Source organism: Primulina eburnea, chromosome 14, assembly GCF_022965805.1.
Source record: "Primulina eburnea isolate SZY01 chromosome 14, ASM2296580v1, whole genome shotgun sequence".
In the NCBI taxonomy this organism is placed as follows: Eukaryota; Viridiplantae; Streptophyta; class Magnoliopsida; order Lamiales; family Gesneriaceae; genus Primulina; species Primulina eburnea.
This window is the reverse complement of record NC_133114.1, coordinates 10,045,908-10,117,996: the sequence shown is the minus strand read 5'-3', so window position 1 is coordinate 10,117,996 and position 72,089 is coordinate 10,045,908. Positions and strand designations below refer to the sequence as shown.

General features: G+C 34.3%; 2 protein-coding genes and 1 long non-coding RNA gene across 3 annotated transcripts; 1 reads left to right on the top strand and 2 right to left on the bottom strand.

Annotated features, from left to right (window-relative positions):
* Positions 1-36,025: 36,025 nt before the first annotated feature.
* LOC140812774 (uncharacterized) lies at positions 36,026-37,845 on the bottom strand. Its single transcript, XR_012113747.1, has 3 exons — positions 37,442-37,845; positions 37,332-37,355; positions 36,026-37,095 (listed from the first exon to the last, which is right to left on the bottom strand). It is a non-coding gene; the product is annotated as an uncharacterized lncRNA (long non-coding RNA).
* A 299-nt stretch (positions 37,846-38,144) lies between these two features.
* On the bottom strand, positions 38,145-38,570 carry LOC140811154 (uncharacterized). Its single transcript, XM_073169029.1, has one exon. The coding sequence runs from the start codon at positions 38,568-38,570 to the stop codon at positions 38,145-38,147; it is 426 nt and encodes a 141-aa protein (XP_073025130.1).
* Positions 38,571-49,032: 10,462 nt separating this feature from the next.
* On the top strand, positions 49,033-50,444 carry LOC140811152 (uncharacterized). The gene is made up of 2 exons (XM_073169028.1): positions 49,033-49,485; positions 49,551-50,444. Exons 1-2 carry the CDS (start codon positions 49,033-49,035, stop codon positions 50,442-50,444), a joined length of 1,347 nt encoding a protein of 448 aa, XP_073025129.1.
* The last annotated feature ends 21,645 nt before the right edge of the window (positions 50,445-72,089 follow it).

Sequence of the window (72,089 nt, the reverse complement as noted above, 5' to 3'; positions counted from 1 at the left end):
CAAACTACTATCATCATACATAACTTTTACGCATAAAAACAACGCAATTCGATATATGACTTGATCGACACAGCAAGAACAGAATATACGTGCCTTACTGAGGATAACGTTACCGAAAGACGACACCGAAGCGGAGATGGGAGCGAGGTTGATCCGGGACGAACGTGGCACCGTTTCTCTTGAAAAAAAAATCACGAAATATGCTGGAATTAGAGAGGGAAGGGGGACGGCTGCTATGCTCTTTGAAGAACCCTAGTTTTTTTTTTTTTTTTAAATAAAACTAGAATGAAACTTGTGTGTGTGTTTAGGCGTGAGTTAGTGTGTGTAAAAGTGTGTTTGTGTGTGTGTGGCGTGTGTTTCAGATAAATTAGGAGACTAATTGTTTAATTAAAATAATTATCTACTAATCAAACACTAACTCCCCTATACCTTTTAAATGAAACTCTATAATTAAAATATAACACACCAAACTAGACTTTTAAAAGTTCTAAAATCATAAACTCACAAAAATAATCAAATTTAGGATTCAAAATACTAACATCTCATAAAATACTAAATTTTAAAAGTTTTAAACTCTTAAAATTACTAAATAAAGATTTAGGCTCAAAAATGCTAAAACTCACTAAATTATTTAAAATGCCCCCAAACTCAACTTAAAATAAAATATCATCTTTAAAATTGTCAAAAATCGTCCCCGGGTCATTTCCTCAATCCCGCCTCGAATAATCGCCTGAAACATGAAACTCGAAAGACATTTTAACGTGCATTACATACACGTAATTAATTTGAAAATAATGCATTTAAATAATTATGCATGACTAAACTCTTTTAAAATAAATTAAATGCTTTAATAATTTAAATAAATGCATGGGTTTTACGTGTACGAAATTGGGCTCTACAAAAATCTTCTCACAAGTGGGATCAAATTAAGCAACAAATAAAGTGACCAAAGGAGTGGCAGCTTTACCATGCTGTAGTATTTTGACCATATCTCTCAAATTACTTGGTCAAATGGTTTGAAAAAAATTCCACAACTAGACAACTCAATTATCCACATGTTTCTTTTTATGTGAAGAAGCAAATTCGGAGAAGAAGATTTTCAAAAGTGATGTGTAATATAATATAATATCTTGGAACACCAATGAAGACTTTTGTGTAAAAAAATAATATTTTATTTGTGGTTGTCTCTCCAAATTTGGCTATAAATACGGGTGCATTGTAATGTATTGGGATATCCCTCATTCTATGAACAAACCTTTGAGTTCATAATATTTCTCTCTATATTTTTCCTTTATTTCTTCATTTAAATATAATTAGCATGATAATTTCATATATTGAGATGAAAAGGTGAAACTGTTGGCATGATAATAAGGTTACTAAAAGGTAAGAATCTATGTTTCATATTATTTAATCATTATTTATTGTTTATGTTATATTTGTTTCTTTAAGTATTTTTATACCCTACTTATAAATAGGAGTTTTGATTTATTGTTGTTATATGTTACACTAAATTCTTGGAACCATTTAAATGTTAAACACTAAATTCTTGGAACCATTTAAATGTTAGTTTGGTATTACCAACCATTTAAAGTGGATGCCTTGATTTATTATATATGAATATATTATAATATTAATTTCTTGGTACCATTTAAATGTTAGTTTGGTTTTATCAACCATTTAAAGTGGGAACCTTGATTTACAATATATAAATATATCATAATATTAATTTCTTGGTACCATTTAAATGTTAGTTTGGTTTTACCAACTATTTAAAGTGGGAACCTTGATTTAGTGTTTACAAATATATATAGCACAATAAATAGTTGACCACATTTATAAGTTTTCGTATATATTATATACTTATAAGATAATAATATATAACATAATATAAATATGATTATTTAATATATTTATTAAGTGGATTTCAATATTGTTCGTTAATGTTAACTTTATTAAAATACCAAGAGTGGATCCTTTAATCTCAACTACTTAAATTAAAATTTGAACAATTAAAATTTACCCATTAAAGATTCAAACAATTAAAACTAAAAAGAAACAAAAACAAAACAAAACAAAAAGACATTGTAGTGGACTTGTAATTACCTTAGCTTCCATGTGGATACGATATCGGACTCACCGAATTATACTACTTGTGGACAACCTGCTCTTGGGAGTGCAACAATCAGAGTCGCAACACTTAGAGACTTCAACAAGTGAGGAAGAGCACGTCCAGCATCAGATGGCTAATGTTGAGGTGGATATTACCGATGATATGGTATTTGATTTATGTTCTAATGAATTTAGACGAGATGAACACTATATGACATGGTTAATGAGTTCAAAATAATTTTGGAATCATTTCAGAAAGTGAAAGCAGAAAATATAAGCCTAATAGACAATTCAAGTGATTTTAGTTGCATGTAGTGAAAGGGGTATAAGTCAATATGATGTCTACTAAGAGTAATTATTTTAGTGTAGTGTTTCAAGTAACTATCAATGAGAACAAACGATTGACATAGCTAGTCTATTCTTAGAACAAGTCTTATGCTTCTATTAACAAGATACATGAGATGGAAAAACATTCGATGATAGAACTGGCTTAGGGTTTAGCAACAATGAATAAAATTCCTATGAGAAAAGTACTCAGCTGTGTTTGAAAAAAGACAAGTCTAAAATGATACACTTTTTTTGGTCCAACATAGTATATGAACATGATAAGTCGGAAGCCCGAATCAAGTAGATTGTATTTTTTTTAGAATAAGGCTAAGCATAAAAGGCTTGGCTATGTTGAACATGAGAGTTCTAAGTCGAGCCATACATGACTCAAGTGCATACAAGGCCCAACTGATGATGGTTACCATACCAGCTCGAGATGGTCTAGCATGAAAAAAGCCTAGTCAAGCCGGACGTTACTCTGTGAAGGGGAAATATATCCGGTATTATAACTACGAGCCTATTCAAAAGAGATTTAGAATGAATGGTAAGGATGACATGCCTAAACAAAATTTGGTGAGACAGAAAACACAACACACAACTACACATGATTTTCACAGCCTAGCATTCTTTTGGATACATACACGAGTAGGTCAATTAGGCTAATTCAAGTTGAGTCCCGAAAGTTTTAATTCGATCAGGACCCAACTAGTTTTGGGTACAACATGTTTATTTCAATTACTGATCGTGCTTTTCTTTAAACTCGAAAATAATATAAATATAAATGCACCAATTTATTAAATCAGCATAAATTAACAGTAAGTGTACGATGTCAAGTTTTAGTATAGATGAGAAAATAAGTGTTATCGTTCTACAGGGACTAACTGGCAATTACCAAATAAAAATTATTTAAATTATATTTAACCGGAGCGAATATTATAAATAAATTAAACTTATATAAAATAAGAAAAAAAAAAACTTAAATTCCAACCAAAACAATTAAAGATAGCAAGGAAAAATTCAATGAGAGAAAATTATCAAGATTTCGGTTCATCGTTGCAATCTCCTATAGCTCACATTATTTTTTATTGACTTTTGATATATTAAGGAGGTGATGGGTTTTCCTAATATATTTATATCAAACCTCATATTGAATTAGTAAAATAACTATCGTCGCATTCAAGATTTAAGAAAACCTCTAGTCTTCGACAATCACACATGTTTACACTGTTACAAATACACGAGATTTAATCTCAATTTTAAGCAGCAAGCTGTGAGCTCTGCTTCTCAAATGCCTTTAAGGTAATCTTGGACCTTTCCAAATGTGGATGAACAAACCACTGTTTATAAACAGGATTTATCTCTAGATCTTTTAATCGATCTTCAAGATTTTTAATTTGATTATTAATTAATTTAATCTTCTTTTTTAAGATTTTCAAATAATTTGCAGACGGCATAATATAATCAAATGGAGGATCATAAATATAATCGTATGACATAAACTTACATGAAATGATGAAACTTGAAACTGAGAACTCAAGAACTGGAGAAAACTTCGAAACTCTTATTATGAGAAAGTAGTAGAGAATTTTGGTGTGTCGATCACAAAGGGAGTCGACTCCTTAAATAGCAAAGCAATACATACTAGTTACAGTGTTTACACAAATAAAAACATGACACGTGAAAAGTAAAACTCACACTCAATAATGCACCACAATACTACATACTTTATTACAAAGACTATAAGTCCCGTGATTGCTTGCCTTTTCATCCACTATCTTTAGTGACATCCAGCTCATGCATTCAATAATGCATATATGTCATCTTCCTCATACGGGTCCTGAGCGTCTTGCAAATTATCCTGATCTGTCATTGGAGTATCATCCTCCATTTTCTCTTTTCCTTTAGAAGAAGTAGATTCTTGTGTTGACAGATTTGATTTTTCTCCAAATACTTCAGTAAACATTGAAGTAATGGTATCTTTATCAAGATGTTGGAAAAGTTCTTTTAACAGTGTTGTTTGTGTTGGGATATCATGATTTAAATTCTTCATGGTTTCTCTGGCAACTCTCAGAGCTATTACCCCTTGACGGTCATATACTTTGCCTTCTGCAAAGAAATCTTCTTTACCCCACCATTTGATGAGAACTTTTCTGATTAAGAAAGTAGAGGTATATTTGAGATCAAATTTCTCTTTAGCCATATCCTGTAATCCATATTCCCATCGAATAATCCAAGGAACATTGTAGTTAACGGCGAATTGTAATATGGCTGTTAAACCATCAAACTGTGTGTTTGCATTTAAAAATTTATTCCATATGTTTTTGCGATCCATATGTTGGATTTCAACTGAGCCAGTTTCGACTAGAATTGTTTCAAAATAATCACGAGTTTTTCTCCCCAATATGGGTTGTAAATCTTTAATTAAATAGCTTTGAGCTATATGAATTGGGGATAGACCTTTTAGGTCTTTGTCAACAGGACAGCAATTAAGACATCCTGAAATTAGATAAGGATATTTTAATTCCTCTTTTGATCCTTTTAAAGCAAATATAGCATTATTATAATAATGTATTTCATACGCAGTAGGATCTTCTGCAAATTCTTTAATTGGATCAAACTTTTCTTCCTCTGTGTTAGCCATATTTGACTGAGGAACTGTAGCACCTCTTTTGAAAGGTGGTTTATTCATGGGCTTCTTCCCGGTGGCTGGTCTTTTTAAGACTGTCTTCCAAGGCTGATCCCTGCAAGAATTCTCTAGTTAGAAAATCTGGTAAAGAATTAGATTTTCCAGAAATATGTTCAATATCAAAATCGAAACAAGCTAATATTGCTTGCCATCTAGCAAATATTTGTTTAGATGCTATTACTTTAACATCTTTTAAAAGAATATCTTTGGCAGATTTGCAATCAACTCTTAATAAAAATTTCTTATTTAAAAGATCACTTTCAAATTTTGTAATACATTTAACAATTGAAAGAATTTCTTTCTTTATTGTAGAATAATTCTTTTGAGTATTATTCCAAGTTCCAGAAGTATATCTTACAAGAATTTCTTTAGATGTATTATCTAATTGTTGTTTAAGTATTCCTCCATATCCAATATCAGAGGCGTCTGTTTCAACTATTTTGAATGCTTCAGGATTAGCAATAGATAAACAAGGGAGTTCTTTAACTCTTTCTTTTATTTTTTGTATTGCTAAAGTATGACTATTAGTCCATGGTTGAGGATTTTTCTTCAACCTTTGAAATAATAATTTACAATCTTGAGCGAGATCTTTATAAAAATCTCCTATATAATTAAGACTTCCAAGAAATCTTTGTAATTGATTTACATCAGTAATTTTATCAGGAAATTTATCAGCAAAAACAATTGCTCTTTCAATAGGAATTATTATTCCATTTTCAATATAATGTCCTAAGAATTTTATCTTAGTTTGAAAAAGTTTTACCTTTTTCTGATTTACTGCCAAACCAGCTTTTTTAGTAACTTGAATAAATATATTTAAATGTTTAAAATGCTGATCAATATTATCAGAATATATAAGGACATCATCTATATAGACAATAATATAATCTGTATAAGAATTATAAATTTCATTCATTATATTTTGGAATTCCATTGGAGCATTTTTTAATCCAAATGACATTACATTCCATTCGTAATGGCCAAATGGTACAGTGAAAGCTGTTTTATATTTATCTTCTTCTTTTAGAAGAATTTGATAAAATCCTGATTTTAAATCAAAAGAAGAGAATACTTTTCCTTTAAATAATCTATTTAGTAAATCTCTTTTATTTGGTAATGGATGCTTTATCCATTTTAATGCTTTATTAAGTGGTTTATAATTGATAACAAGTCTTGGAGCTCCTCTTTCAATTTCGGCTGCATTTTCAACATAGAAAGCTGGGCAACTCCAATGACTATTACTTGGTCTGATTAACTCTTTTTTAAGAAGACTATCAATTTCTTCTTTGCAATAATTTAAAAGTCTAGGCCCCATTGCTATAGGCCTTGCTTTTGTAGGAATTTTATCCTCAGAAAAATCATCTGTATAAGGAAGACTGACTTGATGTTTTTTCCTATTCCAAAAGGCATTAGGAACATCAGCGCATATCTCTTTAGATATGATTTCTGAAATAATTTTTATTTTTTCCTGAATTTTATCAGATTTTAACTTATCTTTAATATTTTTAAAGAGAATTTCATCTTTTAATGAAGTAATAAAATTTTCTTTATTACTAACTATTTTTTGTAAAATATTTATAGATTTTGAAACTGGTATTGTTGTGAATGGGAAAAATAAATCATTACCTTTAATGTTGGTATATAAACCCTTTTCATTAATTTTATTAATAGGAAACAACATTTGGAAAAATGGAGTTCCTAAAATCACAGGAGTAGATATATTTTTAATGAGAATAAAAGTTGTATTTAAACAAACTCCAGAATTACATATTGCCACATCAGACAATTTGTAATTAACTATAAGAGGTTGCTTATTAGCAGCAGTGATAAATTGAGTAGTCTTTTTATAATATTTAGACGGAACAATTCCTTCACTGATGCAATTTACATCAGCTCCTGTATCTAATAATGCTTCAATAGTAATTTTAAATTTTTTGTTAATAATTAATGTTACTTTTGAGTACCATTTTTGAGAAATAATCTGATCAATTTTATTGATCCATACCATTTGATTTATTTCTTGATCATCATCATTTTTTGGTAAAATATCTTCTTCTTCTTCTTCCTCAGAAGTAGAATCTTTGTCCCAAGTATTATTATTAATACTAAGAGTATTTACTCTTTCTTTTAAATATTTTATCTCAGATTTTATCTGATCTATTTCTCCTTTTAATTCAGAAATAGTAGGCTCTCTTTCTTTTTGTTTAGCCTTTTCTAATATTTTATTATAAGAATATAATTCATGTTCTTGTACAGTATTTTGTACAAGTTTAGTCGGCTTGTGATTTGTCATATTTAAATAATGTTCTATAGCTTTTCTTTTTTCTATAGGGTCCTTTATTTGATCTATGAGATCTAAAATGAAAGTTTCTTCATTTGATATGACATTGATTTCTAATCCCATAAAATTTATGAGACATGTATCACAATCACAATCTGGATTGCAAATTTTATTTTCTGATATTTCAGAATCATTATCTGTATTACTGTTAGAATATTCAGATAATTCATTATCAATAATATTGATATAAAAATCTTTTTCCTTTAGATTTTCTTCTGTATTAAGAAGAATATTTATCAATGATTCTTTTAAATCATTGTTTATATTGAGATTATTAATCTTTTTCTTGACATAATACTTATTAGCTTTATGTCCAATCTTTCCACACTTCCAGCATACTGGAACTTTAGTAGAGTCATTTTTTATAGGTTTTTTAAACTTTTTCTTAGAATATTTTTTAGATTTTTCTTTATCTTTTATATAATGGTTTTTCTTTTTAAAAGGAAATCTTTTCTTTTTCTTATCCCTTTTAGGATATTGTATTGGTTGAAAGCCTATTTGCTCACAAAAATCACCAATAATATTTCTATTTTCTTCTTTTTGCATATCAAGTTGTCTTTTTAACTTGATATCATTACAAAGATTAATTCCTTCTGCAGTTATTTCTGCAGATAAATCTCCGTAAGTAAGAATGTTCCAATCTATGGAATTTGTTGGAGATTTAGATTTTAATCTATTTTTTACTCTTTCAGCAAAAAGAACTGGAAGTCCAGAAATAAATTTTTCTTTCCAGAAATTTGCATTGCAATCATTTCTAGTTAAAACCTTAGTCATAAAAACATCTTTATACCATCTGAATTCAGATAGTGTTGGGCATCTCAAATTCATTAATTGTTCTTGAGATCTATCTAATTGGAGTTCATTAGCTCCAATAAAATTAGATAAAATTGTATAAATAAGTGTATTTACAGCATCTGACTCTTCTCTTCCATTAAGATCAACTATAGAAGAGTTTAGAATTTTATTCTTTGCTTCTTTAGAAAGATAAAAATCCCACCAACCTTGAAGTTGTCCTGTGAAACCAGTAATAATGGCTTGAGCAATTTGCCTATCATTATTACCTTTTATCTTTGCCGCAGAAGAATATATTAACATTTGTTTAATAATAGTTTTAATCTGATATTCAGATTTTCCATCTATATTCCATTCAGTAATGGCTTCCCCATTAAACTGAACGTAATCTTTTTTCTCTTCAATTTGAAGATCAACAGGTGTAGCCTTTTTATAAAAAGGTTTTACAATTGATACTTTATGCATTTTATTAATCTGCATTTCATCTTCTGACGAACTAGAAATATTATCTAGTTGTTCAGATTTGGTAATTACCGAAATAGAACCTTTTTCTTTAATATTAATTTTTTGTAATCGATCTATTAAACCTTCCATAAAATCATCATCTTTTTTAGAACTTAAAAGAAAATTTTCTTTTTTAAGATTAGGAGGAGGTTTTATCATCAAAGTTTTTGAACTTTCACCACTAGAATTTCCTTGTTTGGATTTTGATAAAATCTCTTCTATTCTAGTAGTCTGATTTCTTAAAGAATGTAGAGTAAGATTGGTAAAATTATTCTGTTGAATAATATGGTCAAAATTACCATGCCCTATTTCTGATTTTATAGGGGCAGCATATATTTCTTTATTACCCTTTTTAATTTGTAAAGTAGTAAAAGGAGGATGAATCTCAAAAGATTCTTCTCCAGTTTCATGAACATATAATTTATATGTTGATTCAAGAGTATTTATAAAAGACTCATCTTTAAAATTTGGAAATATTTTATTCCTTGCTGGAAAATATAAATTTTCCATCCATTTGAAAAAATCTAAATTTAATTTAGTTTCTTCAATCCATTCTAAGTATCTTGAAACATATAATGTTTGTTGTTTTGAATTTAAACAACTTAAAAACCATTTTTTCTTATTAAGATTTTTAATCTTATCTAAACTCTTTTGGATAGAGTTATTATTAATAACCATAACATTATATCCCATATCAGAAAAAGTAGGAGAATTTGATTTTTTATTATTAACAGAATAACTTCGTTGAAATCTAGACGTACTAGATTCAGGAATATCTACTTTATATTCTGGATGAGATACATTATCATTAGTCTTTTGAAGACCAGATATACTAATTTTTTCAAAATCAGATATAGAAGAAGTAGAATTTCTACTTTCTTCAGGAAGTTTAATTCGTAAATGTCTTTGAGATGAGAATTTTATTTCGACATCTCCATCAACATATTGAATTATACTTTCTAGTTTTCTAGATTCTTCTTTTAAAGAAGGGCTATACTTTCCATTTTCCAGATTTTTGACAGAGTAACTTGACTCCAATTAATTGTTTTAGGAATCATAATATTACTTTTAGTAATATCAGTTATGAAAAGAGTAGTTTCTCCTCTTTTTGAACTAATTTGATTAGTATTGATTCTAAAATTGGATATCGTTGAATTCATGACTTTGTAACAAATTCTATATAATAGAACAACATTTTCTGTTCCATCTATCATATCAAAACCTTCAGTTTTTATATTTAAAGTGAGGGCTTTCATGATATTTGGATCAGAAAGAGAAATTGGAAAATTAGGGAAACAACTAAAATGTATTGGTCCTTCGCATAATGAAGATTCTACTATTCCTAATAAGGAATCTTCGAATTTATTATGCCTTTGATCTCTTACTAAGATTAAAGCTGAAGTATTTAGACCTAATCTGGTAAGAGGTTTTAAACCTACTTGTATCATTCCCAAATGCATAAATTTGTAATTTTCTTGTGAATATTAACAAGGTTTTGAGATAATAAACTAAATGAGTCGTATCCTCCTTTTAGAGGAATTGCTTCTTCAATTGTTTTAATAATATAGTCGGATTTAAAATTAAATCCATTAGTTCTATAAATCTTCATATTAGAAGATGTTGGTATTTTCCAGTTTTGAATATTTTTCTCGAAATTTTCAGAAATAATTAACTCTTTGTTCTTAGTATTACTACTTGAAGATTTATTCTTCGTAAAAGATCGTATTAATTTATCCATTCAAGAATATGGTAGATACTGTCAAGGCTTTACCCTGCCTTACCCTTTGGCTTTACAGGCCTTATGGAACCCGACTTAAGGATTTCTCCTGGGTATAACTACCATAAGATCGTAACAGAAAAATAACTTGTATTAATTTCTGAAGAATTTCTCCAATTACAATGGCTCTGATACCACTTTTACACTGTTACAAATACACGAGATTTAATCTCAATTTTAAGCAGCAAGCTGTGAGCTCTGCTTCTCAAATGCCTTTAAGGTAATCTTGGACCTTTCCAAATGTGGATGAACAAACCACTGTTTATAAACAGGATTTATCTCTGGATCTTTTAATCGATCTTCAAGATTTTTAATTTGATTATTAATTAATTTAATCTTCTTTTTTAAGATTTTCAAATAATTTGCAGACGGCATAATATAATCAAATGGAGGATCATAAATATAATCGTATGACATAAACTTACATGAAATGATGAAACTTGAAACTGAGAACTCAAGAACTGGAGAAAACTTCGAAACTCTTATTATGAGAAAGTAGTAGAGAATTTTGGTGTGTCGATCACAAAGGGAGTCGACTCCTTAAATAGCAAAGCAATACATACTAGTTACAGTGTTTACACAAATAAAAACATGACACGTGAAAAGTAAAACTCACACTCAATAATGCACCACAATACTACATACTTTATTACAAAGACTATAAGTCCCGTGATTGCTTGCCTTTTCATCCACTATCTTTAGTGACATCCAGCTCATGAATTCAATAATGCATATATGTCATCTTCCTCATACGGGTCCTGAGCGTCTTGCAAATTATCCTGATCTGTCATTGGAGTATCATCCTCCATTTTCTCTTTTCCTTTAGAAGAAGTAGATTCTTGTGTTGACAGATTTGATTTTTCTCCAAATACTTCAGTAAACATTGAAGTAATGGTATCTTTATCAAGATGTTGGAAAAGTTCTTTTAACAGTGTTGTTTGTGTTGGGGTATCATGATTTAAATTCTTCATGGTTTCTCTGGCAACTCCCAGAGCTATTACCCCTTGACGGTCATATACTTTGCCTTCTGCAAAGAAATCTTCTTTACCCCACCATTTGATGAGAACTTTTCTGATTAAGAAAGTAGAGGTATATTTGAGATCAAATTTCTCTTTAGCCATATCCTGTAATCCATATTCCCATCGAATAATCCAAGGAACATTGTAGTTAACGGCGAATTGTAATATGGCTGTTAAACCATCAAACTGTGTGTTTGCATTTAAAAATTTATTCCATATGTTTTTAACATTTCTCGGAAGAATAGAGGGCATTACCCCCCATGAGAAGAAAAAAGTTTTAAACCAAATTGGTATAAATTGATGAATATCATCTAATTGGAATTTTACCCACCATGAATGTTTTCTTTGAGAATTTTCATATAAAACAATGATATCCCAAGCCATGATATAATCATGGTAATTAAACATATTAGGCATTGCCTGAAAGGTGTTTAATTGACGTGCTTGTCCAAGGGGTAAACCCCAATTAGCAGCTGGGATAATCTTTTTTATTATCATTTTAGAAAAAGCGTAATCGCGATTGCGATCCATATGTTGGATTTCAACTGAGCCAGTTTCGACTAGAATTGTTTCAAAATAATCACGAGTTTTTCTCCCCAATATGGGTTGTAAATCTTTAATTAAATAGCTTTGAGCTATATGAATTGGGGATAGACCTTTTAGGTCTTTGTCAACAGGACAGCAATTAAGACATCCTGAAATTAGATAAGGATATTTTAATTCCTCTTTTGATCCTTTTAAAGCAAATATAGCATTATTATAATAATGTATTTCATACGCAGTAGGATCTTCTGCAAATTCTTTAATTGGATCAAACTTTTCTTCCTCTGTGTTAGCCATATTTGACTGAGGAACTGTAGCACCTCTTTTGAAAGGTGGTTTATTCATGGGCTTCTTCCCGGTGGCTGGTCTTTTTAAGACTGTCTTCCAAGGCTGATCCCTGCAAGAATTCTCTAGTTAGAAAATCTGGTAAAGAATTAGATTTTCCAGAAATATGTTCAATATCAAAATCGAAGCAAGCTAATATTGCTTGCCATCTAGCAAATATTTGTTTAGATGCTATTACTTTAACATCTTTTAAAAGAATATCTTTGGCAGATTTGCAATCAACTCTTAATAAAAATTTCTTATTTAAAAGATCACTTTCAAATTTTGTAATACATTTAACAATTGAAAGAATTTCTTTCTTTATTGTAGAATAATTCTTTTGAGTATTATTCCAAGTTCCAGAAGTATATCTTACAAGAATTTCTTTAGATGTATTATCTAATTGTTGTTTAAGTATTCCTCCATATCCAATATCAGAGGCGTCTGTTTCAACTATTTTGAATGCTTCAGGATTAGCAATAGATAAACAAGGGAGTTCTTTAACTCTTTCTTTTATTTTTTGTATTGCTAAAGTATGACTATTAGTCCATGGTTGAGGATTTTTCTTCAACCTTTGAAATAATAATTTACAATCTTGAGCGAGATCTTTATAAAAATCTCCTATATAATTAAGACTTCCAAGAAATCTTTGTAATTGATTTACATCAGTAATTTTATCAGGAAATTTATCAGCAAAAACAATTGCTCTTTCAATAGGAATTATTATTCCATTTTCAATATAATGTCCTAAGAATTTTATCTTAGTTTGAAAAAGTTTTACCTTTTTCTGATTTACTGCCAAACCAGCTTTTTTAGTAACTTGAATAAATATATTTAAATGTTTAAAATGCTGATCAATATTATCAGAATATATAAGGACATCATCTATATAGACAATAATATAATCTGTATAAGAATTATAAATTTCATTCATTATATTTTGGAATTCCATTGGAGCATTTTTTAATCCAAATGGCATTACATTCCATTCGTAATGGCCAAATGGTACAGTGAAAGCTGTTTTATATTTATCTTCTTCTTTTAGAAGAATTTGATAAAATCCTGATTTTAAATCAAAAGAAGAGAATATTTTTCCTTTAAATAATCTATTTAGTAAATCTCTTTTATTTGGTAATGGATGCTTTATCCATTTTAATGCTTTATTAAGTGGTTTATAATTGATAACAAGTCTTGGAGCTCCTCTTTCAATTTCGGCTGCATTTTCAACATAGAAAGCTGGGCAACTCCAAGGACTATTACTTGGTCTGATTAACTCTTTTTTAAGAAGACTATCAATTTCTTCTTTGCAATAATTTAAAAGTCTAGGCCCCATTGCTATAGGCCTTGCTTTTGTAGGAATTTTATCCTCAGAAAAATCATCTGTATAAGGAAGACTGACTTGATGTTTTTTCCTATTCCAAAAGGCATTAGGAACATCAGCGCATATCTCTTTAGATATGATTTCTGAAATAATTTTTATTTTTTCCTGAATTTTATCAGATTTTAACTTATCTTTAATATTTTTAAAGAGAATTTCATCTTTTAATGAAGTAATAAAATTTTCTTTATTACTAACTATTTTTTGTAAAATATTTATAGATTTTGAAACTGGTATTGTTGTGAATGGGAAAAATAAATCATTACCTTTAATGTTGGTATATAAACCCTTTTCATTAATTTTATTAATAGGAAACAACATTTGGAAAAATGGAGTTCCTAAAATCACAGGAGTAGATATATTTTTAATGAGAATAAAAGTTGTATTTAAACAAACTCCAGAATTACATATTGCCACATCAGACAATTTGTAATTAACTATAAGAGGTTGCTTATTAGCAGCAGTGATAAATTGAGTAGTCTTTTTATAATATTTAGACGGAACAATTCCTTCACTGATGCAATTTACATCAGCTCCTGTATCTAATAATGCTTCAATAGTAATTTTAAATTTTTTGTTAATAATTAATGTTACTTTTGAGTACCATTTTTGAGAAATAATCTGATCAATTTTATTGATCCATACCATTTGATTTATTTCTTGATCATCATCATTTTTTGGTAAAATATCTTCTTCTTCTTCTTCTTCTTCCTCAGAAGTAGAATCTTTGTCCCAAGTATTATTATTAATACTAAGAGTATTTACTCTTTCTTTTAAATATTTTATCTCAGATTTTATCTGATCTATTTCTCCTTTTAATTCAGAAATAGTAGGCTCTCTTTCTTTTTGTTTAGCCTTTTCTAATATTTTATTATAAGAATATAATTCATGTTCTTGTACAGTATTTTGTACAAGTTTAGTCGGCTTGTGATTTGCCATATTTAAATAATGTTCTATAGCTTTTCTTTTTTCTATAGGGTCCTTTATTTGATCTATGAGATCTAAAATGAAAGTTTCTTCATTTGATATGACATTGATTTCTAATCCCATAAAATTTATGAGACATGTATCACAATCACAATCTGGATTGCAAATTTTATTTTCTGATATTTCAGAATCATTATCTGTATTACTGTTAGAATATTCAGATAATTCATTATCAATAATATTGATATAAAAATCTTTTTCTTTTAGATTTTCTTCTGTATTAAGAAGAATATTTATCAATGATTCTTTTAAATCATTGTTTATATTGAGATTATTAATCTTTTTCTTGACATAACACTTATTAGCTTTATGTCCAATCTTTCCACACTTCCAGCATACTGGAACTTTAGTAGAGTCATTTTTTATAGGTTTTTTAAACTTTTTCTTAGAATATTTTTTAGATTTTTCTTTATCTTTTATATAATGGTTTTTCTTTTTAAAAGGAAATCTTTTCTTTTTCTTATCCCTTTTAGGATATTGTATTGGTTGAAAGCCTATTTGCTCACAAAAATCACCAATAATATTTCTATTTTCTTCTTTTTGCATATCAAGTTGTCTTTTTAACTTGATATCATTACAAAGATTAATTCCTTCTGCAGTTATTTCTGCAGATAAATCTCCGTAAGTAAGAATGTTCCAATCTATGGAATTTGTTGGAGATTTAGATTTTAATCTATTTTTTACTCTTTCAGCAAAAAGAACTGGAAGTCCAGAAATAAATTTTTCTTTCCAGAAATTTGCATTGCAATCATTTCTAGTTAAAACCTTAGTCATAAAAACATCTTTATACCATCTGAATTCAGATAGTGTTGGGCATCTCAAATTCATTAATTGTTCTTGAGATCTATCTAATTGGAGTTCATTAGCTCCAATAAAATTAGATAAAATTTTATAAATAAGTGTATTTACAGCATCTGACTCTTCTCTTCCATTAAGATCAACTATAGAAGAGTTTAGAATTTTATTATTTGCTTCTTTAGAAAGATAAAAATCCCACCAACCTTGAAGTTGTCCTGTGAAACCAGAAATAGAACCTTTTTCTTTAATATTAATTTTTTGTAATCGATCTATTAAACCTTCCATAAAATCATCATCTAGATAATATTTCTAGTTCGTCAGAAGATGAAATGCAGATTAATAAAATGCATAAAGTATCAATTGTAAAACCTTTTTATAAAAAGGCTACACCTGTTGATCTTCAAATTGAAGAGAAAAAAGATTATGTTCAGTTTAATGGGGAAGCCATTACTGAATGGAATATAGATGGAAAATCTGAATATCAGATTAAAACTATTATTAAACAAATGTTAATATATTCTTCTGCGGCAAAGATAAAAGGTAATAATGATAGGCAAATTGCTCAAGCCATTATTACTGGTTTCACAGGACAACTTCAAGGTTGGTGGGATTTTTATCTTTCTAAAGAAGCAAATAATAAAATTCTAAACTCTTCTATAGTTGATCTTAATGGAAGAGAAGAGTCAGATGCTGTAAATACACTTATTTATACAATTTTATCTAATTTTATTGGAGATAATGAACTCCAATTAGATAGATCTCAAGAACAATTAATGAATTTGAGATGCCCAACACTATCTGAATTCAGATGGTATAAAGATGTTTTTATGACTAAGGTTTTAACTAGAAATGATTGCAATGCAAATTTCTGGAAAGAAAAATTTATTTCTGGACTTCCAGTTCTTTTTGCTGAAAGAGTAAAAAATAGATTAAAATCTAAATCTCCAACAAATTCCATAGATTGGAACATTCTTACTTACGGAGATTTATCTGCAGAAATAACTGCAGAAGGAATTAATCTTTGTAATGATATCAAGTTAAAAAGACAACTTGATATGCAAAAAGAAGAAAATAGAAATATTATTGGTGATTTTTGTGAGCAAATAGGCTTTCAACCAATACAATATCCTAAAAGGGATAAGAAAAAGAAAAGATTTCCTTTTAAAAAGAAAAACCATTATATAAAAGATAAAGAAAAATCTAAAAAATATTCTAAGAAAAAGTTTAAAAAACCTATAAAAAATGACTCTACTAAAGTTCCAGTATGCTGGAAGTGTGGAAAGATTGGACATAAAGCTAATAAGTGTTATGTCAAGAAAAAGATTAATAATCTCAATATAAACAATGATTTAAAAGAATCATTGATAAATATTCTTCTTAATACAGAAGAAAATCTAAAAGAAAAAGATTTTTATATCAATATTATTGATAATGAATTATCTGAATATTCTAACAGTAATACAGATAATGATTCTGAAATATCAGAAAATAAAATTTGCAATCCAGATTGTGATTGTGATACATGTCTCATAAATTTTATGGGATTAGAAATCAATGTCATATCAAATGAAGAAACTTTCATTTTAGATCTCATAGATCAAATAAAGGACCCTATAGAAAAAAGAAAAGCTATAGAACATTATTTAAATATGGCAAATCACAAGCCGACTAAACTTGTACAAAATACTGTACAAGAACATGAATTATATTCTTATAATAAAATATTAGAAAAGGCTAAACAAAAAGAAAGAGAGCCTACTATTTCTGAATTAAAAGGAGAAATAGATCAGATAAAATCTGAGATAAAATATTTAAAAGAAAGAGTAAATACTCTTAGTATTAATAATAATACTTGGGACAAAGATTCTACTTCTGAGGAAGAAGAAGAAGAAGATATTTTACCAAAAAATGATGATGATCAAGAAATAAATCAAATGGTATGGATCAATAAAATTGATCAGATTATTTCTCAAAAATGGTACTCAAAAGTAACATTAATTATTAACAAAAAATTTAAAATTACTATTGAAGCATTATTAGATACAGGAGCTGATGTAAATTGCATCAGTGAAGGAATTGTTCCGTCTAAATATTATAAAAAGACTACTCAATTTATCACTGCTGCTAATAAGCAACCTCTTATAGTTAATTACAAATTGTCTGATGTGGCAATATGTAATTCTGGAGTTTGTTTAAATACAACTTTTATTCTCATTAAAAATATATCTACTCCTGTGATTTTAGGAACTCCATTTTTCCAAATGTTGTTTCCTATTAATAAAATTAATGAAAAGGGTTTATATACCAACATTAAAGGTAATGATTTATTTTTCCCATTCACAACAATACCAGTTTCAAAATCTATAAATATTTTACAAAAAATAGTTAGTAATAAAGAAAATTTTATTACTTCATTAAAAGATGAAATTCTCTTTAAAAATATTAAAGATAAGTTAAAATCTGATAAAATTCAGGAAAAAATAAAAATTATTTCAGAAATCATATCTAAAGAGATATGCGCTGATGTTCCTAATGCCTTTTGGAATAGGAAAAAACATCAAGTCAGTCTTCCTTATACAGATGATTTTTCTGAGGATAAAATTCCTACAAAAGCAAGGCCTATAGCAATGGGGCCTAGACTTTTAAATTATTGCAAAGAAGAAATTGATAGTCTTCTTAAAAAAGAGTTAATCAGACCAAGTAATAGTCCTTGGAGTTGCCCAGCTTTCTATGTTGAAAATGCAGCCGAAATTGAAAGAGGAGCTCCAAGACTTGTTATCAATTATAAACCACTTAATAAAGCATTAAAATGGATAAAGCATCCATTACCAAATAAAAGAGATTTACTAAATAGATTATTTAAAGGAAAAGTATTCTCTTCTTTTGATTTAAAATCAGGATTTTATCAAATTCTTCTAAAAGAAGAAGATAAATATAAAACAGCTTTCACTGTACCATTTGGCCATTACGAATGGAATGTAATGCCATTTGGATTAAAAAATGCTCCAATGGAATTCCAAAATATAATGAATGAAATTTATAATTCTTATACAGATTATATTATTGTCTATATAGATGATGTCCTTATATATTCTGATAATATTGATCAGCATTTTAAACATTTAAATATATTTATTCAAGTTACTAAAAAAGCTGGTTTGGCAGTAAATCAGAAAAAGGTAAAACTTTTTCAAACTAAGATAAAATTCTTAGGACATTATATTGAAAATGGAATAATAATTCCTATTGAAAGAGCAATTGTTTTTGCTGATAAATTTCCTGATAAAATTACTGATGTAAATCAATTACAAAGATTTCTTGGAAGTCTTAATTATATAGGAGATTTTTATAAAGATCTCGCTCAAGATTGTAAATTATTATTTCAAAGGTTGAAGAAAAATCCTCAACCATGGACTAATAGTCATACTTTAGCAATACAAAAAATAAAAGAAAGAGTTAAAGAACTCCCTTGTTTATCTATTGCTAATCCTGAAGCATTCAAAATAGTTGAAACAGACGCCTCTGATATTGGATATGGAGGAATACTTAAACAACAATTAGATAATACATCTAAAGAAATTCTTGTAAGATATACTTCTGGAACTTGGAATAATACTCAAAAGAATTATTCTACAATAAAGAAAGAAATTCTTTCAATTGTTAAATGTATTACAAAATTTGAAAGTGATCTTTTAAATAAGAAATTTTTATTAAGAGTTGATTGCAAATCTGCCAAAGATATTCTTTTAAAAGATGTTAAAGTAATAGCATCTAAACAAATATTTGCTAGATGGCAAGCAATATTAGCTTGCTTCGATTTTGATATTGAACATATTTCTGGAAAATCTAATTCTTTACCAGATTTTCTAACTAGAGAATTCTTGCAGGGATCAGCCTTGGAAGACAGTCTTAAAAAGACCAGCCACCGGGAAGAAGCCCATGAATAAACCACCTTTCAAAAGAGGTGCTACAGTTCCTCAGTCAAATATGGCTAACACAGAGGAAGAAAAGTTTGATCCAATTAAAGAATTTGCAGAAGATCCTACTGCGTATGAAATACATTATTATAATAATGCTATATTTGCTTTAAAAGGATCAAAAGAGGAATTAAAATATCCTTATCTAATTTCAGGATGTCTTAATTGCTGTCCTGTTGACAAAGACCTAAAAGGTCTATCCCCAATTCATATAGCTCAAAGCTATTTAATTAAAGATTTACAACCCATATTGGGGAGAAAAACTCGTGATTATTTTGAAACAATTCTAGTCGAAACTAGCTCAGTTGAAATCCAACATATGGATCGCAATCGCGATTACGCTTTTTCTAAAATGATAATAAAAAGATTATCCCAGCTGCTAATTGGGGTTTACCCCTTGGACAAGCACGTCAATTAAACACCTTTCAGGCAATGCCTAATATGTTTAATTACCATGATTATATCATGGCTTGGGATATCATTGTTTTATATGAAAATTCTCAAAGAAAACATTCATGGTGGGTAAAATTCCAATTAGATGATATTCATCAATTTATACCAATTTGGTTTAAAACTTTTTTCTTCTCATGGGGGGTAATGCCCTCTATTCTTCCGAGAAATGTTAAAAACATATGGAATAAATTTTTAAATGCAAACACACAGTTTGATGGTTTAACAGCCATATTACAATTCGCCGTTAACTACAATGTTCCTTGGATTATTCGATGGGAATATGGATTACAGGATATGGCTAAAGAGAAATTTGATCTCAAATATACCTCTACTTTCTTAATCAGAAAAGTTCTCATCAAATGGTGGGGTAAAGAAGATTTCTTTGCAGAAGGCATCCTCCTTTTACTACTTTACAAATTAAAAAGGGTAATAAAGAAATATATGCTGTCCCTATAAAATCAGAAATAGGGCATGGTAATTTTGACCATATTATTCAACAGAATAATTTTACCAATCTTTGAGATCAAATTTCTCTTTAGCCATATCCTGTAATCCATATTCCCATCGAATAATCCAAGGAACATTGTAGTTAACGGCGAATTGTAATATGGCTGTTAAACCATCTAACTGTGTGTTTGCATTTAAAAATTTATTCCATATGTTTTTAACATTTCTCGGAAGAATAGAGGGCATTACCCCCCATGAGAAGAAAAAAGTTTTAAACCAAATTGGTATAAATTGATGAATATCATCTAATTGGAATTTTACCCACCATGAATGTTTTCTTTGAGAATTTTCATATTAGGCATTGCCTGAAAGGTGTTTAATTGACGTGCTTGTCCAAGGGGTAAACCCCAATTAGCAGCTGGGATAATCTTTTTTATTATCATTTTAGAAAAAGCGTAATCGCGATTGCGATCCATATGTTGGATTTCAACTGAGCCAGTTTCGACTAGAATTGTTTCAAAATAATCACGAGTTTTTCTCCCCAATATGGGTTGTAAATCTTTAATTAAATAGCTTTGAGCTATATGAATTGGGGATAGACCTTTTAGGTCTTTGTCAACAGGACAACAATTAAGACATCCTGAAATTAGATAAGGATATTTTAATTCCTCTTTTGATCCTTTTAAAGCAAATATAGCATTATTATAATAATGTATTTCATACACAGTAGGATCTTCTGCAAATTCTTTAATTGGATCAAACTTTTTCTTCCTCTGTGTTAGCCATATTTGACTGAGGAACTGTAGCACCTCTTTTGAAAGGTGGTTTATTCATGGGCTTCTTCCCGGTGGCTGGTCTTTTTAAGACTGTCTTCCAAGGCTGATCCCTGCAAGAATTCTCTAGTTAAAAAATCTGGTAAAGAATTAGATTTTCCAGAAATATGTTCAATATCAAAATCGAAACAAGCTAATATTGCTTGCCATCTAGCAAATATTTGTTTAGATGCTATTACTTTAACATCTTTTAAAAGAATATATTTGACAGATTTGCAATCAACTCTTAATAAAAATTTCTTATTTAAAAGATCACTTTCAAATTTTGTAATACATTTAACAATTGAAAGAATTTCTTTCTTTATTGTAGAATAATTCTTTTGAGTATTATTCCAAGTTCCAGAAGTATATCTTACAAGAATTTCTTTAGATGTATTATCTAATTGTTGTTTAAGTATTCCTCCATATCCAATATCAGAGGCGTCTGTTTCAACTATTTTGAATGCTTCAGGATTAGCAATAGATAAACAAGGGAGTTCTTTAACTCTTTCTTTTATTTTTTGTATTGCTAAAGTATGACTATTAGTCCATGGTTGAGGATTTTTCTTCAACCTTTGAAATAATAATTTACAATCTTGAGCGAGATCTTTATAAAAATCTCTTATATAATTAAGACTTCCAAGAAATCTTTGTAATTGATTTACATCAGTAATTTTATCAGGAAATTTATCAGCAAAAACAATTGCTCTTTCAATAGAAATTATTATTCCATTTTCAATATAATGTCCTAAGAATTTTATCTTAGTTTGAAAAAGTTTTACCTTTTTCTGATTTACTGCCAAACCAGCTTTTTTAGTAACTTGAATAAATATATTTAAATGTTTAAAATGCTGATCAATATTATCAGAATATATAAGGACATCATCTATATAGACAATAATATAATCTGTATAAGAATTATAAATTTCATTCATTATATTTTGGAATTCCATTGGAGCATTTTTTAATCCAAATGGCATTACATTCCATTCGTAATGGCCAAATGGTACAGTGAAAGCTGTTTTATATTTATCTTCTTCTTTTAGAAGAATTTGATAAAATCCTGATTTTAAATCAAAAGAAGAGAATACTTTTCCTTTAAATAATCTATTTAGTAAATCTCTTTTATTTGGTAATGGATGCTTTATCCATTTTAATGCTTTATTAAGTGGTTTATAATTGATAACAAGTCTTGGAGCTCCTCTTTCAATTTCGGCTGCATTTTCAACATAGAAAGCTGGGCAACTCCAAGGACTATTACTTGGTCTGATTAACTCTTTTTTAAGAAGACTATCAATTTCTTCTTTGCAATAATTTAAAAGTCTAGGCCCCATTGCTATAGGCCTTGCTTTTGTAGGAATTTTATCCTCAGAAAAATCTGTATAAGGAAGACTGACTTGATGTTTTTTCCTATTCCAAAAGGCATTAGGAACATCAGCGCATATCTCTTTAGATATGATTTCTGAAATAATTTTTATTTTTTCCTGAATTTTATCAGATTTTAACTTATCTTTAATATTTTTAAAGAGAATTTCATCTTTTAATGAAGTAATAAAATTTTCTTTATTACTAACTATTTTTTGTAAAATATTTATAGATTTTGAAACTGGTATTGTTGTGAATGGGAAAAATAAATCATTACCTTTAATGTTGGTATATAAACCCTTTTCATTAATTTTATTAATAGGAAACAACATTTGGAAAAATGGAGTTCCTAAAATCACAGGAGTAGATATATTTTTAATGAGAATAAAAGTTGTATTTAAACAAACTCCAGAATTACATATTGCCACATCAGACAATTTGTAATTAACTATAAGAGGTTGCTTATTAGCAGCAGTGATAAATTGAGTAGTCTTTTTATAATATTTAGACGGAACAATTCCTTCACTGATGCAATTTACATCAGCTCCTGTATCTAATAATGCTTCAATAGTAATTTTAAATTTTTTGTTAATAATTAATGTTACTTTTGAGTACCATTTTTGAGAAATAATCTGATCAATTTTATTGATCCATACCATTTGATTTATTTCTTGATCATCATCATTTTTTGGTAAAATATCTTCTTCTTCTTCTTCTTCTTCCTCAGAAGTAGAATCTTTGTCCCAAGTATTATTATTAATACTAAGAGTATTTACTCTTTCTTTTAAATATTTTATCTCAGATTTTATCTGATCTATTTCTCCTTTTAATTCAGAAATAGTAGGCTCTCTTTCTTTTTGTTTAGCCTTTTCTAATATTTTATTATAAGAATATAATTCATGTTCTTGTACAGTATTTTGTACAAGTTTAGTCGGCTTGTGATTTGCCATATTTAAATAATGTTCTATAGCTTTTCTTTTTTCTATAGGGTCCTTTATTTGATCTATGAGATCTAAAATGAAAGTTTCTTCATTTGATATGACATTGATTTCTAATCCCATAAAATTTATGAGACATGTATCACAATCACAATCTGGATTGCAAATTTTATTTTCTGATATTTCAGAATCATTATCTGTATTACTGTTAGAATATTCAGATAATTCATTATCAATAATATTGATATAAAAATCTTTTTCTTTAGATTTTCTTCTGTATTAAGAAGAATATTTATCAATGATTCTTTTAAATCATTGTTTATATTGAGATTATTAATCTTTTTCTTGACATAACACTTATTAGCTTTATGTCCAATCTTTCCACACTTCCAGCATACTGGAACTTTAGTAGAGTCATTTTTTATAGGTTTTTTAAACTTTTTCTTAGAATATTTTTTAGATTTTTCTTTATCTTTTATATAATGGTTTTTCTTTTTAAAAGGAAATCTTTTCTTTTTCTTATCCCTTTTAGGATATTGTATTGGTTGAAAGCCTATTTGCTCACAAAAATCACCAATAATATTTCTATTTTCTTCTTTTTGCATATCAAGTTGTCTTTTTAACTTGATATCATTACAAAGATTAATTCCTTCTGCAGTTATTTCTGCAGATAAATCTCCGTAAGTAAGAATGTTCCAATCTATGGAATTTGTTGGAGATTTAGATTTTAATCTATTTTTTACTCTTTCAGCAAAAAGAACTGGAAGTCCAGAAATAAATTTTTCTTTCCAGAAATTTGCATTGCAATCATTTCTAGTTAAAACCTTAGTCATAAAAACATCTTTATACCATCTGAATTCAGATAGTGTTGGGCATCTCAAATTCATTAATTGTTCTTGAGATCTATCTAATTGGAGTTCATTAGCTCCAATAAAATTAGATAAAATTGTATAAATAAGTGTATTTACAGCATCTGACTCTTCTCTTCCATTAAGATCAACTATAGAAGAGTTTAGAATTTTATTATTTGCTTCTTTAGAAAGATAAAAATCCCACCAACCTTGAAGTTGTCCTGTGAAACCAGTAATAATGGCTTGAGCAATTTGCCTATCATTATTACCTTTTATCTTTGCCGCAGAAGAATATATTAACATTTGTTTAATAATAGTTTTAATCTGATATTCAGATTTTCCATCTATATTCCATTCAGTAATGGCTTCCCCATTAAACTGAACATAATCTTTTTTCTCTTCAATTTGAAGATCAACAGGTGTAGCCTTTTTATAAAAAGGTTTTACAATTGATACTTTATGCATTTTATTAATCTGCATTTCATCTTCTGACGAACTAGAAATATTATCTAGTTGTTCAGATTTGGTAATTACCGAAATAGAACCTTTTTCTTTAATATTAATTTTTTGTAATCGATCTATTAAACCTTCCATAAAATCATCATCTTTTTTAGAACTTAAAAGAAAATTTTCTTTTTTAAGATTAGGAGGAGGTTTTATCATCAAAGTTTTTGAACTTTCACCACTAGAATTTCCTTGTTTGGATTTTGATAAAATCTCTTCTATTCTAGTAGTCTGAACTTCAGAAATTAATACAAGTTATTTTTCTGTTACGATCTTATTCTTTTATTCTGTAAGGAAGAAGGTAGTTATACCCAAGAGAAATCCTTAAGTCGGGTTCCATAAGGCCTGTAAAGCCAAAGGGTAAGGCAGGGTAAAGCCTTGACAGTATCTACCATATTCTTGAATGGATAAATTAATACGATCTTTTACGAAGAATAAATCTTCAAGTAGTAATACTAAGAACAAAGAGTTAATTATTTCTGAAAATTTCGAGAAAAATATTCAAAACTGGAAAATACCAACATCTTCTAATATGAAGATTTATAGAACTAATGGATTTAATTTTAAATCCGACTATATTATTAAAACAATTGAAGAAGCAATTCCTCTAAAAGGAGGATACGACTCATTTAGTTTATTATCTCAAAACCTTGTTAATATTCACAAGCAAAATTACAAATTTATGCATTTGGGAATGATACAAGTAGGTTTAAAACCTCTTACCAGATTAGGTCTAAATACTTCAGCTTTAATCTTAGTAAGAGATCAAAGGCATAATAAATTCGAAGATTCCTTATTAGGAATAGTAGAATCTTCATTATGCGAAGGACCAATACATTTTAGTTGTTTCCCTAATTTTCCAATTTCTCTTTCTGATCCAAATATCATGAAAGCCCCTTCTTTAAAAGAAGAATCTAGAAAACTAGAAAGTATAATTCAATATGTTGATGGAGATGTCGAAATAAAATTCTCATCTCAAAGACATTTACGAATTAAACTTCCTGAAGAAAGTAGAAATTCTACTTCTTCTATATCTGATTTTGAAAAAATTAGTATATCTGGTCTTCAAAAGATTAATGATAATGTATCTCATCCAGAATATAAAGTAGATATTCCTGAATCTAGTACGTCTAGATTTCAACGAAGTTATTCTGTTAATAATAAAAAATCAAATTCTCCTACTTTTTCTGATATGGGATATAATGTTATGGTTATTAATAATAACTCTATCCAAAAGAGTTTAGATAAGATTAAAAATCTTAATAAGAAAAAATGGTTTTTAAGTTGTTTAAATTCAAAACAACAAACATTATATGTTTCAAGATACTTAGAATGGATTGAAGAAACTAAATTAAATTTAGATTTTTTCAAATGGATGGAAAATTTATATTTTCCAGCAAGGAATAAAATATTTCCAAATTTTAAAGATGAGTCTTTTATAAATACTCTTGAATCAACATATAAATTATATGTTCATGAAACTGGAGAAGAATCTTTTGAGATTCATCCTCCTTTTACTACTTTACAAATTAAAAAGGGTAATAAAGAAATATATGCTGCCCCTATAAAATCAGAAATAGGGCATGGTAATTTTGACCATATTATTCAACAGAATAATTTTACCAATCTTACTCTACATTCTTTAAGAAATCAGACTACTAGAATAGAAGAGATTTTATCAAAATCCAAACAAGGAAATTCTAGTAGTGAAAGTTCAAAAACTTTGATGATAAAACCTCCTCCTAATCTTAAAAAAGAAAATTTTCTTTTAAGTTCTAAAAAAGATGATGATTTTATGGAAGGTTTAATAGATCGATTACAAAAAATTAATATTAAAGAAAAAGGTTCTATTTCGGTAATTACCAAATCTGAACAACTAGATAATATTTCTAGTTCGTCAGAAGATGAAATGCAGATTAATAAAATGCATAAAGTATCAATTGTAAAACCTTTTTATAAAAAGGCTACACCTGTTGATCTTCAAATTGAAGAGAAAAAAGATTACGTTCAGTTTAATGGGAAAGCCATTACTGAATGGAATATAGATGGAAAATCTGAATATCAGATTAAAACTATTATTAAACAAATGTTAATATATTCTTCTGCGGCAAAGATAAAAGGTAATAATGATAGGCAAATTGCTCAAGCCATTATTACTGGTTTCACAGGACAACTTCAAGGTTGGTGGGATTTTTATCTTTCTAAAGAAGCAAAGAATAAAATTCTAAACTCTTCTATAGTTGATCTTAATGGAAGAGAAGAGTCAGATGCTGTAAATACACTTATTTATACAATTTTATCTAATTTTATTGGAGCTAATGAACTCCAATTAGATAGATATCAAGAACAATTAATGAATTTGAGATGCCCAACACTATCTGAATTCAGATGGTATAAAGATGTTTTTATGACTAAGGTTTTAACTAGAAATGATTGCAATGCAAATTTCTGGAAAGAAAAATTTATTTCTGGACTTCCAGTTCTTTTTGCTGAAAGAGTAAAAAATAGATTAAAATCTAAATCTCCAACAAATTCCATAGATTGGAACATTCTTACTTACGGAGATTTATCTGCAGAAATAACTGCAGAAGGAATTAATCTTTGTAATGATATCAAGTTAAAAAGACAACTTGATATGCAAAAAGAAGAAAATAGAAATATTATTGGTGATTTTTGTGAGCAAATAGGCTTTCAACCAATACAATATCCTAAAAGGGATAAGAAAAAGAAAAGATTTCCTTTTAAAAAGAAAAACCATTATATAAAAGATAAAGAAAAATCTAAAAAATATTCTAAGAAAAAGTTTAAAAAACCTATAAAAAATGACTCTACTAAAGTTCCAGTATGCTGGAAGTGTGGAAAGATTGGACATAAAGCTAATAAGTGTTATGTCAAGAAAAAGATTAATAATCTCAATATAAACAATGATTTAAAAGAATCATTGATAAATATTCTTCTTAATACAGAAGAAAATCTAAAGGAAAAAGATTTTTATATCAATATTATTGATAATGAATTATCTGAATATTCTAACAGTAATACAGATAATGATTCTGAAATATCAGAAAATAAAATTTGCAATCCAGATTGTGATTGTGATACATGTCTCATAAATTTTATGGGATTAGAAATCAATGTCATATCAAATGAAGAAACTTTCATTTTAGATCTCATAGATCAAATAAAGGACCCTATAGAAAAAAGAAAAGCTATAGAACATTATTTAAATATGGCAAATCACAAGCCGACTAAACTTGTACAAAATACTGTACAAGAACATGAATTATATTCTTATAATAAAATATTAGAAAAGGCTAAACAAAAAGAAAGAGAGCCTACTATTTCTGAATTAAAAGGAGAAATAGATCAGATAAAATCTGAGATAAAATATTTAAAAGAAAGAGTAAATACTCTTAGTATTAATAATAATACTTGGGACAAAGATTCTACTTCTGAGGAAGAAGAAGAAGAAGATATTTTACCAAAAAATGATGATGATCAAGAAATAAATCAAATGGTATGGATCAATAAAATTGATCAGATTATTTCTCAAAAATGGTACTCAAAAGTAACATTAATTATTAACAAAAAATTTAAAATTACTATTGAAGCATTATTAGATACAGGAGCTGATGTAAATTGCATCAGTGAAGGAATTGTTCCGTCTAAATATTATAAAAAGACTACTCAATTTATCACTGCTGCTAATAAGCAACCTCTTATAGTTAATTACAAATTGTCTGATGTGGCAATATGTAATTCTGGAGTTTGTTTAAATACAACTTTTATTCTCATTAAAAATATATCTACTCCTGTGATTTTAGGAACTCCATTTTTCCAAATGTTGTTTCCTATTAATAAAATTAATGAAAAGGGTTTATATACCAACATTAAAGGTAATGATTTATTTTTCCCATTCACAACAATACCAGTTTCAAAATCTATAAATATTTTACAAAAAATAGTTAGTAATAAAGAAAATTTTATTACTTCATTAAAAGATGAAATTCTCTTTAAAAATATTAAAGATAAGTTAAAATCTGATAAAATTCAGGAAAAAATAAAAATTATTTCAGAAATCATATCTAAAGAGATATGCGCTGATGTTCCTAATGCCTTTTGGAATAGGAAAAAACATCAAGTCAGTCTTCCTTATACAGATGATTTTTCTGAGGATAAAATTCCTACAAAAGCAAGGCCTATAGCAATGGGGCCTAGACTTTTAAATTATTGCAAAGAAGAAATTGATAGTCTTCTTAAAAAAGAGTTAATCAGACCAAGTAATAGTCCTTGGAGTTGCCCAGCTTTCTATGTTGAAAATGCAGCCGAAATTGAAAGAGGAGCTCCAAGACTTGTTATCAATTATAAACCACTTAATAAAGCATTAAAATGGATAAAGCATCCATTACCAAATAAAAGAGATTTACTAAATAGATTATTTAAAGGAAAAGTATTCTCTTCTTTTGATTTAAAATCAGGATTTTATCAAATTCTTCTAAAAGAAGAAGATAAATATAAAACAGCTTTCACTGTACCATTTGGCCATTACGAATGGAATGTAATGCCATTTGGATTAAAAAATGCTCCAATGGAATTCCAAAATATAATGAATGAAATTTATAATTCTTATACAGATTATATTATTGTCTATATAGATGATGTCCTTATATATTCTGATAATATTGATCAGCATTTTAAACATTTAAATATATTTATTCAAGTTACTAAAAAAGCTGGTTTGGCAGTAAATCAGAAAAAGGTAAAACTTTTTCAAACTAAGATAAAATTCTTAGGACATTATATTGAAAATGGAATAATAATTCCTATTGAAAGAGCAATTGTTTTTGCTGATAAATTTCCTGATAAAATTACTGATGTAAATCAATTACAAAGATTTCTTGGAAGTCTTAATTATATAGGAGATTTTTATAAAGATCTCGCTCAAGATTGTAAATTATTATTTCAAAGGTTGAAGAAAAATCCTCAACCATGGACTAATAGTCATACTTTAGCAATACAAAAAATAAAAGAAAGAGTTAAAGAACTCCCTTGTTTATCTATTGCTAATCCTGAAGCATTCAAAATAGTTGAAACAGACGCCTCTGATATTGGATATGGAGGAATACTTAAACAACAATTAGATAATACATCTAAAGAAATTCTTGTAAGATATACTTCTGGAACTTGGAATAATACTCAAAAGAATTATTCTACAATAAAGAAAGAAATTCTTTCAATTGTTAAATGTATTACAAAATTTGAAAGTGATCTTTTAAATAAGAAATTTTTATTAAGAGTTGATTGCAAATCTGCCAAAGATATTCTTTTAAAAGATGTTAAAGTAATAGCATCTAAACAAATATTTGCTAGATGGCAAGCAATATTAGCTTGCTTCGATTTTGATATTGAACATATTTCTGGAAAATCTAATTCTTTACCAGATTTTCTAACTAGAGAATTCTTGCAGGGATCAGCCTTGGAAGACAGTCTTAAAAAGACCAGCCACCGGGAAGAAGCCCATGAATAAACCACCTTTCAAAAGAGGTGCTACAGTTCCTCAGTCAAATATGGCTAACACAGAGGAAGAAAAGTTTGATCCAATTAAAGAATTTGCAGAAGATCCTACTGCGTATGAAATACATTATTATAATAATGCTATATTTGCTTTAAAAGGATCAAAAGAGGAATTAAAATATCCTTATCTAATTTCAGGATGTCTTAATTGCTGTCCTGTTGACAAAGACCTAAAAGGTCTATCCCCAATTCATATAGCTCAAAGCTATTTAATTAAAGATTTACAACCCATATTGGGGAGAAAAACTCGTGATTATTTTGAAACAATTCTAGTCGAAACTGGCTCAGTTGAAATCCAACATATGGATCGCAATCGCGATTACGCTTTTTCTAAAATGATAATAAAAAAGATTATCCCAGCTGCTAATTGGGGTTTACCCCTTGGACAAGCACGTCAATTAAACACCTTTCAGGCAATGCCTAATATGTTTAATTACCATGATTATATCATGGCTTGGGATATCATTGTTTTATATGAAAATTCTCAAAGAAAACATTCATGGTGGGTAAAATTCCAATTAGATGATATTCATCAATTTATACCAATTTAGTTTAAAACTTTTTTCTTCTCATGGGGGGTAATGCCCTCTATTCTTCCAAGAAATGTTAAAAACATATGGAATAAATTTTTAAATGCAAACACACAGTTTGATGGTTTAACAGCCATATTACAATTCGCCGTTAACTACAATGTTCCTTGGATTATTCGATGGGAATATGGATTACAGGATATGGCTAAAGAGAAATTTGATCTCAAATATACCTCTACTTTCTTAATCAGAAAAGTTCTCATCAAATGGTGGGGTAAAGAAGATTTCTTTGCAGAAGGCAAAGTATATGACCGTCAAGGGGTAATAGCTCTGGGAGTTGCCAGAGAAACCATGAAGAATTTAAATCATGATACCCCAACACAAACAACACTGTTAAAAGAACTTTTCCAACATCTTGATAAAGATACCATTACTTCAATGTTTACTGAAGTATTTGGAGAAAAATCAAATCTGTCAACACAAGAATCTACTTCTTCTAAAGGAAAAGAGAAAATGGAGGATGATACTCCAATGACAGATCAGGATAATTTGCAAGACGCTCAGGACCCGTATGAGGAAGATGACATATATGCATTATTGAATGCATGAGCTGGATGTCACTAAAGATAGTGGATGAAAAGGCAAGCAATCACGGGACTTATAGTCTTTGTAATAAAGTATGTAGTATTGTGGTGCATTATTGAGTGTGAGTTTTACTTTTCACGTGTCATGTTTTTATTTGTGTAAACACTGTAACTAGTATGTATTGCTTTGCTATTTAAGGAGTCGACTCCCTTTGTGATCGACACACCAAAATTCTCTACTACTTTCTCATAATAAGAGTTTCGAAGTTTTCTCCAGTTCTTGAGTTCTCAGTTTCAAGTTTCATCATTTCATGTAAGTTTATGTCATACGATTATATTTATGATCCTCCATTTGATTATATTATGCCGTCTGCAAATTATTTGAAAATCTTAAAAAAGAAGATTAAATTAATTAATAATCAAATTAAAAATCTTGAAGATCGATTAAAAGATCCAGAGATAAATCCTGTTTATAAACAGTGGTTTGTTCATCCACATTTGGAAAGGTCCAAGATTACCTTAAAGGCATTTGAGAAGCAGAGCTCACAGCTTGCTGCTTAAAATTGAGATTAAATCTCGTGTATTTGTAACAGTGTAAAAGTGTAATAGTTGAATATTTGAATGTTGAAAATAAGAGTTGTAAAATTAGAAATTTGTGTGTGATGATGTAGGTAATGATGTATTTTATTTTTTGGATTATGTGTAATGAAACTCTATAAATAGATCTCTCATTTGTGAAGAAAATCACAATTGAGTAGAGAGAAAAATATTATAAAGTGTGTAGTTTGGTAAATTTCGAGAGTTTGAGATTTTTACTTTTCACCATAAATGTTTACTTTTTCAAAACACGTTATCAGCACGAAGCTCTAAAAGTCCTACATACTTTTCCAAGCTCCAAACAGAAGAAAAAGGTAACAAAAGTAATTATATTTATTTTTACTGTTATTTATTTATTGTGTATTTATTTAATATACAATATAATGTTATTATTAGAAATAATAAAAATAATTTTTTCATAAACTTGTTATAAATCCTGGGAGGATGTTAAGACGACATCCCACACTCCCGGTAAGGGATACGACAAGTATAAAAGCCTATAAGGTTTTCAAACAAAATAAATTATGACACTCATTATAATATTATGATATGATATACATAATTATTTAAACATGTCTAATATTATATATACCATATTATTACCATAAAATTATACAAATACATACCTTTATTTTTTTGTACACCAACGGTCATAAATGGTAAAAAACGGCTAGTTTTTTCCCTATAAATATGATCTCACAAACACATTCAATCACTCCAACTTTCTCTTCTTCTCTAAAAATTATTCATCATCAAATTTTTCGAAGAAAAAAGAAGATGGCTTTCTCAAGGATATTTTTAATTATTTTGGTTATCATACTCACGAGTCTTGTATTTATCGGAGAATATCCTCCTCGTGCGTTTTCTTTATTTTTACAAATACTTGTACTTGTTGTTTATCCGTTACTTTGTATTGCAATATTTATTAACTAATAAAATGCATTGTAATTTTTTTAGTACCACCATGTCAAATTTAACAAAGCTCGAATTTGTTGCGCTCGACATCACGGGAAAGAATTATATGCCATGGACTCTAGATGTAGAAATGCATCTCGAGTCATTGGGTGTAAGCGAGACCATTAAAGAAAATGGCATATGCACGTCACATGAAAAGGCAAGAGCCATGATATTTTTGCGTCGACATCTCGACGATGGATTGAAATGTGAATATCTGACTGAAAAAAATCTCATGGCTTTGTGGAAGGGATTAAAAGAAAGATTCGAACATATAAGAGAAGTTATACTTCCGACCGCCCGGGATGAATGGAATACATTGAGATTCCAAGACTTTAAAAAAGTCAGTGATTACAATTCGGCGATGTATAGAATAATCTCGCAATTAAAATTTTGTGGACATGAGGTCACAGAATCTGAGATGTTTGAAAAAACATTTTTCACGTTTCATGCATCAAATATTACTCTACAGCAACAATATAGAGTACGTGGATTCGCGAGATATTCTGAACTCATCGCCTGTCTTCTTGTGGCAGAAAAAAACAACGAGCTATTAATGAGAAATCATCAGTCCAGACCCACTGGATCAACAGCATTTCCAGAAGTAAATGCTATAAGTAAAAATGAATTTAAACCTGGAAACCAAAATCAATTTCAAAGATAAGGTTTTGGTCGAGGTCGAGGTCGTGGACGTGGACGTGGACGTGGAATTGGTCGTGGTCGTGGATGCGGCCGTGGTTTTCAAAATAATAGAGATAGTTATTTTTATAACTCATCTCAAAAGAGCGTCCCAAACCATCCACTGAAAAGGCATCATGAGAATACAAGTGTTAATGAGAATCACTCAAAAAGATATGAAAGTTCTTGTTACAGATGTGGTACTCCAGGACATTGGTCCAAAGTTTGTCGAGCCCCTGAGCACCTTTGTAAACTTTATAAAAAATCATAAAAGGGGAAAGAAAAGGAGACCAATTTCACTGAACGCAGTGACCGTTTGAGTGATTCAACTCATTTTGATGCTGGTGATTTTATGAATGATTTCTTTGGAAATGATCAATATGTTGGTGGGATAGAAATGAACAATATTGATGCTACAGATTTTCTCAACGATTTCTCTGAAAATGAACAATATAATGGTAGAATATAAATGTACAATAATTTATTTTTCATGTATTCATAGAATAATGTTTTATTGTATAATTATGATATGTGTTATATTTAAATATATATTGTCAGTAATTTATTTCATTGCATATTTTTTTGAAGTTCAAATATGGAAAATGCTAGGAGAAAAGCTGAAGTTTGCATACCCGATAGTGGTACAACGCACACTATCCTCCGAGATAAAAGATATTTCTTGGAACTAAAACCAACAAAAACAACGGTGAACACAATATCATGTCATGTAGACTTGATTAAAAGATATGGTAAAGCACAATTTTTGTTACCTAATGGTACAAAATTTTTTATCAATGATGCTTTATATTCACCACAATCGAAAAGAAATTTGTTGAGTTTTAATGATATATATTCCCATGGGTATGATACTGAAACAATGAATGAAGGGAATGAGAAATATATGTGTCTTATCACATATAAATCAGGAAAGAAATATGTGATTGAAAAACTACCAATGCTCCCTACTGGATTGCATTATACACATATAAGTCTCATTGAATCAAACATGGTAGTTGATAATTCTTCGATATTAACCAATTGGCATGATCGATTGGGACATCCTGGTTCAACAATGATGCGAAGAATTATAGAAAATACACATGGTCATCCACTGAAAGACCAGAAGATCTTTCAGAATAATAAGTTTCAATGTAAAGCATGTTCTCTTGGAAAACTTATTATAAGACCATCACCAGTCAAAATCCAAATTGAATCACCAATGTTTCTTGAACGTATTCAGGGTGATATTTGTGGACCAATCCATCCACCATGTGGACCATTCAGATACTTTATGGTATTGATTGATGCCTCCAGCAGATGGTCACATGTATGTTTATTGTCAACTCAAAATGTTGCATTTGCAAGATTACTTGCTCAAATAATAAAATTGAGGAATCAGTTTCCCGATTATACAATCAAGAAAATTAAACTTGATAATGCTGGTGAATTTACTTCCCAGACTTTCAATGATTATTGTATGTCTATGGGAATCATTGTTGAGCATCATGTTGCTCATGTACATACACAGAATGGATTGGCTGAATCATTGATTAAACGTCTGCAAATGATTGTTAGACCAATGATTATGAAAACAAAGCTCCCTATTTCTATATGGGGACATGCAATTTTACATGCTGCTTCATTAATTCGCATCAGACCAAGCGCATATCATAAATACTCCCCGTTACAGCTTGCATTTGGTAAAGAACCAGACATTTCTCATCTGAGAATTTTTTGATGTATGGTGTATGTGCCTATTGCACCACCACAACGAAAGAAAATGGGACCTCAAAGAAAGGTTGGAATTTATATCGGTTATGATAGTCCATCAATCATTCGATATCTTGAACCTCAGACAGGCGACGTGTTCACAGCACGTTTTGCTGATTGTCATTTTAATGAGGAAATCTTCCCAATGTTAGGGGGAGAACAGAAACATACCGAAAAGGAAATTACATGGTATGTATCATCATTGTTACATCTGGATCCAAGAACAAAACAATGTGAAAAAGATGTACAACAAATTGTACACTTATAAAGAATAGCAAATCAAATACCAGATGCATTTGAAGACACAAAAGGGGTAACTAAATCATATATACATGCTGCAAATGCCCCTGCTCGAATTAAAATTTCAAAGAAACAAATGGAAGATACTCATGATGTGTGAGGGCCCGTTATCCTAATCACGATTTATTAATATGCAATCTTGATTAATCAGTAAACAGCGGAAAAGTGAGTTAAAAATTTGCGTTTGGGCCTATAAAAATTTCGGCATGACCTTCCTGTAAATAGGACATACCAGAAAATCGAATACTCAAAATAAACAACATGTGCCCTCAATAAACACAACAGCATACACACGTGCCAGCCAGACACGCTCATGACATATACAAACCAAAATATCATAGAGCCGACAAGGCTCGATAATATCATAATACAATCCTCCAAATATATACATATAATATCTGGGAGACAGCAACACCACGCAGTACCTAAATACAACTGAGCCTACTCTCAAGGAGCTCTGGTACTTCCCGAGGCTTCCTCTCGAGCACCTGAGGTCGAACCACCTGTACCACCTGTCATGTCCACACACAAAAGACACGACAGCCCTCTCTCGGGGGTCAGTAACCCCAGTACGAGACATCAAGAAACCACGATATATGACATAGAAATGCAATGATGCCATGCATGAATGCAATGCATGAATAGGTGCAAGATATCAGGATATCAGGAATCAAAGGATCGATATCAACAATCATAATATGCTCGAGCTGGTCCACGACTCAGCGGACCTGTCCACGACTCAGCGGACAGTGTCTGGGAATATGGCTTCACACTTGATGCCAGCAACTACCTAAGCCGGACCGAGTCAAGGTGCCCAAAATCCACAAGACACAATATAATATCATATACAGATCTCAATCGAAATATAACTGGATCTCAATAACAGATAGGCTCAATATGATATGTTCAGTGGTATTGATGTGTCTAACGAAAATAAAATGTGTGTGAACCAAAGAAATATTTTATTTTATTTTGCACATCAATTACCAACTGATAATATGCGAGTCAGCATATAATATCACATAAATCAGCAAATAGCAAATAAATCATACACAGGATCATCAGATGCCTCTGTCAGACATCGTGAAAATAACTGATCTCTACGTACCTCAACTAATTTACCAGTAACTTAAATCCTCAAGAAAATCCTGGAAATTGCCAACTCAGACAAATCACCTGAATATTAATTTAAATGGTCTTATTATCATATAAAAATTCCACAACCATTTAAATTCACTAAAAATCCAATTTCAAAAATTTAGGCATTTTAAATTCTTAAAATTCCAATATTCAACTAAAATGCCTAAAATCAATCTTTTTTATTTTATCGTCGCAATTATTCTTTTTAGCTTTAAATGACGCTAAACTAATATTTAAGCGGTGGCAATAAATTCTAGGTTCACCAGATATACCTCCAACTCGCACAATTCCGGAACCTACAACAATAACCCAATAATTTATCAATAATGATACATTATTTGAGTCGAAATTGAATTAAATTCACATAGATAATAATTCGCACCGATACAGCTTATTCTTCCAATAACAATTGCTAAACTCGAGACTAAACCGAAGCCAACCGGCTACAGGCGGCAACCTCGCCGGAGAAGACGACCGGAATCACACAGAAAAACGGTAGGTTCTCGAAATTTTGCAAAATTGGTATCAAACGAAAGCTTACACCACAAGGAACAAAACCCCTCAATCAATTTTTAGTTTTGAGCGGCGGAAGATGTCGATTTCGACGGCGAAACCGGCGGCTCTTTTTGACGGGTTTTCAGGAATCACGATTTTACCTAGCAAGAGTGGTATCAATGGAAAGCTTACATCAAGAGCTTTCCAACCGTATATTTATTTGAATTTTTCGACGACCGGTGTGGCCACAATCGACGGTCAAAGGTGGCGAAAATGAGTTGAAAGTTTGCAAATGGATATATATATATATTATATGTGTGTTTATCTTTTATATCTTCGGAGTTCGAAATTTGACCCGGTCAATATTATTTCAACTCTTGTGTGTTATAAAATTTAAATATGCATAAACACACAATTTAATTATTTGGCTTAATTATTTTAAATTCCTCAATTAAAAATAATTAATCTTAATTATCGCCAAATAATATATAATTAAATCTGGTCATTACATTTCTCCCCCTCTAACAAAAGATTTCGTCCTCGAAATCAAAACACACAACACACCCCTCATATACAACCTAGTCACACATCTACCACTGATAGTACATAGGAAAGTCAGAGTACATGGAATAATTTGTGACAGTTTCAAACAAGTGAGGCCATTCTTGCCGCATTTTAGCCTCCAATTCCCATGTAGTCTCCTCAGTCCCATGTCTACTCCACTGTACCATAACCAGTGGAATCGTCTTATTTCGAAGTTGCTTATCCTTCCGATTAAGAATCTGTATAGGATACTCAACATAGCTAAGAGAACTGTCCAACTCCATATCCTCGGGTCTCAGAACATGAGATGGATCTGGCTCATACTTCCGCAGCATAGATACATGAAACACATCATGAATAGCAGACAAACTCTGCGGCAAGTCCAATCTATAAGCCAATAAACCGATCCTCTCAATAATAGTATACGGTCCAAGATAACGTGGAGCTAACTTCCCTTTTCGCCCAAATCTCATCGTTCCACGAAACGGTGAAACTTTCAAGAAAACTTGATCGCCAACTTGAAATTCTAAAGGTCTACGTCTTTTATTTGCGTAGCTAGCTTGACGATCCTATGATGCTTTCATTCTTTTTCTAATCAAATTAATCTTTTCATTCATTTCTTCAACAAACTCATGTTGTGCCAATGGTTTTTCTCCAACTTCATTCCAACATACGGGCGATCGACACCTTCTACCATACAAAGCTTCGAATGGTGCCATCCCAATAGTTGTTTGAAAACTTTTATTGTAGGAGAATTCAACCAAGGGTAAAGATTCTTGCCAGTTTCCACCAAAATCCATAACCACTGATCGTAACATATCTTCCAAAGTTTGTATAGTCCTCTCTGTGTGACCATCTGTTTGGGGATGATAAGCTGTACTCATTGCCAACTTAGTACCCAAAGCATTCTGAAGACTACTCCAAAACTTAGAAGCAAATCTAGGATCTCGGTCAGATACAATAGATACTGGAACTCCATGCAATCGAATAACATTATCCACATATAATCGTGCCATTTTATTATAAGCATAAGTACGATCATATGGAATAAAGTGTGCTGATTTGGACAATCTGTCGACTATCACCCAGATTGCATCACAACCTCTGTTTGATCTGGGCAAGTGAGTCACGAAATCCATTGCAATATGTTCCCAGTTCCATTGTGGTATTTCTAAACTCTGTAACATACCTCCAGGTTTCATTCTCTCGGCTTTAACCTGCTGGCATGTCAAACATTTCGCTACAAATTCTGAAATGTCTCTTTTCATCGCATCCCACCAGAAATATGGCTTCAGTATGTGGTACATTCTATGAGTACCAGGATGGACACTATGACGGCTACAATGTGCCTCTTGAAGCAATGCTTCTCTCAATCCTGTGATATTTGGTACCACCAATCTGTTATTCATTCGTAAACAACCATCTGATGAGATATTGTATTTATCTGGGTTACCAGACAAAACCAGATCTTTCGATTTCTGAACCTGTGAATCATTCTTTTGAGCTTTTTTGATTTTCGAAATAATCTTCGGCTCAAATTGTAAAGCAGATACAATAAAATGATTGCCTTTCGGCTGAAAATTCAAACCAGAAGTACATAAATCATCATAATTCTGTCAGACATGGATAGATGCTATCATAACATCCTGATACTTCCGGCTTAATGCATCAGCAACTTGATTCATTTTTCCTGGCCGATACTGTATTTCACAGTCAAAATCTTTCAACAAATCTAACCATCGTCTCTGCCTCATATTCAGTTCTGATTGAGTAAACAGATATTTCAAACTCTTATGATCTGAGTAGATAATAAACTGCTCACCGTATAGATAATGTCGCCAAACTTTTAAAGCAAAAACAATGGCTGCTAGTTCAAGATCATGAACTGGATATCGGGATTCATGTGTTTTCAATTGCCTTGAAGCATAGGCAATAACTTTTCCATGTTGCATTAAAACACATCCCAAACCTCTTGATGATGCATCAGTACAAACCACAAATCCACCTGATCCAGATGGTAATGCCAACACTGGTGCTGTTGTCAACTTCTCTTTCAATGTAAGAAAACTATTCTCACATTCATGTGACCAAATAAATCTTGCATCTTTCTTAGTCAGTTGGGTAATAGGTCGGGCAATCTGCGAAAATCCTTCAATGAATCGTCTGTAATAACCAGCCAATCCCATAAAACTTCGAATCTCTGGTATATTGGTTGGTCTAGCCCAATTCAGGACTGCTTCTACTTTGCTCGGATCTACAGATATACCTTGGGCTGATATCACGTGACCCAAAAATATCACGCTATCCATCCAAAATTCACACTTCGACAACTTAGCATACAATTGAGAATCTCGAAGTGTTTGAAGAACCAATCGTAAATGCTCTTTATGTTCCCGTTTTGATCTCGAATACACCAGTATATCATCAATAAAGACAATAACAAATTTATCCAGAAAATTTCTGAATACTCTATTCATCAAATCCATAAACACTGCTGGTGCATTTGTTAAACCAAATGGCATTACTAGAAATTCATAATGCCCATATCTAGTTCTAAAAGCTGTTTTAGGAACATCTTCTTCTCTAACCCGAAGTTGATGGTATCCTGATCGATGATCAATCTTCGAATAAACAGAATTTCCTTGAAGCTGATCAAACAAGTCATCAATTCTAGGCAGAGGGTAATTATTTTTAACAGTAACTCGATTGAGCTGCCTATAATCAATGCACATCCTCATGGAACCATCTTTCTTCTTTACGAATAGTACATGTGCTCCCCAGGGTGACATACTAGGGCGTATATAACCTTTTTCGAGTAAATCCTGTAACTGCTCTTTCAATTCTTTTAGTTCTGCAGGAGCCATTCTGTACGGCGCTCTAGAGATCGGCGCAGTACCCGGCATCAATTCGATGCTAAAATCAACTTTTCTCTGCGGTGGAAAGCCTGGTATTTCTTCAGGAAAGACATCAGGAAATTCTTTCGCTACTGGGATATCAGATAATTTCGGTTCTTTCTTGGTAGCATCCACAGCATAAACCATATATCTCTCATTTCCTAAAGATAATAATTTAAACATTTCCATCGCTGAGACTAACGGTATCTTAGCCTGTGATCCTCGACCATAAAAATTCCATTTGCTACCATAGTATGGCCTAAATCGTACTACACCATGAAAACAATCTACAGTGGCTCGATAACTAGACAGTGTGTCCATACCAATGATACAATCAAAATCATGCATCGGTAATACAATCAAGTTTGTGATCATAATGCTATCATCGAAATGCAACATACAATCTAACACAATTTGCCCAGATAGAATAAATCGACCAGCTGGCGTAGACACAGATACAGTTTCATGAAATGGTGTAGTCCAGAGTTCATATTCATCAACATAATCAGATGCAATGAATGAATGAGATGCCCCAGTATCAAATAAAACTCGTGCAATATGATCGTAAATAAGGCAAGTACCTGCGATCACCCCGCCTGGAGCCTCTCTAGCCTGATCCTCGGTCAAAACATATACTCGAGCTTGTTGAGGACCTTGGAAAGACTGTGGCACATTACCCCTGACCTGTGGGTAACTGGACTGCTGGTAGGATGGTGCAGGAGAAAATGGTCGCTGAGATGAGCCACCTGGAAAACTACCTCTGGCATAAGGCAACTGTTGTGGCTGCATCTGTCCCTGTGCACGGTTCGGACAAACTCTGGCAAAATGCCCTAACTGACCACAAGTATGACATGAACCCAATACTCCACTACACTGTGCAGTAGGATGTCTTCCTCCGCATCGATCACAGTAAATCACGGGGTACTGTCCACCTGTTGCACTTTGCGAACCGCTCGAACTAGAGGAACTGGACTGATATTTCTTTTTGAACTGTTTTCTTTTTGGTCTGAATTGTTTTTGTTTCTGCTGTTGGTATGACTGCTGAGATGGAAAAGATGGTGTACCTGCTGAAAAAAATGAACTACCACTAGGCATTTGTGGAGCCTGTGGTTGTCTACCCCTTTTCAATCCAGCTTCAATTCCAATCACCTTGTCAACAGCTTCGGCATAAGTTGTAGGCGATCCAGCCATAACCATTGCATGTATTTGGTAGTCCAGTCCTTCCAAAAATTTTGAAATTTTCCCCTTTTCACTCACGGCCACATGTGGTACATAAGTGAGAAGAGCAGAAAGTTGTCGAGCATATTCTTCCACAGACATATTACCCTGAACGAGTCGATGAAATTCAGATTCTCTGGCTGAGTAGTAGGATGGTGGAGCATATTCTTGGAGAAATTTAGCACGAAACACCTCCCAAGTAATCTGACTACCTGTTTGCTGCAGTACATTTGTAGTAGCCTCCCACCAACGCTGTGCACGATCCCGTAGTTGGAGGACTGCCATAGTTAACCTTCTATCAGCATCATAATGTACTGTGTTGAACAAGAATTCCATATGTTTCAACCATCCTTCTGCTCGATCACTGCCTTCATTTCCAAAGAATTTCGCAGGATGCATATTCTGAAATCGAGCTACAGCCAATTCCATTTCATCAACTCGGTGCACTAACTGTTCTACCTCTGCATCAGCTTTAGCGGCTATCTCTGCAGCAGCACGCCCACGTCTACCTCGAGGAACTCTATCATTTCCTCCGATATTCTGTGCCCCAGACTCCTGAGCCACTTCTTTTCCTTTCCCTTTATTTCCTCTAGTTGCCATTCTACAGGATTTAAGGTTAAATTCCCAAAATATTCAATAACCTCAATGTAAGCCAACACACTGAAATAAAACTCAAATGTATAATCTACATGTCATATCCCTAAGATACTAACATGCAATTCATTCCAGGCAAGAGCAAGTAATTTCAAATAATCAAACACATGCGCACAAATTTCTTGTGCCTAAACTCGAGTGTACTAACTCTAGTGCGAGCGTATCCCAGTCTACGCTCTGATACCAACTGTGAGGGCCCGTTATCCTAATCACGATTTATTAATATGCAATCTTGATTAATCAGTAAACAGCGGAAAAGTGAGTTAAAAATTTGCGTTTGGGCCTATAAAAATTTCGGCATGACCTTCCTGTAAATAGGACATACCAGAAAATCGAATACTCAAAATAAACAACATGTGCCCTCAATAAACACAACAGCATACACACGTGCCAGCCAGACACGCTCATGACATATACAAACCAAAATATCATAGAGCCGACAAGGCTCGATAATATCATAATACAATCCTCCAAATATATACATATAATATCTGGGAGACAGCAACACCACGCAGTACCTAAATACAACTGAGCCTACTCTCAAGGAGCTCTGGTACTTCCCGAGGCTTCCTCTCGAGCACCTGAGGTCGAACCACCTGTACCACCTGTCATGTCCACACACAAAAGACACGACAGCCCTCTCTCGGGGGTCAGTAACCCCAGTACGAGACATCAAGAAACCACGATATATGACATAGAAATGCAATGATGCCATGCATGAATGCCATGCATGAATAGGTGCAAGATATCAGGATATCAGGAATCAAAGGATCGATATCAACAATCATAATATGCTCGAGCTGGTCCACGACTCAGCGGACCTGTCCACGACTCAGCGGACAGTGTCTGGGAATATGGCTTCACACTTGATGCCAGCAACTACCTAAGCCGGACCGAGTCAAGGTGCCCAAAATCCACAAGACACAATATAATATCATATACAGATCTCAATCGAAATATAACTGGATCTCAATAACAGATAGGCTCAATATGATATGTTCAGTGGTATTGATGTGTCTAACGAAAATAAAATGTGTGTGAACCAAAGAAATATTTTATTTTATTTTGCACATCAATTACCAACTGATAATATGCGAGTCAGCATATAATATCACATAAATCAGCAAATAGCAAATAAATCATACACAGGATCATCAGATGCCTCTGTCAGACATCGTGAAAATAACTGATCTCTACGTACCTCAACTAATTTACCAGTAACTTAAATCCTCAAGAAAATCCTGGAATTGCCAACTCAGACAAATCACCTGAATATTAATTTAAATGGTCTTATTATCATATAAAAATTCCACAACCATTTAAATTCACTAAAAATCCAATTTCAACAATTTAGGCATTTTAAATTCTTAAAATTCCAATATTCAACTAAAATGCCTAAAATCAATCTTTTTTATTTTATCGTCGCAATTATTCTTTTTAGCTTTAAATGACGCTAAACTAATATTTAAGCGGTGGCGATAAATTCTAGGTTCACCAGATATACCTCCAACTCGCACAATTCCGGAACCTACAACAATAACCCATTAATTTATCAATAATGATACATTATTTGAGTCGAAATTGAATTAAATTCACATAGATAATAATTCGCACCGATACAGCTTATTCTTCAAATAACAATTGCTAAACTCGAGACTAAACCGAAGCCAACCGGCTACATGCGGCAACCTCGCCGGAGAAGACGACCGGAATCACACAGAAAAACGGTAGGTTCTCGAAATTTTGCAAAATTGGTATCAAACGAAAGCTTACACCACAAGGAACAAAACCCTCAATCAATTTTTAGTTTTGAGCGGCGGAAGACGTCGATTTCAACGGCGAAACCGGCGGCGCTTTTTGACGGGTTTTCAGGAATCACGATTTTACCTAGCAAGAGTGGTATCAATGGAAAGCTTACGTCAAGAGCTTTCCAACCGTATATTTATTTGAATTTTTCGACGACCGGTGTGGCCACAATCGACGGTCAAAGGTGGCGAAAATGAGTTGAAAGTTTGCAAATGGAGTTTACGGAAGAAAGGTGGAAATCGATGATGATGATGATTAATATTTTATATAATATATATATATATATATATATATATATATATATATATATATATATATTATATGTGTGTTTATCTTTTATCTCTTCGGAGTTCGAAATTTGACCCGGTCAATATTATTTCAACTCTTGTGTGTTATAAAATTTAAATATGTATAAACACACAATTTAATTATTTGGCTTAATTATTTTAAATTCCTCAATTAAAAATAATTAATCTTAATTATAACCAAATAATATATAATTAAATCTGGTCATTACATGATGTTATTAAACGCCTTAAGCGTGGAAGGCCAGTCGGTTCCAAGGATAAAAATCCTCGAAAAAGAAAATTAATAGAGAAACACGATGATCACAAAATAAAGAATGATGTTTCTGAAGAAACACACGATGATCACAAAATAGAGAATGGTGTTCCTGAAGAAACACATGATGATGAAAATGTTCTGTCAGAACCACAAACTGACGAGAATCATGAAATCTCTATCAATTACATTAATACTAGAAAAATATGGAACCGAAAAGATATAGATGAAATTGATGATATATTTTCTTATAATGTGGCAATCGACATCATAAATGATAACGAAGATCATGAACCAAAATCTTTTGGTGAATGTAAAAATCGGCAGGATTGGATAAAATGGAAAGATGCCATCCAGGTTGAATTAGATTCGCTAAATAAACGTAATGTTTTTGGACCTATAGTCCTTACACTGAAGGTGTAAAACCTGTTGGATACGAATGAGTTTTTATTCGAAAGCGAAATGAGAAAAATGAAATAGTAAGATATAAAGCTCGACTTGTTGCACAAGGTTTTTCTCAAAGGCCTGAAATTGATTATGAAGAAACGTATTCTCCTGTGATGGATGCAATTACGTTTCGGTATTTGATTAGCTTGGCGGTATCTGAAAATTTAGAAATGCGTCTTATGGATGTTGTTACAGCTTACTTATATGGATCACTTGATAGTAATATATATGAAAATCCCTGAAGGATTTAATATGCCTGAAGCACAAAGTTCAAAACCCAGGAAATATTATTCTGTGAAATTACAAAGATCATTATATGGGTTAAAGCAATCAGGTCGAATGTGGTATAATCGACTAAGTGATCACTTGATGTAAAAGAAATATGTAAATAATTCAATATGTCCTTGTGTTTTCATTAAGAAAACAACATCCGGATGCGTAATATTGCTGTATATGTTGATGATTTAAACATCATTGGAACGAATAAGGAAATTCAAGAAGTTGTGTCATACTTGAAGGAAGAATTTGAAATGAAGGATCTTGGAAAAACCAAGTATTGTCTGGGTTTACAAATTGAACAAAAAGAATGTGGAATGTTTGTTCACCAGACAAATTATATAGAAAAGATTCTTAAACGTTTTAATATGGATAAAGCAAATCTTTTAAGTACTCGAATGGTTGTTAGATCATTAAACATAGAAAAGGATCCATTCTGTCCATGTGAAGATGATGAAGATATTCTTGGTCCAGAAGTACCATATCTAAGTGCCATCGGTGCCCTTATGTACCTTACAAATTGTACAAGGCCTGATATAATCTTTTGCCATGAATCTGTTGGCAAGATTTAGCACATATCCAACAAAGAGACACTGGAACGGAATTAAACATATATTCCGTTATCTACGAGGAACGACAGACTTGGGACTTTTGTATTCAAAAGACGCTAATCCAAGTATAATTGGTTATGCTGATGCTGGATACTTATCTGATCCACACAAGGCACGTTCCCAAACTGGATATGTATTTACTCGTGGAGGCACTGCAATATCTTGGCGTTCACAGAAACAAACGCTCGTAACAAATTCATCAAATCATGCCGAGATTATTGCACTACATGAAGCAAGTCGTGAATGTGTGTGGTTAAAATCAATGACCCAACATATCCAAATTTCATGCGGATTATCATTCGATGAGAAGCCTGTGATACTATATGAAGATAATGTTGTATGTGTTGCTCAAATGAAAGAAGGATACATAAAAAGCGCATTCACCATGGAGCTTGAGAAGAATATTTGTATTGATGTTCGTCACATTCAATCAAGTGAAAACTCATCAGATCTCTTCACAAAGGCACTTCCTACGTCAATATTCAGAAAACACATATTTAATATTGGGATGCGCAATCTACGAAATTTGTGAAGAATTGTTCATGTCAACATCAGGGGGAGTTTACGTGACTGCACTCTTTTTCCCTTACTATGGTTTTTATCCCAATGGGTTTTTCCAAGTAAGGTTTTTAACGAGGCAGTACAAAACACGTAATGAAGACATCATCGTATCATCACAAGGGGGAGTGTTGAAAATAAATGATTTGAATATTGAAAAGTAATAGTTGAATATTTGAATGTTGAAAATAAGAGTTGTAAAATTAGAAATTTGTGTGTGATGATGTAGGTAATGATGTATTTTATTTTTTGGATTATGTGTAATGAAACTCTATAAATAGATCTCTCATTTGTGAAGAAAATCACAATTGAGTAGAGAGAAAAATATTATAAAGTGTGTAGTTTGGTAAATTTTGAGAGTTTGAGATTTTTACTTTTTACCATAAATTTTTACTTTTTCACAACAATATTATAATTTCATATCTCTATATCAATTATAATACACAAAATCATTCAAATGTGATCAAATTTTTAAATCATCAAAACAAATAAAACATGCACTCAATAAATTCAAGAATTAGAATCGCTAATTCCTACCGCCTGTAGGTTTTCTCTCCTACCTACTGTGGGTCTTCTTCTTAATTGACAGTAACATATTTCGTTTGTTTTGGTGAGAAATTCCCCTCAACTATATCTCTGAGCATGGATCCGGATGAAGTGGCACGCTTGGTGACAGAATTGAAGCTTTCAAACTCAACTGATCGTGCGGCAACCCTAGCACTAGATGAGTCAGATCTAGAACCCAGTGGCCAAAATTTCTCCCCTAACATGATTAACTGCGAAGCTTTTAAAAAACAAATGCCGATAATTCTTCAGGCTGTGAAACCAACTGAGATTGGATCGATGGGAGAAAATATTTTCATCATGGATTTCACATCTCCCATAGATCGACGCCGGGCCCTTCAGGCTGGCCCTTGGAATTTTTTTCGTGATCTGGTTATCTTCTCAGCGCTCCAAGGTCTGCAAAACCCTAGTAATATGAATTTTGATGAAATATCTCTTTGGATTCAATGCTATAATTTACCACTCATCTTCAGGCATAAGGATATTCTTCTGAAATTGGGAAGTCAAATCGGGGTGGTTGAGGAAATCGATACTCGTGAGAATGGTTTAGCCATGGGAAAATTTGCAAGGATCAAGGTCTGTATTGCTATATCTAAACCTCTCAAGCAATCTATTACGGTCACCATCAACAAAGAAGCTGAGGAAATTTTTGTCATCCTAGCGTATGAACGTCTTCCCGATTTCTGCTACAATTGTGGATGTATAGGCCATTCATTTCGGGACTGTTCATCTTCTCCAGCGGCGATAGGTAAACTACCGTATGGTACTTGTATTAGGGCAAGTAGCCCGCGTGGTGGTGATAAAAATCGTAAATCTCCCCCGAGTAAATTTTATCATCCTAGTGAAGACACTCGGAGTACTGACTCGGATTCTCAATCGGAGCATGTTGGAAGCACTGCTCTAGTTGCTATGAATAAAGGAAAATCTATCATACAAGTCCCTCTCAGTCTTGATACAAGTTTTACTGGAAAACAATCTTCGTCCCCCCCGGAGTGTCTAGACATACCTTCAGGGTGTGTAACACGCGATCCGCTTCTGGTCAAGCCCTCTGACCTTATTATCAATGATGGTGCCAATTGCAACAATAGCGCCCCGGCAGATCCTCTTTTCTTGGTTCCATTGGAGAGTGGCGAAACCTTGAGGAATTCTAGGCCGAAAAAATGGATACGTCGTGCACGTGAACATGGAGCACACATCGGTCATTTGAACAGCAACGTGTTTGACCCTGATAAGGATTTTTCTGGTAAATCTCCATACTCCAGCCAGAAACGTAATGCTGATATTTCATCTGACCCACTTTATCTCTCTGCATCGGCGGCGGTTGCTAAGCAACCCCGCCGACACCAATGAGTTTTTTTTCTTGGAATGCTCGAGGGCTTGGGAACCAACGAGCATTCCGCGAACTTAAGCGACTTGTCGCGGAGAAGAGCCCAACCCTCCTTTCCATTTGTGAGACTAAAATTTTGGGTTACAAATGCAAAAAGTGGAAGGATGTTTTGGGATTCAACGGTTCTTTCAGTGTAGATTGCAAAGGCAAAAGTGGAGGACTAATGTTGCTGTGGAAGCCTCCTTTTAATGTTATCATTCACTCTTACTCTCTAGGCCATATTGACTGCTCTATACAACATGATGAGAAGCACTGGAGGTTTACTGGTTTTTACGGTAACCCTGACACTAGCCGCAGGCATTTCTCCTGGGATTTGCTTCGTCGCTTAAACTGCATGAGCGAGTTTAGCCATCTTCCGTGGTTAGTTGGGGGTGATTTTATGAGATGTGTTTTGACCGTGAAAAAGCTGGGGGTAATCCTCGGCCCCTCTCTCAGAGTTGAGAATTTCGGAATGTTCTAGATGACTGCTCTCTTCAGGATCTTCATGGAGTGGGTGATTTTTTTACATGGGTTAATCGTCGCTCTACGGATGATCTTATATTTGCACGTCTTGACAGGTTTGTTGCCACGTTTGAATGGAGGCTTCTCTACCCAACCTCTCAAGCTTACTCGTTGGAATCTTTTCATTCTGGTCATAGGCCTATTCTGATTGATCTCAGGGGATCTCAGAAACAACCCACTAGTAAGCCTCACTTGTTTCAGTTCGAACCTCACTGGCTTAGAGAAACAGACTGTAAAGATGTGGTGGAACGGGGCTGGTGCAAGTCGGATATCTCTCTCTCATTACCGGTCCGCCTCTTGAGATGTAAGGAATCATTACGGGTGTGGGCTGGCAAGCGCTTCAGGAATCTCCCTCGGCAGATCAGATTAAATCGTCATCAGCTTAATGCTCTGAAAACGCATAGCACATGGCATAACTCAGTTCATCATATTCGTGTTCTTGAGGATGAGGTCGAACATCTCGCATATAAAGAAGAGGTATATTGGAAACAGCGCAGTCGAGTTAATTGGCTAGCACATGGAGATCGCAATTCCAAGTACTTCCATGCCCGAGCCTCGAAACGCCGATCAACGAATCACATCAAGGGTTTGGTTTCATCGCATGGTGACTGGTGCATTGAGCAAAATGGTATGGCTGAAATTATTGATCAATATTTTCGTAATCTACTCTCGACAAATAATCCCTCAGCGGATGCAAGGAGGCTTGTTCTAGATTGCGTGTTGCCAAAAATTGATGAACAACTTAATGCGACTTTATGTGGCCTTTCTCAGCTCTTGAAGTACGAAAGGCGCTCTTTGACATGCACCCAGACAAAGCCCCAGGCCCAGATGGGATGTCGGTTTTCTTTTTTCAGAAATTTTGGGATGTGATAGAAGGCGAGGTAACAACAGCTGTCCTTAATGTTCTAAACGACGGGGGATGCTGTGGGGACCCGGGCTCTAATTCTTTTTCTTGGGATTAAATGGATCGTTATTCTAAAATGTGGGTCAATTTTTCTCTTTTTACATTAAATCAAATGTAACTAAACAAGCATAAGTTCTTTATTTATGTTACAACATACAACATAAAATACATGTCTTGCTCTGTATGTCCTCAACTAACCAGTATTAAAATACAGTACATAATAAAAGACAACTACTGGTTCATCTGCTACGCCCGTGATCTCCACGCTAACACGATCATCTCTGTCTCGACCCAGATCCTGCCCCACCTGTTGTTATGCACACATACAGACATAACAACAGCCGGAAAACCGGTGAGAACAAATCCCAGTATAAACATGTATACATGCATTAAAACAATCTAAAACATGAAACATGCTGATATGAATGTCATTCATATAAAATCATGCAATGCGAATCTAATCATGTCTAGACTCGACTCGACTAGAACTCTAGGGATCCCGTTGTGAATAAGACGTCACTGGCTGTCACCTACCCTCCCAATCGAGGTGCTGTACGTCTTATTCCTAGACTTCGGCCTGATCTGTATCCGCATCTACAATAGGGGCGGTGATCTTCCCCTAAGCTGTGATATCGCCGAACGTCTAGAAGTCTGGATGATCTCGCAGACTTTCCTATCTTAATGCATGAATACACAATCTGTAAACAAGCATAATCATCTTAATGCAATGCAACATGATCTGTAAACAAAGCATAGCAAGATTTGCATACAAGTTCTATAAACAAATCTATAAACAATCATAATCATATCAAGATCTAGATAATAATACAAGTATGTGATTTTGGTTGGGAAACTCAAATGTGATCTCATTTGAGTCGGGATTCCCCAAACAATACATGTACTATACCTTTCGTTGTCCAATCGTTGTCACGATCGCCAAGACGAATCTGAAATGGAATGTTGATATACAATCTATCAATCACTCATCTAATCCACACACATAACCAAGTCACTACGTAATCTCAATACAATTTGACGGCATAACGACGTATATTCTTAATACCGGTCAATCCAAATCTCAACAGATAACAATATATACCATCCTCAACTCATAATCCAATCATATACATAAAACCATACTCCAAATTGGTACAGCTTGGTACGAAACACTCTGAAATTCATAAGAAATGCATACGATATCAGTTCTTCGTTCCAGTTTCGATTATCTCATAATCCTCCCTAGAACAACTAAATACAATCATAATAGCATTTCCTTTACATGTCATTCTCGAAACATGTTAGAACTAAATAAAACTTACATCACTTCGTAGCCAATAACGAGAGGAGCTCAAAACCGAAGTCGGATTCAAGTGTGGATAACTAACTCATGAAAAATCGCAAGCCAAAGATCAAAAGAAATGGTAGCTTTCTTTCTGAATTTCGACCCTCTCTCTGCTGAAATGAAGAAAGAATCGAAGCAAATCTATATATATCTTGCATGCAACATAACACATGGTTCATTCTTGGCATAACACGCATCACCGCGGGTGCGGTACTTGCAGGAGCGCGGGTGCGCTATGCCCTCGGCAGCCCAAACATTTTCCAAAATGCATCGACCGCCTCTTGCATTACCGCGGGTGCGGTCTCACCACCGCGGGTGCGGTCCCTGCAGCACTGCGGGTGCGGTGTCGCCACGGAAAAATGGTTCAACTTACTGTCCATGCACCGCGGGTGCGGTGCTTCCTATACTGCGGGTGCGGTGTTGCTTCGGCAGCACATTCCAAAATTCCACAATTTATAACCGCGGGTGCACTCTTGTTCTAAGCGCGGGTGCGGTCTAGCACACATGAAATATTTTGTACTTTCATCTTATGATGTGCTTTCTAATATCCTTAAATATCCTATTAATGACGATTAGTGTATCTCGAGCCTTACATTTCTCCCTCTCTAAGAAATGATTTCGTCCTCGAAATCGCATATCATTAAATCAATGCAAGTATATACAAGATGTAATTAACTCAAACTGAATAATTACTTACATCATATAAATAACTCAGGATGTTTCTGTCGCATATCTGCCTCTGTCTCCCAAGTCGCTTCTTCAATGCCATGAAGACTCCACTGAACTTTCACAAGTGGAATAATCTTCGTTCTGAGCTTCTTTTCTTTCCGATCAAGTATCTGTATCGGTTGTTCTACATAGCTTAAAGTCTGATCAAGTTCAGCTTCGTCAGGTTGAATGACATGAGAAGCATTTGGCATATATCTTCGTAACATTGATACATGAAACACATCATGTATTCCGGACAGAGAAGGAGGAAGAGCAAGTCTGTAAGCACGATCGCCAATCTTCTCAAGAATCTCGTAAGGACCAATGTATCGGGGAGATAGTTTCCCGCGTTTTCCAAATCTTACAATGCCTCTGAAAGGAGAAATCTTCAAGAATACTCTATCTCCTGCCTCAAATACTAATGGTCTACGTCGAATATTGGCGTATTTTGCTTGCCTATCCTGTGCTGTCTTCATTCTTTTCTGAATGATTTTCACCTTCTCAGTCATGTGACGAATCATATCTGGTCCAAGTTCTGGTACCTCTGAGATGTCATCCCAGTAGAGCGGAGATCTGCACTTCTTACCATATAAAGCTTCAAACGGTGCCATTTCAATGCTCGTCTGATAGCTGTTATTGTAAGAAAATTCGCAAAGAGGTAGGGAATCTTGCCAACTAGTACCAAAATCTAGTACTACGGCTCTCAACATATCCTCTAGAGTCTGGATAGTCCGTTCTGATTGTCCGTCTGTCTGAGGATGATAAGCAGTACTCAGGTGTAATGTCGTACCCAAAGCCTGTTGTAAACTGTGCCAAAAGTGAGAAGTGAATCGTGGATCACGATCTGATACGATAGACTTCGGCACACCATGCAATCTGACTACCTCTCTTATATAAATCTCCGCCATCTGATCTTGTCTATACGTCATTCTGTACGGAATGAAACAAGCTGATTTGGTCAGTCTGTCAATAATGACCCAAATCGCATCACAGCCTCTGGATGATCGAGGTAACTTCGTCACGAAATCCATGGAAACATGGTCTCATTTCCATTCTGGAATGGCTAAACTCTGAAGTAAACCTCCAGGCTTCTTTCTCTCAGCCTTCACCTGTTGGCAATTCAAGCACTTAGACACAAATTCGGCAATGTCTGACTTCATCTGTTTCCACCAGAACTGTGTCTTCAAGTCATTATACATCTTCCTGCCACCAGGATGAATGCTGAACCGACTACAATGTGCCTCTGACAGAATCTGCTGTCTCAAATCTGCAACATCTAGCACGACAAGACGGTTATTCACGTACATCACATGATCACGTACCTAATATTCTGATATATGTCCTGATTTGACCATCTGAATAGATTTCTGCACATTCTGATCTCTTCTATGTGCTTCTTTGATTTTCATAATCAAATCGGGCTCAACTTGGATTGTAGCAAGTCGTAGTGGCTTACTATCTGCATCAAATTCTAATCCAGACATACAGCAATTCTCAACTAACTTAGTAACACCTATTGTCGACAAGGACAAAGAACATACCTTTCGACTTAAGGCATCTGTTGCGTTTGACTTTCCTGGATAGTATTTGATTTCACAATCAAAATCTTTCAATAAATCAAGCCATCTACGCTGCCTCATATTCAGTTCTGACTGAGAAAATAGGTACTTCAGGCTTTTGTGATCGGAGAAGATCTCAAATTTTTCTCCGTAGAGATAGTGACGCCAAATCTTCAATGCAAAAACGATAGCCGCCAATTCTAGATCATGAATGGGGTATCGAACTTCATGTGGCTTCAGTTGTCTCGAGGCGTATGCGATCACATGACCCCGTTGCAAAAGAACACATCCCAAACCTCTGTGAGAAGCATCGGAATATACAACGAAATCGCCCGTACCGGAAGGTATCATCAACACTGGAGCACTGGTCAGCCTCTTCTTCAACTCTAGAAAGCTAGACTCGCACTCCTCTGACCATACAAATGGTGCATTCTTTTGTGTTAATTGTGTAATTGGTTTTGCAATACTGGAGAAATCTTGAATAAATCTTCGGTAGTATCCTGCCAGACCCATGAAACTGCGTATTTCTGGTACCGAAGTCGGTCTTGGCCAATTTATCACAGCTTCCACTTTACTCGGATCTACAGAAATACCATCTCCAGATATGATATGTCCCAAAAAGACAACTCGATTCAACCAAAATTCACATTTTGACAATTTAGCATACAATCTCTCATTTCTTAGTGTCTGCAACACAATTCTGTGATGCTCTACATGCTCATTTCTGTTCTTAGAATACACCAGAATATCATCTATGAAAACGATCACAAAATCATCTAAATACCTCTGAAACACTTGATTCATCAAGCCCATAAATACCGCTGGAGCATTTGTTAAACCAAAAGGCATGACAATAAATTCGTAATGTCCCTACCTGGTTCGAAATGCTGTCTTCGGTAAGTCTACATCTCGAACTCTGAGCTGATGATATCCCGATCGCAAATCAATCTTAGAATAAACCGATGATCCCTGCAATTGATCAAATAAATCATCGATCCTAGGCAATGGATATTTATTCTTGATTGTTGCCTTATTCAGTTGCCGGTAGTCTATACACAATCGCATCGAACCGTCTTTCTTTCGCACAAACAGCACCGGAGCGCCCCAAGGAGATACACTAGGTCTGATATATCCCTTGGCCAGAAGATCTTCTAACTGTGCTTTCAATTCTTTTAGTTCGATGGGTGCCATCCTATACGGAGCTCTCGAAATAGGGACGGTACCTGGTACGAGATCAATACTAAAATCTACCTCTCGAATCGGAGGTAATCCTGGAATCTCATCTGGAAAAATATCTGCAAATTCCCGTACTACTGGCAGATCCGCCAATGCCGGGCTCGATTTCTGCATATCTACAGCATAAATAAAGAAACCATCTGCTCCTTTTTGTAGCAATCTGTTCATAGTAAGAGCCGAAATCAAGGGAATCCGAGATCTGGAACCCTTCCCGTAGAATTTCCACTCGTCTGTCATCTCGGGTCTGAATCTGACAATCTTGTGGAAACAATCTACAGTGGCTCTGTACTTCGTTAGCATGTCAATACCGACTATACAATCAAAATCAGCTAGACCCAACACTATACAATCTAGGTCAATCTCATGCCCCTCAAACTGTAGAATGCAATGTCTAACCGTAGTTACAGATATCAATCCACTTCCCAACGGAGAATTAATCGACACAACATCTAACAAAGTCTCAACAGGCAATGAATGTAACAATGCAAATCGCTCCGAAATAAATGTATGCGATGCACCTGTATCTATCAAGATATAAGCAGGATAACAATAAAGAGAGCAGTTACCTGCTATAACATCATCTGGTGCATCTTGTGCTTGCTCTTCTGTCAATGCAAATACTTGAGCCTGTTGCCTCGGGGGTTGACTCACAGTCTGACTACCCCTGGCTCTGGGTTGAGTCTGTACCGGTGGAGGCTGAAAAGAATGAACCGATGATGCCTGCCGTTCAAACTGAGGTACTGAACCGGATGCTCGTCCACTCTGGGCTGGCTGTACACTCCTCTGTGGACAAACTTTGGCAAAATGCCCCGGTTGCCTACAAATGTTGCATCGGCCTGTGACTCCCTGGCACTGTTCAGTCGCATGTTTTCCTCCACAGGAACTGCAATAAACACCTGAATACCTGGTACTCTGATCAAAACCAGTCTGTCTTGATCCACTGGAGCTTGAAGAGCTGCTCCCAGGTCTTTTAAACTGTTTCCCCTTCGCCTTCAGCTGTTCCTTTCTGCCACTGCTACTACCGCCGCTTTCAAATCTAGGAGGAGGAGATTGCACTGAAGGTTGTGGTGGTCTTGGCGCAGGAGCAACATATGGAGCACTCCGCTGTCTTATCAATCCTGCTTCTGCTCCTTTGGCCCGACTTAACGCATCTGCGAAATTATTCGGTCTCCCCGTGTTTACCAACGTAAAGATATCTGGATTTAGGCCATTTATAAATTGATCCGCCATGGCCTCATCATTAACTGAAACGTGAGGTGTAAAGCGAAGCAAAGAAGAAAATTTAGCAACATACTCTTCAATATTCAGTTGCCCTTGCCTCAAGTTTGCAAACTCAGCGCCTTTATCTTTACGGTAGGATATAGGAAAGAAACGCAGATAAAATTCCGTCTTGAACACTTTCCAAGTAACCTCTGTACCACGTTGCTCTAGTGCTCTTCTCATGTTCAACCACCAGTTCTTGGCTACATCTTGCAATTGATGGCCAATAAGTTTCACTCTCTTTTCATCACTATATCCCAAGGACTCGAATAACATCTCAATATCCTCAAGCCAGCTTTCACAGTCAACTGCAAGTTCTGTACCTTTTAAGGTCGGTGGTCTAAACGACTGAAATCGTTTCAACAAAGTTTCCATAGGAGTCGCAGTAACATCCATGTGCTCTCCGGATGTACTCCCCTGTTCTGGCGCTGGTGGTCGTAGAGGTACGGCTGCTCTTCTAGGAGGCATATCTAATAACCCAACAGATTAGTAAACAAGATATACAACTGTCTCAGCCCTTCTCTAGTCAGTTACCTCTGATCTAGAATCGGTTCTGATTCAGTCAATTACATGCTGTAATCAATCAAATAACACACAACATGTAATACGAAAAGCAATAAATCATGCTAGCAGATCATAAAGCAAGGAAGAAGACTCAATCTACCCCGCTCATTCTATCTTATCTCAGTCTAAAGGAACTCTCGCTCTGATAACACCTGTTGTGGGGACCCGGGCTCTAATTCTTTTTCTTGGGATTAAATGGATCGTTATTCTAAAATGTGGGTCAATTTTTCGCTTTTTACATTAAATCAAATGTAACTAAACAAGCATAAGTTCTTTATTTATGTTACAACATACAACATAAAATACATGTCTTGCTCTGTATGTCCTCAACTAACCAGTATTAAAATACAGTACATAATAAAAGACAACTACTGGTTCATCTGCTACGCCCGTGATCTCCACGCTAACACGATCATCTCTGTCTCGACCCAGATCCTGCCCCACCTGTTGTTATGCACACATACAGACATAACAACAGCCGGAAAACCGGTGAGAACAAATCCCAGTATAAACATGTATACATGCATGAAAACAATCTAAAACATGAAACATGCTGATATGAATGTCATTCATATAAAATCATGCAATGCGAATCTAATCATGTCTAGACTCGACTCGACTAGAACTCTAGGGATCCCGTTGTGAATAAGACGTCACTGGCTGTCACCTACCCTCCCAATCGAGGTGCTGTACGTCTTATTCCTAGACTTCGGCCTGATCTGTATCCGCATCTACAATAGGGGCGGTGATCTTCCCCTAAGCTGTGATATCGCCGAACGTCTAGAAGTCTGGATGATCTCGCAGACTTTCCTATCTTAATGCATGAATACACAATCTGTAAACAAGCATAATCATCTTAATGCAATGCAACATGATCTGTAAACAAAGCATAGCAAGATTTGCATACAAGTTCTATAAACAAATCTATAAACAATCATAATCATATCAAGATCTAGATAATAATACAAGTATGTGATTTTGGTTGGGAAACTCAAATGTGATCTCATTTGAGTCGGGATTCCCCAAACAAAACATGTACTATACCTTTCGTTGTCCAATCGCTGTCACGATCGCCAAGACGAATCTGAAATGGAATGTTGATATACAATCTATCAATCACTCATCTAATCCACACACATAAACAAGTCACTACGTAATCTCAATACAATTTGACGGCATAACGACGTATATTCTTAATACCGGTCAATCCAAATCTCAACAGATAACAATATATACCATCCTCAACTCATAATCCAATCATATGCATAAAACCATACTCCAAATCGGTACAGCTTGCTACGAAACACTCTGAAATTCATAAGAAATGCATACGATATCAGTTCTTCGTTCCAGTTTCGATTATAAACTCATAATCCTCCCTAGAACAACTAAATACAATCATAATATCATTTCCTTTACATGTCATTCTCGAAACATGTTAGAACTAAATAAAACTTACATCACTTCGTAGCCAATAACGAGAGGAGCTCAAAACCGAAGTCGGATTCAAGTGTGGATAACTAACTCATGAAAAATCGCAAGCCAAAGATCAAAAGAAATGGTAGCTTTCTTTCTGAATTTCGACCCTCTCTCTGCTGAAATGAAGAAAGAATCGAAGCAAATCTATATATATCTTGCATGCAACATAACACATGGTTCATTCTTGGCATAACACGCATCACCGCGGGTGCGGTACTTGCAGGAGCGCGGGTGCGCTATGCCCTCGGCAGCCCAAACATTTTCCAAAATGCATCGACCACGGGTGCGGCTCTTGCATTACCGCGGGTGCGGTCTCACCACCGCGGGTGCGGTCCCTGCAGCACCGCGGGTGCGGTGTCGCCACGGAAAAATAGTTCAACTTACTGTCCATGCACCGCGGGTGCGGTGCTTCCTATACCGTGGGTGCGGTGTTGCTTCGGCAGCACATTCCAAAATTCCACAATTTATAACCGCGGGTGCACTCTTGTTCTAAGCGCGGGTGCGGTCTAGCACACATGAAATATTTTGTACTTTCATCTTATGATGTGCTTTCTAATATCCTTAAATATCCTATTAATGACGATTAGTGTATCTCGAGCCTTACAGATGCATTGATGATTGGAATGATACTATTGTTACACTTATTCCGAAAATAAAAAACCCTATGACTTTGAAAGATTTCAGGCCTATCAGTTTTTGTAATGTCTGCTACAAAATAATTGCCAGAGCACTGACAAACAAACTCAGTCCTATTCTTCAACAGACCGTGAATGAGTTCCAAAATGCGTTCATACCAGGATGACTCATCTCTGATAACATTATCCTGAGTTTTGAGGCTTTGCACTGGATCAAAAATCGAAAAAAAGGGCAGAAATGTTATGCAGCGTTGAAGCTTGACATGAGTAAAGCTTATGATAGAGTTGAATGGTGCTTTCTTGAAGGAATAATGATTCGGCTGGGCTTTGCTCCTGCTTGGGTTGAGAAAATTATGCGGTGTGTGACCTCTGTTAGGTATTCTTTCTCCTTAAATGGAGAGCTTGTTGCGAATATTTCTCCTAGTAGAGGGTTGAGACAAGGAGACCCGCTATCTCCCTACCTTTTTATCTTATGTGCTATGGCCTGTCCTCGGCTCTCATATCTCCAAAAAACCGTCGGCTCTTATCTGGGGTGCAGATTGCTCCTTCTTGCCTGTCTATCTCCCACTTGTTTTTTGCTGATGACATTCTTCTATTCTTCAGATTCCATTGCTTCAAGCCATTTGGATGAATCGGCATCTGATAATGCTTCCTTGAAGGTCCTTGGATCACATCCAAGATTAGGCTCATCATGGCCCTCTTCAAGAAGCAGACCATACCTCACAGGTGGTCTCGAGACTCTCTCGGTTCTTCTAGGAGCTTGTATCTCCTCACTTAGCTCATTGGGTGTGGGTTCTACAACTGTGGGTGCCTCTCGAACCTCTTCGAGTTCTATCATCTCGCCTTTTCTATCTAATAGAAATTCCTTTTCCAAAAAGGTTGCGTTCCTAGAAACAAACACTTTTGTTTCTTGGGGATGATAGAAATAATATCCAATGGAATTTCTTGGATATCCCACAAAGTAGCATAAAATGGATCGACTATCCAATTTGTCTCCCACTGTCTGCTTCACATAAGCAGGACACCCCCATATTCTTAGATAAGAATACTTGGGAGGCTTACCCATCCATATCTCATATGGAGTCTTGTCAACTGCCTTTGTATGGACATTGTTCAACAACAGTGCCGCTGTTTCAAGCGCATATCCCCAAAAGGATGGCGGCAACTCCGTGAACCCCATCATAGACCGAACCATGTCCATCAAAGTCCGGTTACGACGCTCCGAAACACCATTCAATTGTGGTGTAGCGGGCGGAGTCCACTGCGAGAGAATCCCATTCTCTCTAAGATACTCTTGGAACTCGGCACTCAAGTACTCACCACCTCGATCCGATCGAAGTGTCTTGATGCTTCGTCCCAATTGTTTCTCTACTTCACTTCTGAATTCTTTGAACCTTTCAAAGGCTTCAGACTTGTATTTCATCAAATACACATACCCATACCTCGAATGGTCATCGGTAAAGGTGATGAAGTAGGCATGTCCATGCTTAGTGGTGATGCTAAGCGGACCGCACACATCGGTATGGATCAAATCCAATAACCCTTTGGCTCGCTCCGCATGGCCCTTAAAGGGAATTTTGGTCATCTTTCCTTTTAGACAGGATTCACAAGTCGTGAGAGCATTAATATCGGACATATCAAACATGCCAACTCCCACTAGCTTGTTCATCCTTCTTAGGGAAATATGACCTAATCGAGCATGCCATAGTTGTGCCGAATTAAGAGTATCTTGTTTGCGCTTATTTGTTGTTGTTATTGCTTGGACATTGTTAAGTGGAATATCTTTCAATTTTAAGGTATAGAGATTGTTTTCAAGTTCACCCGTACCAACTAAACATTCATTCTTATAAATATTGCAAACACCTTTGCAAAATAAACAAGAAAATCCATCAATATCAAGCATCGAAATGGAAATAATGTTTTTAACCAAGTCTGGTACATACAAAACATCTCTCAAAATAAGCTTAAAATCATTGTTCAATATTAAATAAACATCTCCAATGGCCTTGGCAGCAACTCTTGCCCCATTGCCCATCCTCAAGAAGGTCTCACCCTCTCGGAGCCTCCTACTTCTTCCCATCACCTGCAAATCATTACAGAGATGTGAGCCACAGCCGGTATCCAATACCCAAGAAGTAGAGTTAATCGAGATGTTAACTTCAATATAGAACATACCTTTGGCAGAACCCTTCTGCGCAAGATATTCCCTGCAGTTACGCCTCCAATGTCCAGGCTTCTTGCAGTGGTGACAGATGTCAACAGTCTTTTCAGCCTTCACTGGCGCGGCTGCCACAACGGGACTCGAAGTCTGCCTCTTCAAGGGCTCGCTCTTCTTGGTACGCTGGAAAGAACGCTTCTTTCCCTTCCCATGTGGACCGGTCTTCGTGCCAGATGAAGAGCCCACATAAAGAACCTGCTTCTCCTTTTTGATTGTGGACTCAAAGGTCACAAGCATGTTCACCAACTCTTCAAGGCTGGGCTCGAGCTTGTTCATATTGAAGTTCACAACGAAAGGATCGAAAGAGCTAGGCAGCGACAGCAGCAACACATCAGTGGTCAACTCCGAAGGCAACACCAAATCCATGCCTACGAGCTTGTCCACGAGCCCAATCAACTTTAGGCCATGCTCATGGACCGAAGTCCCATCTCGCATGCGTAAAGTGATGAGCTCCTTTACTGTGGCATGCCTCAAAGGCCGAGTCTGCTCTCCGAAGAGCTCCTTGAGGTGCATATGAATGTCAGCAGCATTCTTTGCATCCTCGAATCGCCTTTGCAGCTCATCGTTCATTGAAGCTTGCATGTAACACTTGGCCTTCAAGTCATGGTCGCACCAATCCTTGTAGGTCTGCAGTTCCTCGGGACTGCAGTCAGTCGGAGCCTCATCAGGGGGCGACTCAGTAAGTGTGTATGCGATTTTCTCCGAGTTCAAGACAATCTTTAAGTTTCTTAGCCAAGTGATATAGTTTGGTCCGGTTAGTATGTGTTTTTCGAGAATGACCGAAAACGGGTTGCGAATTGATGACATGTCAAAGATTGTACTGAAAAGTAAAACAGATAAATGTTAATGACTATTTTAAAATATTTAATAAGATATAAAGTTTGGACTTTTACTTTATAAATAATCGCTCCCACTGTTTTGACATTTTCACTACCCTCTAGTGAAAACGGGAAACACTTTCCTCAGTAGGTACGTAAGGTCCAATTAGCGAATTGTGATCCCGAATAATATCGGCCATCACAACTCCCAAAAGGTAGTTTCCAATTGCATCGCCATGCAACCCTCTACGTATACTTTTGTCTCACGTTTGATTAGGACCCAATAATATGACGTCGTTCATCTTTACGTGTCAAGCCTAACCCATCGATATTGAACCTTAATGGACGGTCGCCATGAGTTCCCTCAATAATATGAGCCGAAATCATGGGAGTTCCACGTAGTTCACATCACCATGTCAATGGATGTCACAGCTTTCCGGCACCCAGGGCCCCCTCAATAATATGAGCCGAGCCCCGAGTACGGGTAGCGTTCATCATGCATCCATTGTCGATGGAAGATAAGGAAATTATAAACAAATTTATAATTCCCCTTTTCGGACTTGATATTAATTTTGAATCTTATTCAAAATGAGGGTTTTTAATTTTGAAAGGTCTCATCATTAATTTTATTTTAAAAGCTCGCCATGTTTGATCGTATGTTTGCCGGATTCATGCAACTTTGTTATTATAATAATAATAACGCACATACTCATTATTTATAACATATCATGCATATATTATAAATAGAAAACAATACAAGGATGATCAATTGCCCCAACACTAATGGCCCGTGTGAGCCAAACACGGGCCTAGGTCCAATCCTAGGGTAAATGCAAGGGATGCAATGCAACTAAACTATTACATTAGCATCCTATATTACATGTCTTCGATCTTCATAATCACCAAGGCCACCATCTTCCAATCTTGATCTTCCCCTATTCTAATATTTACAATTAAATATCCATGGCACATAGGGATACATCTCATGGGGTGGGAACGGGCCATAAACCAAGCCCACTTAATAAATTGATAATTATTACAATCATTCAACACAAATATCCTAGCATACACCTAGCAAATTGGGCTTGGGCTTTTGATCATCCTTCATGCACAATATCATATATCATACACCATCAATTAATTATCACTATAATTAATTGATCCAATATTATGTATCTTGAACCAATCACTAACCGCCACAATTATAAATTAAATTAACAAAGTATACAAACCCCTTTGTCTACTTTCAAATTAATTTATTTATAATTGAATTTCTTATAAATCACAATTTACTATAAATAATTAAAGTCCCACTTCAATTATTTATTTTATGAAAAATATATATGCAACATTTGTAATTTTAAACTTAAGGGCCCAAAACTCATTTTTCACCAAAAATACTTTGGCCCATTTAAAATTCACAAATTATGTTGGCCATCCAATGGCCCAACATCTCAAGGCCCATGACACTAAGATTATCCAAAACACTTTTGGAAACCCTAGTCGTCACCGCCGTCGCCGGAGCTCCGTCGCCGGATTCCGGCAACACCAAAAAAAAATTTTTTTTTATTAAAACCGAATTTTCCGGGCAGCCCGTAGGCTGCCCGAACATGCTGCCCGAAATAATTCGGGCAGCCCGAAATTTTTTTTTGTTTTGCTTGTAAAAATTTCGGCCTTCACAAATTTTTGCACAAAAAATTTCAAGCGGTTAGAAATCGATACTCAACATAATATAACGTAAATATAGCACAAAATCCGTAACCTTAGCTCGGATACCACTTGAAAGCGGACCGGTTACGGGGGCCGGAAACACAACGGAAGCGAAAATTTAAAATTTTAGAGCAAATTTTCGGCCCCCTTAAGATATTTGTGCAATATTTACAAAAACTTAAAACCATGCATAGGAGGTAAGAAAAATATACCTATCAACTTAGCAAAGTTGATGTATGGCTCCAATCAAGTTGTGAACAACTTGACTCTTCTAGGTTGAAGATCTACAAGCCTCCAACACCTTTCTTTTCTTCAAAAATAAGGCCCACCACTCACAAGGTAAACCCCCTCAAAAATTGCACTAGAAAAGTTTGAGGATTTTTCAAAGAGAAAGAATTTTTGTCTCCAAAATGAAGAACAAAACTTGAGAGAAAATGAGAGAAAAATTGGTGTAGAATTTCGGCCAAGTGAGGTTGAAGAGTGAGAGGGAGACTAGCCTAGGTTGTTGTGTAAAGTTGTCTCTCAAAAGTTGCATGCTTTTGGAATTTTTTATTAAAAAGTAATCAACAACCTTTCACCTCCCAAGCATGCAAACCCTAGCATGTCTCACTTATATTATATGGTTTTTAACACATTAAAAACCATAGACTAAATTTTATTATCTCAAACACATTTGAGATTAATTAAATATTACTTGATTTCACTCAAGTCCCACTAGTTAAATAATTATTTAAATTGAGCTCTACTAGACTCAATATTATTTAATTAATTCAACACTTGAATTAATTTAATTATTTAGACTCTACTAGGTCCACTAGTGTTTAATTAATTCAACACTTGAATTAATTTAATTTAGTCTCCAATAATGTTCATGAAAATCACAATTTTCAACTACATTATTTACTTGGCCAAATTTTAATCTTAGGAACACTTCCATAAATTAAAATTTATATTTCTCTCTTAGAAGTCATACTTCTATTTTTCTTAACGCTTATAAACACATTTATAAGCCGTTCAACACTTTGAACTATTTTACTTCTCTTCGGGATTTACAAAGCAAGTACTTGTGTGGCCCTCAATGGTTCATTGATACAACTAGCCGTGGGTTCACATCTCAATGTGATTCGGACTAAACATGTCCTTATTCGAGCATACCCCAATTGCTCCATTCTTACTTATCAACTCCTTGATAGTAAGAACGTCAGAACTCAAGTCTGATAGTACCCAACCAATCACGTTAAACGCCTAGCAGCATCGCTTACGTGATTCCCTAGGTATCACATGATAGTGCCTGCAAGAACCATTCAATTATGGTTAGCGTACAGTACGGTCCCTTCAACTCATATATCCCGACCGATTCGACAACTATTGGTTTATCGAGAGTTGTCAATGAATCGATACTATGTGTCATGTTGTGGTTGCATCGATGGTGTAATCTATGAAACCCCTTTCATAATTACCACCATACTCTGATCAGAGATTTCAACCCACATATACATGAAAAACACATAGGATATCCATACCCGTAGGTAAGCGGTGAATCCCCGACTACAATGCATCGACTCCTATATGTTTCGCCGTAACACCCAACCTTGCCACCTAATGACCCCATAAGAGTCGGTAAACAAGTCAAAGTGAAACGCTAGCACATAGAGTCTCAATGTTGTCCCGGGTCATAAGGACTAATTCTGTACAACCATAAACCAGGACTTTTCCACTCGATAAGTGAGAACCACTTGGAAAGTCCTTTTATGGAGGGTTGTTCAGTGCACTCTACAAGGAGCACCTATCTGCATGTTCGGACATCACAATGTCCCCTACCAATGAAACATGGTACTCACATCGCAGATACTAGTCTCTAACTCGAGCGGCCTTTATCCTTCTTAGTGGCGGCTGAATCGACTAGGAACGGTTTAGAATATACAGTATTCCAAATATGAGTTTCATGATACTCATCATATGAGCATCTCATATTCTTTCTACTATTTGTATATTCAAGGACTTTATCTATGCAACTAGCATGGGTATAAAGATAAAGATGCGCCAAATTAATAAATTGAAATATTATTAAAATAAAGATCGTTTATACAAAGAGTTTCATTGTGAACAGTCGGCCAACACTTGGCTCGACGTGCACCTACTCTAACAGAAGGGAGGAGGCGCCTGCACTGGAAAAAAATGGAGAGATCTTTGCAAACCAAAGTGCCAGGGCGGGTTGGGCTTTCGACATCTTGAGACATTCAATAGAGCATTGATGGCTAAGCAGGTTTGGCGCATTATCACCTAAGCTAGGATCTTTGGTTGCACGAGTCCTGAAAGCAAGGTATTTTCGTCACCAAGATATTATGAATGCCTCCCTTGGAAGTAATCCTTCTTATATTTGGAGATCGATATTATGGAGTAGGCCACTGCTGGATCAGGGATTGTGTTGGAAAGTGGGGGATGGCTCGAAAATATCAACCTTTGGAGAGCGCTGGATTCCAGGGACACGAGATTGTGTATCCCCTCCCCTTGACTCTGATCATTTTGCTACTGTTAGTACCCTCCTCGATGGGGACTCTTGGAACGAGCCTCTCATCCACAATCTCTTCCCTCCCCATCTAGTCAAGGACATTTTGGCCATCCTTCTCTCCCAAACTCAAAAGGAGGATTTTCGGTGTTGGGCATACGATCCGAAGGGTAAATACTCAGTCCGAGACGGGTATAAAGCGGCGATTGGATTTTTTGATTCTCCTCCCTCGTGCTCGGGTAATCATACCATTGAATGGTGGCGTTTTATCTGGTATCTTCGTATTTCATATTTTCTGGTGGCGGGTTATTCATAGCATTATTTCTACGAAGCAGTATTTAATGGCACACCATGTACCGGTTCTTGGAGAATGCCCATTATGTCGTCAACTTTGTGATTCTACTGTCCATGCTCTGTTCCCTTGCCCGGGTATTAAGCGCTGCTGGAAAGGAACGGTTTAATGGCCGATTCTAAAGTTATCATGTCATCTGGATGTGATGGATATTTCCCTCTGGTTGAAAGAAAAGCTAAGTATTTGTGAATTTGAGTCATTTGTGATGCATGCTTGGGCGATTTGGAGCGAGAGAATTCAGATCACTCACATCCGCAGAGATTGTCATTCTGCTATCAATATACTGTGGAGTGAGCGTTTTCTTCAAGACTTCCAGGAAACTCGTCGAGCTTTAAGGATTTCTCCTGCCCGTAACCAATTGTATGCTCCGACAGCCTGGATGGCCCTGCCTATGCACTCTCTCTGGATGGATGTTGATGATTGTTTTAATGAGCACACCCATAGATATTCAATTGGCAGTGTAATCCGTAATCATGAGGGACAACCGGTACTAGTCTTTGGAAACAAAATTGAGAAACCATCCTCTTTTTTGTATGCTGAGCTTCTCGCTATATTAAAAGGACTCAACATTTCTAGCACATATAATCTCCGGATTCATTATATCTCATCAGACTCTCTTCTCGCCGTGCAAGCAGTCTTGGGAGAAGAAGATAATCTCAGTTATGCCAGAGCTCTAGCACTAGATATCAGATGACTTCTGGATCTTCAGGGTAGCCCCACTCTTAGTCACGTTCGGCGCTCTGCGAATTGTGTTTCTCATGCTATTGCCTCTTTTGCTTGTTCGTCTCATTCCCTTTTTGTTTGGGAGTGTGGTAATTTTCTTTTTTGGTTGATTGATCTTGTAATTAAAGACATTTTTCGTTTTAAATAAATTACATGAGTTTTCACCGTCAAAAAAATAAATTCAAGAATTAAATCAAATAAAAATAATCAAACCATAAGTTCAAGCAACTGATCCCCTAATCTTGATAAATAAAATTAGTTCATCGTATCATTCAATCAAAGAAGCAAACACACGTCTTTTTGTTAGAGTAGATGTCTTGCAAGCCAATAGTTGACTGGGGAATTTATTGACTCAGGTGTAATAAACAATCTTTATTTTAATATAATTTAAGTTTTTATGGTCTTGTTTTACTTTATCTGTACACTCATGCAATCAGCATAGATAAACTCCTTGATTATACTTTAATACAAATAAATTGTAATTCGATGTTGAAATTCATTTGTAAAAAATGTATGATCTAAATTCGTTCATAGTCGATTCAGCTGCCTAAAACATGGATAAAGGTCGCTTGAGCTCGAGACTAGCATCTGTGATGTTGTGTACCGTATTTCTTGGTAAGGGCATAGAGATTTCCAACTATGCAGATGGGCAGTCATATGATGATTATACCGAACAACCCTCCCTCAAACTTTCTAAGTGGTTATCATTCATCGAGAAGATAAGTCTGTGGTTATGATTGTACAACATTAGTCCTTAGGACCTGGGACAACACTGAGACTCTATATGCTAGGGTTGTGCTTTAACTCGTTTACCGGCTCTAGGAGAGTCATCAGGTGGCGAGATTGGGTACAATTGCGACACATGTAGGAGCCAGTGCATTGTAGTCGGGAATTCACCGCTCACATACGAGTGTGGATATCCTATGTGATCTAATGAAATAATAGTGCATGGAATCTCTGGCCAGAGTATGAGATGTACGTTGAAGAAGGAGTTTTCCAATAGTACATTCGATGCCGCTATTTATATGAGTCACATAGTTATCAAATTCTTATGCAACCCTCGATGAACCAATGGTTGCAGATTCGATCGAGATATATGAGGTGAAGGGACCGTATGTTAATCATAACCGACTAGTTTTTTCAGACACTATCAGTGATACCTATGGAATCATGGGGCGATGCTACTAAACGCTCTTACCCTGATTTGATGAGTTTAATCAGAAATATGATTTCTGACATTCTCATGATCAATTGTTGATGCATAGAATGAGACAAAGTAAGATAAGCCTGAATAAAGGAGTATGTCATGAATCACAAGGAGTTGTGAACACATGGCTAGCTGTATCTCTGAACCATTGAGGGTCACACAAGCACTGGATCATTTGTTCCTGTTGAGAAAATATAAATTTAAGGAGTTGAATTTATATTATGATATAATAAATTCAAGAAGTTGAATTTATGATAATTAAATTTTCAGATAATAAATTCAAGGAGTTGAATTTATATTATGATATAGTAAATTTCAAGAAGTTGAATTTATGATAATTATATTTTGAGAAAATAAATTCAAGGAGTTGAATTTATGAAATAGTAAATTCAAGAAGTTGGATTTATGAAATTTAGAGAGAATAAATTCAAGGAGTTGGATTTATAAATTTTGAGGATTTAATTTATTAAACACAAAAGTTGAGTTTATTAAATATTGAATTTATAAGGGATTTAAATTAAATGTAATGGATATATCTATAATGAGCTTGTAGGAGTACAAGACCAACATACATATTATTAAAGTTCTTAATTAGACTTTAAAAAATTAATTAATTAATAAAACTAGTTGGAATAGAATAATTAATTGATTAAGCCCATTAAACATTTAATTTAATTAATGGATCCTAAGCTTATATATATGTGTATTAGGCTTAGGGTTAAATAGGATTGCAATCATAATTTTTGAAAAAACCGTAGCCTCCACTCTCTTTGTGTTTTTAAACAATTCATCCCATTCCCCTCTCCAACATTTCGGCCATCACTTTGATTAACTTCAAGGATTTTTGAGCCGTCTCTCGTTTTAATTAATCTCTACGCAAAACTTCTTTCAATTATTCTAGTGTTATTTGGAAGAAGAACAAACAATCTAGTCTTGGACTTGATAGGAGGATTAAAAAAAGGAGATTTGAAGAAAGTTCGTAGGGAATTCATCAAGAGCAATTTCCGCTAACTCGACTAGAATAGTAGAAGTCTTGTGAATCTTTCACCAAAGATATAAATTCTAACACCCTATGAATGTTTAAATATAAAACTAAACGAGTGCTCAATAAATATATTTTGATTGTGAAAATAAATTAAAAAAAATTTAAAATTTTTGTTGCGTTTTGGACACTGAGAAAACCGAGATCCAACACTTTCAAAGTTGGGAAAAGAAACAGACACACGTGAATGGGAAAAGAAACAGACGCACGTCTTTCAACGTTAGGAATCAAATTCAATTCAAATATAAGATGAAATAAGAACTTAGGAACAATAATCAAATCCAAAAGTTGTTCCGTTATTCATGACCCGTCGCTTTTTCCTTCTTGCTTTCCTCCTTGTCCTCTTCATGTGTTTCTTCTGTTCATAAATATTCTGAAGATGGCGGATCAAAAAGGATTCCAAACCCTCGCTTATGCTCTCCTCCCTTTTCTGTGCGCAGTTTATTTCTTTGCTTTCAAAGTCCAAAATGTAGCCGAGTGCGACAAGGAAACTCAACTTGGACGAAGACTGCTTTTTCTTCACAGATGGACCCCTAGCTTTTTTGGTTTTCTTGTCATGGGCCATATTTCTTATTTTCCATCTAACATGTGATTTTCAATCTCGTGCTACTCTAGAATTCTCCTCCCTTTGCTTCACGTGTGCCTTGCTTGATTCTTTCCACCTCGCCTTTCCCTTTTCTTTCTCTTTCCTTTATCAAGCGTCTCTTCAATACTTGAGATTGTCCTAAACATGAATCACACGGTTTAGCCGCAAAACAATGCACGGAACCGTGTTTCTTCCTTTAATTTCCTCAAATTCCATACACAACAACTTCATCATCAATTTGTCCTTTTCTCTTGTTTTCTTTTCTGATGTCGTCGGGTGACGCCGAGGTACCGACACCGTGTAAATAGTTATCTTTTCCGATGTTTCGACTCCACCAGTTCGATTATACCTCTATGCCATCAAAAATAATGATTATGCGCTATAAATACCAATTTAACAATTAAAATTAGCATAACAATTATTAATTTCATAAACAAAAAGGTTATCAAAATATGAACTTATCAAAAAATTAGTTAAAAAGTTTATTTGATATATGGATAGAGTCTGTTCTAAAAATATAATTGGAAATGTCAAATTGTTATCAAAAGTTATTGAATGCAAAGATCATGCATCACATTTGGAGATACTCAAAGGATAAGATTGTAGGTAAAAGTAAGATTATTCATGTAGTATCCCGATACCTAATTTGAGTTAATTATTGGATTAATTATATTTTTCGGTGGGATCGGAAGGACCGAACCAGGTTCGGATCGTCCGAAGAGGGTTCGGATCATCCGAAGTGGGTTCGGACCGTCCGAGACAGGTGGCTGGACACGTGGAAGGGTTCTGGACACGTGGAAGAGTTCGGATCGTCCGATCGGGGTTCGGATCGTCCGAGACAGGTGGCTGTACTCGTGGAAGTCATGCAAGGTTCGGATCGTCCGATCAGGGTTCGGACCGTCCGAAGTGTACCGGATCGGATCGTACGAAGTGGTTCGGAGCGTCCGAACGTTGGCTATAAATAGAGGCGCGAGGCTTCATTTGTGACTCGCCATTTCAGAGTGTTCCAGAGCATTTCAGTCGTTTCTGACAGGTTCTAGTCTTTTTCCGAGGTTCGGGCACTAGCGGGGAGCTACTAGTGTTGTAGCGGAGCTGTGCTCTAGTTTGGAGCTAGCGGCACCAGTGGGCTGACTGCGGACGCAGGAGTGAGTCTAGGACTGATTGTTAGGATCTGCTGGTTTGAGGTACGAAAGTACTATCCGAGATATCCTGGTCGAGTATACATCCTTATATGTGTTGCATGATTATGTGGTGCATTGATATATGTCATATGATGCATGCTATTATGTCACGTTTTATGATGCATGTTGCATTTCATGTTGAGCCGTATCTCCTTCGAGATAGCCTTTACTGTTGAGCTGTATCTCTTTCGAGATAAGCTATATCTTGTGGGGCCGCTCAGCCCTGTCTTGTCTTGTGGACGCATGGACACCGAGAGTACACAGTGGCCGACGGGTCCGGAGGGCTTCGGTGATCCGGGACATTTTAGGTCCACGTCTGTTCTTGTAGTGGATGCAGTGACCCAGAGGAGTACCGCGCGGCACTATCCACTTGGCGCCTCTAGACTGAGCATTTTGAGATCCTTTGTTATTCCTGTTTCTTGACTACCCTGGTATCATATCATAGCATGTGCATTTCATATAGGCTTGTATACTCATGCTTT

What these genes read in the sequence shown, in the direction of transcription:
- LOC140811152 (XM_073169028.1), top strand. Translation starts at nt 49,033, where the DNA reads ATGAGTTTTTTTTCTTGGAATGCTCGAGGGCTTGGGAACCAACGAGCA. An exon ending in TGACCGTGAAAAAGCTGGGG is followed by an intron (nt 49,486 to 49,550) that starts GTAATCCTCGGC and finishes TGCTCTCTTCAG; the next exon opens with GATCTTCATGGAGTGGGTGA.
- LOC140811154 (XM_073169029.1), bottom strand. Translation starts at nt 38,570, where the DNA reads ATGAGATTTGGGCGAAAAGGGAAGTTAGCTCCACGTTATCTTGGACCG.